Raw genomic sequence first — 70,662 nt, 5'->3', positions numbered from 1 at the left:
AGTGAAAGATAAACGGGATGGGTGGGGAAATGGGTGAGTGGAGGTAAAGAGAGTCAAAAGATGGAGTCAAGGGTATGTTGAAGGAGAGGGGCTGAGAGAAAAGCTTTCTCATGCTTCACCAACAAGCACAGGTAAGAGAAGGGGGACACTGTGTATTTGTGCGAACGATGCAGACACGCACACACTTGTGCACACATATATTTACAGTCACACACACACATATACACACACACACACATTGATGTCCACACACAAACATCCCTCACAGTTCGCTGCTCCCAAAAGTGTGGGAATTAATCACCCACTTCAAACAGACTAATCCCCAGGCACTGGCAGCTCTAAACGAGGGATGGGATGGGGGGCTGAGGGCAGTACCAGGCACTCAGCACCGTAGAGATGCTGGAAATTTGACAGCAGAGGAGAGTGGTTTGGGGCGGGGGTATTTTAGTCTGTCTTACCTGTACCGGAAATACTTTGCTATAAGTTGTGGTGCTTCAGGTTATGCAGCAGAGAGCTAGCCAGAGAGCTAGCCAGAGAGCTAGCCAGAGAGCTAGCCAGAGAGCTAGCCAGAGAGCTAGCCAGAGAGCTAGCCAGAGAGCTAGCCAGAGAGCTAGCCAGAGAGCTAGCCAGAGAGCTAGCCAGAGAGCTAGCCAGAGAGCTAGCCAAAGAGCTAGCCAGAGAGCTAGCCAAAGAGCTAGCCCGTAGCCTGACCCCATATCCTTACCACAATGGGACAAGTCATCAAAGCTCTACCGGTCATATCCATGTCATAACCACCGCAATGACACATATACTTTATTATGTTTAAACTCATTTTATATTTGAACCAAATCGGTTTCAGCTGTGTGTTTAGTTCAACATGTTGTTGAAGAGGAATAATAAGGAATTGACTGTCAAAACCTTTTATTGGGTGACAGCAGAAACCACTTCACAACCTCCAGAAAACATTCTTGCCCTCCCCAATCGCACATGCCATAGCATCAAACCAGACTTCCCTCTGTGTTTATTGTGCACATATGTCCTGTTAGAAGACGTTCGATGGGAGGAGACAAACGGTGCCCAGGCAGGATAGTGCAACGGAAGTGGGGTTCTGTGTTTATCATTCACTCTGACACTGTTCACCTGCACGCTGTTCACCTGGACGCTGTTCACCTGGACGCTGTTCACCTGGACGCTGTTCACCTGGACGCTGTTCACCTGGACGCTGTTCACCTGGACGCTGTTCACCTGGACGCTGTTCACCTGGACGCTGTTCACTCGGACATTGTTCACTCTGACACTGTCACTCTGACACTGTCACTCTGACACTGTTCACCTGGACACTGTTCACCTGGACACTGTTCACTCGGACATTGTCACTCTGACACTGTTCACCTGGACACTGTTCAATCTGACAATGTTCACTCCGACACTGTTCACCTGGACACTGTTCACCTGGACACTGTTCACCTGGACACTGTTCACCTGGACACTGTTCACCTGGACACTGTTCACTCTGACACTGTTCACCTGGACACTGTTCACTCTGACACTGTTCACTCTGACACTGTTCACCTGGACACTGTTCACTCTGACACTGTTCACCTGGACACTGTTCACTCTGACACTGTTCACCTGGACACTGTTCACTCTGACACTGTTCACCTGGACACTGTTCACTCTGACACTGTTCACTCTGACACTGTCACTCTGACACTGTTCACCTGGACACTGTTCACTCTGACACTGTTCACTCTGACACTGTTCACTCTGACACTGTTCACTCTGACACTGTTCACTCTGACACTGTTCACTCTGACACTGTTCACTCTGACACTGTCACTCTGACACTGTTCACCTGGACACTGTTCACTCTGACACTGTTCACTCTGACACTGTCACTCTGACACTGTTCACTCTGACACTGTTCACTCTGACACTGTTCACTCTGACACTGTTCACTCTGACACTGTTCACTCTGACACTGTCACTCTGACACTGTTCACTCCGACACTGTTCACCTGGACACTGTTCCCTCTGACCTGACCTTGTCATTTAGTAAGTAGGTGGGACACTTCTACGGGTAGACTGTACTTCTGAGGGTAAACAGTTATGCACTATCCCAATTGATTAAGATGTTTTCATAGCACTTCAGCTGTTAAAGTGTCACTCTCTCTGCTCCCATTCTACTACAAGTGAGAGCAACAATTCCGCTAACTTCCATACAAATATTTTAACTGTTCGATCATTTCAGATGAAGATTCAGATTACAATAGTTAGAATTATACAACATTATGATATAATCTCATATTGTTGATTTAGTTTAGTGAATCATATTTTAGATAAAAATGTATGTTATTCAGTGAATGGGTACTTGGTTGATGCAGAGGGTACATAGCAGTACCAAATATACATTGCTGCAGAAGTGCAGTGCGTTAAGGCATAACTAAAACCAATAATGCGCAGCTATCTAATATGAAGTTCATTTCAGGCTCTGGTTCTGGGTTTAATATCGGAGACGTTTATGTGCGAAGATGCACTCAGTAATAGCTGTGGGCCATCGGTGGCAGCATGGGGAACAGATTTTCTTGGGAAACACAATGATTTAGAATGATTTAGTTATTAGACATAATAAGTTATCTGTGAATATATCCAGTGCGAGGCCCCATTAAGACCTCAAAACGGCAAGCTAATGTTCACACACATGTGTTACACCTGCCACTGCGGCTCTATGAACTGTGGGTGGCCTTAAGGACCTGGACCTACGTCTCGGGTTCACAGGTACTGTGTGCACCCCAAGAGACAGCTGGTGTCCCTGATGACTGATGGGTCTACTAATGTAAGCCAATTTAACTGTGGCGGACGTCCCTTCAGAACCCTCTCAGTCAGAGTGATGGGACACTCTGATCTTCTCACAGTCTTGACTCACCATCTTAAGGAGTCCCTGATGCATCGCCATGTACCCTCATTAAAGGAAAACCTCGGGATTTTCCTCATTGATGGAAGGAATCCCTACAGAGAAATTCAACTTGTTTCTTTCGATTCCGCTTCATCACTGTCTGTCTGTGATCGTGTCTCGCTCAATGAGAAGTCTCCCCAGGGGGGAGTCGTTGCAGGAAGAGAACAGTGGGAATGTGAGTGAGAGCAGCAGAGAGGAGAGTTTGTTGTTTGACTACAGTAAGCGTAGTTCAGTGTTTTATAAACGTTCGGGTAAAGGCTAGTTCGATTCTAATGACATGGAAATACCCCGCAACAACATGGTTCAGGGGCGAGAATCAGACCGGATCGAGCTAAAGCTGAATACACAAGTTTACGTCACTGTAGGGATCCTTTTTAATAATGACAGAATATAATCTGAGCCTGTCAGTGGCATAAACAAGCACTTTTAGAAGACTTACATTGACGGGCAGCTATTACCCAACATGATTATATTGCAGGCTGTTTTCACAGATTAGGGCTGTTGCGTTCTTGATCAATGCTGTACCAATCTCAACAATTGTTGTCTGCATTTGCCGTTACAGCCAAAATAAATGCAGCATAGGGTCCAGGTTGACAAATCAGGCAGTTTCCCCTAAATTGGTATGCTAGGGCCTAGTTTCTGCACATTTGAGTTTATGTGCCTTTAATTGAAAAACAGCTTGTAGTCAAAATACTCTTACTTATGCCAATAGACAACATAGCAAAGCGTGCGTGTGTAAGGACACACATACGCATGTGTGGAGGGTCAAATCACTTCACCATGCAGACGTGGTCTCCATCAGGTGTTTAGTCCGTGTTCAATCCAGCCATCCATTATTTTCACTGCGATCGCCACGTCTTGACACTCTTTAGGTCTCAGTAAGCAGCGTATGGATCCATATCTCCGCGCTCTCTGACCGTGTTCAAATTCCGAATGTATTGTGTATAACTGTAGGCCTACATCTTCTCTTCATGATGCTCAGTGCGGCAGTTTTACCTATGGCCGACTCATAATTTACCTCATCAGATCAATACCCCCGAATGTTTACCAATGTTTTAAAAAAGTCAAGGCGGTCTCACTGTACTAGACCACTGCATTCCAAAACTTGCATTCAGTCTGATGTGCATGAAAGGTGGGTTAAAGCCGTAAATATGAGGGGTCAAACACTAGAACAGGGCTCCTTAGCTTTGGCCACCTGCTCAGGGAGGGGCTGACAATCTAAGAAGCTTTTCCAATTGGACTGAATAGGTTGTTTGATCAGCAATTGCATCAATAGCATCATCAAAAGATCATGCTTTCATAGCCTGCGTAAGATGAGACATATTTCATTCCTATGAACATATTATAATGTATATACAATGCATTGAAGATTTAATATCAGCTCCATCCCAATGAGTAAACTCTGAGAGGCCTTCCATACGCATGCACGCCCACCAACACTGTGACTGAGTGTGTATAAGTGTCAGGTCTCTTTAAGTTCCAGTCAAGCATGTCCTACTCCATGCTGAAGCGAGTATGAGTACATTTTACTGTCGGCTATTGCAGATCTCCCTAGCCATTCGCACACACACTGACACACAGTCACACTCTGATACTCACGCATTCTGACACACACGCATGCAAACTGACACACACGCACACACTCGCAGAAACTCTAACACAAAACACACACTCAAGCACACTGAAAAGCACGCACACTGACGCAAACACACTGACACACAAGAAAATACACTGACACACACACACAAGCACACTGTCACACCACAAACATGCATTCTGACGCACCACACTCTAACACAAAACACACATGCACACACTCACTATAAGACAGACACAAACACTCCGACATACATACAGGCAGTCTGACACACATACACAAGTACTCTGAACCACACGCATATGCACCCTGCATGCACACACACACATTTTCTACCTCACACACACACATAGTCCAAAATGCATACTTTGTTTATGCACAGTTTACCATCATTTATGCATGAATTTATGCATTTGCAAACATAAAAATACAAGCTATGACAGATCCCCCTAAACACTCAGGAACATTCAAATACCCAGACGGACACAAACATATTACGTATGCACAAAGAGTCGTATAGCCATACATACAAACACAGTCGCATATCAATAGATACACACATAGTCGCACATCAATATACTCACTCAATCACTCACTCACACAGCAGGTACACACACACACACACACACACACACATACACATGCAACTCGACTTTCAAATGGCTCCATGCATTAACCAAAGAAGCACTTACATGCATGCACAGTTAAACATGACTCCCGCATGGATTAATGTATGTACACACATAAACGCATGACTGCACAACAGCTTGGATCACTTACCCACCGGCACCAAGGTCCCGCCCCATGTCGCACTCGCTCACCCCAGGGTGTGAGCCATCACTCTGCATCACCACCCCCCCAAACCCCCAAACACACCAAGGTGCCCGTGCATGTCCGTTCGGGCAGCGGGCGACCCTGCACTGTTTCCCATGAACCTTAAACGGACGAGGCGGTGGTGTGATGGCATATTGGTGTGGCCTGGTCATATTTCTGTTCAAATGTATTTTGACTTGTTATCCACACAGTTTATCACAATTATCACTATCTGTTATATTTATTGATCATTAATCTCGAGTTGGTTCTACAAGCCAATGTTTACTTGCACCCTGGTACATAGTTTGCTTTTGATAACATGAAGATGTGTAGTTGTATCGCGACAGTTTAGTTTGTGTTGTCGACTTTCTACGAAAAGGGTGATAGCCTATTTAGTTATTGAACAGGGAAACAAACGTGTCCAAAACACACCCACTCATCATTCCCCTCATCTCAAAACAGCCACTCAAATATTTAACTATTGGATCAAAAAGTTAAACTCCAGTATAATTAAAACCTCTGAATACATAGGATATTTTGGTGAGAGGACGGAGCAAAAGCTTGTGGGTGTGGGTATATGATATGTTCTCATGTTGGCTGTGTTTGTGTGTGTTTGCATGAGATGTTCTCATAGTGTGTGTGTGGGTTTACATATACAGGAATGTTCTCATAGGGGGCACTATGTGTGTTTGTGTGTGTGTGTGTGTGTGTGGGGGGGGGTTACCCGATGTCAGTTGTGTTATTTATATATGGATGGTTGGTGTGTGCGTGTGTGTGTGTGTGTGTGTGTATGTTGGCTCTGGCATCCTCTTCCAAAGCCCAAGTCACGCAGTGTTTGTATTGAATTCTGTAATACAATCGCAGATACTTTTGTCAATATTGCATGGATAAGTGCAAGTTATGCGTTGACATCACTGTGCGTGTGCGTGTGTGTGTGTGTGTGTGTGTGTTTGCATACATGTGTGTGCCTATATTTACAGTTACATTGATTTACAATGCCTTTGTATGTGCAGGTCTACTTGCTGAAAGACAGAGTGACTGACAATGTTGTATGAAAACAAACACACACCAAATCCTCAAAGCCGAGATCAAAGCTTTGTTTGATCTCTGGGTTAAACCTTAAATTAGGTTGTGTTTCCGCACTACAACACCGTTGTAACAACAACCTGTTGCACTGAATACAATGTTAGGCATGTTTCATACTTGGTGGGACATGTCATGGCAGTGGCATAATAATAGTCTAGATATAGGTAGAATATTTCTATAGTTTTTAAAGTTATTATGACTTCTAGGATTCCTGTGAATAATTGATGAACACAAACCAATCAACCCCTCACCCATTGCCTCTGAAAAGGGGTTAAGTAAAATAATAAATCACTTATGCATCCCCCTTTTCTCTAAGCCTTCAACATAGTTCATTGGTCTCCAGTATGCACAATATTTGTCACTAAATCATCTATTTTTTTTTAATAACCATGCAATGTGACACCAAAGCCACATTATGTATGGCCTTCGTATGTAATTATTCCTAGTGCATCAGAGCAGAGCTAGGGAGTGTGAGATAATATTGAGCTGTCCGCTCTCCTTCTTCTAACTCTGTTGCTTGTCAAAGGGGAGATGCTAACGCTAATCATGTGGTCAGTAGTGAGAACCGAGTGGGTTGTGTTAAACTATCATCATAAGGTTTTCTGATAAGGTTACAGTGGTGTATAATTAGTTTAATTGAGTGTCTCTAATCAAAGGGAAAATCGCAATGATAGTTGTATGTCATTAAATGACACAGTATGGTTCAAAGCTCCAGTGAACTTCCTGTAGAGGCTGTATGGCCCAGTCTGGCAAGTACACAGCCTCACAGTAGAAGGACAATAGCTTAGCGTCACTGAAGCTGAGTGGGACGTTGATGGAGAAGGTTCTGTTATTTAAATAAAGTACCACTACTTATTACTCGGCTCTTAGAGACCTTCTGCAGTGGGAGAGCAAACGGGAACATGAATGTTTATCTGGATTTCTACACATTCAACGCAATGACAAAAGTACAATACGGTTGTTTGATTAGCCTTTCTGTGTGCATTTCTTTGCATTTTGTATGTTTGTGTGCATTCAGGAAAGTGTTAACCTTCCAAGATATCATGCACATGGATCCTCTATCAACCTCGTCAAACAATAATCTATTCACATTCTGCATTTAATCCTTCCTTACTCACTAGGAGCAGTGGTCTGCCACATAGTTGTGTGTGTGTGCGTGTGCACACACACAGGGTGGGTTTTCTGTGCTGGTCCAACGTCCTGACCACATCTTCTGTGTTGCAGAGAAAAACCCAAAGGGGGAGAAGAGGAGACCAGTCGGAGTGAAGGAGAAAGGAAAGGAGAGGAGGAGGAGGAGTCCTGAGAAGAAGAAGGAGAGATGGAAGTCTGGCAACAGCACCCTACTCAAAGAGCTAGGTAGCGTTCTTTTTGTGTGTGTGTGTGTGTGTGTGTGTCGGGGCTCTCTAACAGGAGTGGGGTGCGTCATCGGCTCCCAGCAGATGCCTGGACCAGTGGCTGGATGTGACACATGTTGGCCCTCCCATCAGTGTGTATCACAACTACATACAGAGGGCAGAGTCCACCAGCGCAGAGAGGACCGAAACACACACTAAGGGACATCAAGCAAAGTTAAACATGGGAGATAAAACCAAGATGAGGAGATGGACGTGGGACCGAGGGGACCCAGCCAGGCTCTGGAAAGAGAGAGAGAGCGAAAGGGGCGCTATAGGGGACAGATGCAGAGATGAAGGCAAGAGGGGTGACAGATGGAGATACATAGAGAGGGCTTTACAGAAAGGGGGAGTTGACGGGGTAGGAACGTTTAGGGAGGATTGAAAGATGTAGAGGAAGCCAGATAAGGTGATGAAACGGTTGACATGCAGACATGACGGGAGGGAGTGATGGATAGACGAGAAGTGAAGAGGAGATGCTCTCACTGTCAACGCGAGCGAGGTCGACAACTGTGATGACAAAATTGAGAGAGATGGAGCACACACTTTGGGGGACGTGCTGGCAGCACAAACATTTATTCAACATAAAGGCTGAAGGGGAGTGTTAAATATGTTTTAGGAGCCTCCGAAGCCATGGCCATTACTGTGTGTGTGTGTGTGTGTGTGTGTGTGTGTGTGTGTACACGTGTGGGGAGGGGCGCAACAGCCTTTTGATAAGACCAAATAGATTGTATAAAATAATTTCCCTCATGAGATTTGTCTTTTCCAAAAAGCTTCCTTCTCCCTGGAACTCTGTAATCCTGCTTTTGTCCTAAGCGATCGCATGTGGTACGGGTTAGTGAGTGCAAAAGAAAAATCATGTAGATTGATGCAAACAATAAAAACAGACAAGAAAAACACAAGACAGTGAAAACATTAAAGGAGAAAATGCGAGTTTCTGTGTAGCCTGAAGGGAGATTATTCGTTGTGGTTCTGTGTGGTTGCATCAGACATCGAGACGACGCGTATGGACCCGGGATGAGGGTTTGAACACAGAGCCGTACCTCCAGCGCCACAAGGTGTTTGTGGCTCCGCTCAGGAAAGGGCTTTCATGATGGCTTGCCTTGTAGACCCAGGCTGGTGCGTGGGCGGAAACACGGTCTGGTCTGATCTCCACGTGCATCTATACCTGGGGGCTGATGAATATTCATACTGCACCGGGCCGCCAACACGCTGTGGGCTGCTCAGAGACATGCCTTGTTCACTCGTAGGGCTAATGAAAAGGGTCTGACGGAATGGGCTCATTTTGTGTGTGTGTGTGTGTGTGTGTGTGTGTGTGTGTGTGTGTGTGTGTGTGTGTGTGTGTGTGTGTGTGTGTGTGTGTGTGTGTGTGTGTGTGTGTGTGTGTGTGTGTGTGTGTGTGTGTGTGTGTGAAGGTGTGAAGGTGTGCGTGCAGCCATCTGTTCCCTGTCAGGTCTGCTACTGACCCTGAGGCTTGGGTCTCCATGTTGAATCAGAGAAGTATGTTCTTCTGCTCATCAGGTCCTGGAGGAACCCGTTACATGGGTGATTTAAAGATGCCTAACAGGGACTTTTATCGCTGTTGTCATCTCTTTGAAAGTTTCTTAATGGAAAACACCAAATTCCCCTTTTCTATGACTCATTCTGTGCGTTTCGCTTCAGCGTTCCTCGCGGACGAGCTGGTGGATGAAGGGGTCTGGTTGGCAGGCGTCGCAGCCTGTCCGTCCCAGGGGAGTTCATGGGTTCATGTCAGCAACGTCGAGTGCTTCCACCACTCCCTTTGGCTAGCCCTGTGACTGAATGAATTGTAGCGTGAGGTGTGTTCTTGCATGGTTCGCAGGGAGGACAGGGGCCCAGGGTGGACAACGGTACACCAGACCCACTTGTAAACAAGTGACGCAAGCTATTTCTTTATTACCTGAAATGAAAACATTTATTGGCAGTTAATTTTAAGCTTTTCTTCTACAGTTCAAATAGGGGGGATGTTGTTGAAGGCGTTACCGTCTGTCTTTAATAAGATGAGTCTCTGTATGTCTGTCTGCATGCATGTCCTTCGACTGTCTCAACAACCGTTCACCCCATTGACCTCACGCTTTCTGAGGACCCAAGGAAGTTTGGAAGAGTTGTTCTCCAGAATGTGGAAGGCAGCAACAGCAGAGACCAAGCGATCGTTCCAGACAGTCTGAACGGGCGCTGCACTGGCGGGTGTATTGCTGAGGACCCGAGGGACTGCAGTGTTGAGTGTGACGTTCTGAACAGGCAATGAACAGGCACTGCACTGGCGGCTGTTTTGCTGAGGACCCAAGGACATGCAGTGAACCGACGAGTGAAAAGATGTTTGGATAAGGGATTTCTCGAGAAAGCTGCAAACTGCAATACCGGAGGCCCTGCCATGGGCCCGGTCTTGACACACACCTTTACTTCAGCACCTCCGACCGCTCTGTACCTACACAGCCCAATACCTTCACCCTGCACTGTGTGTTTTTAGAACCTGTTGGTCATAGCCAGCATTCAGTCTTTTTTTATAGAGATTTGTGCCACAGTAGCTCTTCCTCGGGATGGACCAGACGTGCTCGTCTTTGCTCCACACGTGCATCAATAGGCCTTGGCCCATGAGGCTGTCGCCCAATCACCGGTTGTCCTTCCTTGGACAGCGTTTGGCAGGTACTAACCGCTGCACTGAAAACACCACAAGATTGGCCGTTTAAGAGATGCTCTGACCAAATCGTCCAGCCACACGATTTGGCCCTTGTCAAAGTCGCTCAGATCCTTACACTCATTTTTCCTGCTTGAAGAACCGACTGCTCACCTGCTGCCTAATATATCTAAGCCCTTGACAGAGGCCATTTTACGAGATGATCGATGTTATTCACTTAATGTTAGTGAAGTGTCCCTTCAGCAACGGATGTTATGGCTGCGACCGGGAGCGGGGGTTTGAATGTGGAGTTGTACTCCCTGCCCGTGTGCTTCCAGGATCTTTCTCCTTCCGTCGGATGGTCTCAGAGCAAACAGCAAGAACCAATCCCAGAACTCCAATAGGAATTTATTAAAAAAAATGCTAGAACTTCCCTGGGCCCTCTGCATTCCGACAGCTAGTGCTCTCCTGACACCCGCTAAACCCAGGCCCGTCCATCAGACTGCAAGATAGTGATCCATCACCATCCAGGGAACAGCATGTGTGTTGCAACCAAGGAAAGGAGATTATATTATGCAGTTCAGCAATGTCTCATTCTGGGCATTGGTGTGACCTCCCGCTTTGGTCATGAGCTGTTGTTGCTCCTTGACATGCCCTCCTCACCCCGACACTTACCCTGGAGCTACACTGAGCGTCCAAGCATTGCGTTGTGCAGCGCAGCGTAGCCTGTCGACCTCCTCCACCCACCACGTCTGTAGCACGACAGGAGCCACACATCTGGTGTTAAGGACACAATGTTCTGTGTTTTTTAAGACCCCGGGTTAATGTTTATATTGTCTATGTCCAGAGGAAATCAGCCATGAATTTTGGTCGGCCCGCCTCCTCCAGTGGTGAAGGCACTTTCCCTAAGTTGGCACTAGGCCGACTCAGTTGCAGCAGGACTTTCTGAGGACCCCAGCTTCCATAGTCGGAGAGTAGACCTGCCTCTAAAAACCGCACGACAGGACAAAGCATTGATCAACCCTTAGAGAGATCACTCAGGCTCTATTGTGGGTGACGGTCATAAAAGGAAGAAACATTGCTACCTGTTTTACCAACCTTTTATTATTAGAAGGTCAACCTTTATTTTTTTTCGCTTGGTTTCAAGATTGAAATAGCTGCCAAATACTTTGGTTTTTGAGGTAGCATCCTAGGACAGCTCAACATAAACACACTGAGCTTCTCACTACCACCCATTCCACTTCCAACATACCTGGGAGTCTCGTGTGTATTGCGAATAAAAAATAATCAGAACACCCCAACCCCTCGTCTCATGTAGCAATATTAATATTGTCATGGTAATCATCCTTAATCCCTGAGGGTTATGGCCTGGAGAAGGGTTCTAGAACTCCTTGACTCTGAGATCAGTTTGATTCCCATTATTTAACTGACAGTTATGTCATGTATGTCATGCAGAATGGCACATTGTTAGATCCATAAGATTTACAATATAGGATACTTATTTTCCATGTCCAATGTTGGAGACCTTTCATCATATTACAGAGGAATATAACGCAATGTATTTCTGTTTTAATAGAATAGCATTATTTACTACTCAAAAGTCATTACCCCAGTACCCTGCTATATAACAGCGGCAGACACGTACACGTATACAACGCTGTTATGTTATTATATTTGAGGTACAAAACCTACTTACTCCAGATAGATTCCAGAGAGCCTTTTTGTGGCTGGTTTGCTGATCTGTTATTCTATTGAGTGGCCATCATTATTGGACTTGTCAAGTTGTCTGGTTCAGTATATTTCTCTTTCGGATTTTGAGTCTTATTTTTTCTGTCTGGTGGATATCATTATTTTTCAGGGTGATGTCTTATTCTACCTTATCTATTTCTGCTCTCCTCTCGTCCTCTGCGCCATCTTTTACCCCCTTATATTATCCTCTCCCTTCAGTGGGGTTGCTAAGGAGATGGTTGGCACTTGACAACAATTGTGGACTTTGGTGAGGGTTTCTAACCTAGCAACAGCACACACATACTTTCTCTCTCTCGCTCGCTGGCACACACACACACACACACACACACACACACACACACACACACACACACACACACACACACACACACACACACACACACACACACACACACACACACACACACACACACACACACACACGCATGCGCACACACACAGACTCGGTCTGGGCAGTGCCCTTCCTTGCTGCCAGCGCATTCCTTTGCCTGCAGCACCTTAGCAGCGCTAGCTTGCGAGCTGCCTAGCCTAGGTTAGCGGTGCCGGTGTCATTCTCAGCTATCTGGTCCCAACTTGTAGTCATAGCAGCCCAACGAAACCAGGCTGGGGCAAAATCCAACCTATTGCTTTCACTCGGTTGAACCTTGTGTAGCGTTAAATGTATCGGGGAATTAGCTCATCAGAGGGTTAGCAATTTGCATCTCTGTCCAATGCTAACTATCACAAAACGATTGCACCAGTTGTACGCTGGTGATATATCTAGCATAAAAAACACAACTCTTTTGCTTCTCAATGGTTAAATCTATCTTTCCCCCAAACAGAGGAGGAAGCTTTCCCCCAAAGCTAGTTACATGCGGCTCGAGTCCTGAGGCTGTCTAATAATAATCACTGCTGGGATATTGACTCTGCAGTCCGCCCTGTGGCGTATTAAAACTCTATTCATGAGAGTTAGTGAACCGTGCACCTTGGTGATGCACCACTGTCGTTGTTGGACAGCCATCATTTACAAATTGTATTTATTTATTAACTCGACTTTTTTGCGTCCAAGAAATTAATTCCCCTTCCATTTCCCCTCTCTCATTCTCGTCTCACTCTCGTTCTCTCACTCTTTCTCTCTCTTGGTTATCCTTTCTCTTTCTCTCTCTCTCTCGCTCTCTCTCTCGCTCTCGCTCTCTCTCTCTCTATCATTTTCTTTCGTTTTATCGCACTCTCACTCTCGTTCTTGCTGGTACTCTTGTTCCTTCTCCTTCTTTTTTTCACTCACACATATTTCCTGCTGTGTTCTCAGTAGTCCAGCAGTGACCTGGTGCGTCATGGAAATAGCAGCGTGTGTGTGTGCGTGTGTGTATGAGCACTTTCAGTCTATAGCCTCTTTAGTCTTAGAGCTACAAGTTATTAGCGGTCTAGGTTTGTGGTATGGTTGTCCAACTGTCTAGTCATGTAGGCCAATTTCCCAGAACTAACCTAAAGATATAGAGAGTGGTAGAGAAAGCTTGTCCCAATCATACTATTATTGCAATATTACATATGGGAATAACCACAATATGCCTCACAGATGAGTTAATAGTATCATGAGCTTATTCCAATATTGTAGCCATGTTCATAATGATTTGTATCGCTGACCTCCGCTTGCTTTGTTTGAATATATCTTGAGGATGAACTTGAACTTGAACTCAAAGTGAGCGGTTTAATAATAGTTTGAGAGATTATAAGAACATGCGAGTTGTGGAGCGCTCTCTGATCTGTCTTTTAAACGCACACATACATTCTTCTTACATACACACACTGAGCCTGTCAGCTGTCATTTTGAATCATCGTCTTCTGTACAAAGCTTGAGCGTGTGTGCGCGTGTGTGTGTGTGTGTGTGTGTGTGTGTGTGTGTGTGTGTGTGTGGGAGGGCTTGAAAGGAAAGCTCAAGTGGAAGAGAAATGTGTGAGAGAGAGTTGAGAAAGAGAGTGACAGATATTTCAACTGTAAAAATAACATTTCATTCTCGGTAGTTCATTATGGATGAGGTGTCTGGAAAGTGATGTCTGGTTGTCTTTGTAATGTAAATGTCATGGTGTTTGAACCCTGGCTGTCCAGAATGTTGATGTATATTTTATTTCTGGTAGACATGGGAGCAATGGGCATAACGTCCAGCAGTGGTAGGCCTGAATGTCTTCAGGGTCCAGATGTAAGAAATCTGCTGATGATTTTAGCCTTGGTAACATAATGAAATATGGTTGGATGGTTGGTTGATTTGATCTGTATCTTGAAATAAAAAAGCATTTTATCATTCAGTATGAAGCATGTTCTATTTTCCTTTGCACAGCAGAGCAGATTGTACGGTAGAACCTCAGTATTCTTTAACTAAGTACAAAGTATGTGTGTTATATAATGTTCTGTTTCTGACCCTTAGATAGTATTCGATCTATTGTTTTAATTATAAAATGTAAATGTAAATGGTGGCTACTCTGCATACGATTCTGGTAAAATACTGACGTGCCTTTAATTTTATTAACGTTCTTCCTCCACTTCTTCCTTCCATCACGTAACCCTCTTTTATTCCTCCGTTTTGCTCCACTTCACTGATGCAGGTTTGCCAAAGTCCTTCCCATTGGACAACTCTCTGTTTGACAGCTGGCTGGCCCAATCGGTTCAGATCACAGCGGACGACATGCTCAGCGGGTGGGCCCTGAGCTCCCAGCACCAAGACAAGAGCGCCAGCCTGCTCTCTGACCAGGTATGGACCGATGAACGATGAACTCAAAACAAACTGCAAATTCCAATGTTAAGAGCCCCTCTTGGCCGGCCCTCGCTGTCCCCTCTGGAATGCACTCTGGCGGTCTATTGATTGCAAGGAAATAACGTATCGAGTGTCTGTCTGAATTTAAAACTAAAGTGCATCCAATATACTTCTGGTTATAGACTGGTAAAAACTTGTTCAACTAGAACGACAGTGACAATTAGTTTTTGTTGAACGTGCCAGCCTTTCTTCCCCCTTAGGAGATGTTCTCTTTCCTCCGCTGATTTTAACCCCTTTAATGCTCCTTATACTCTTTATTTTTTTCCCAATCCTTCCTTTGGGTTTGGTCTCTTTGTTCTCCTCCCCCCCCCTGCCACCGCCCACCTCTGCTCCTCCACTCGTCTGATCTTCACCCGCACTTCTCTCTCTCTCTCTCCCTCTCCCTCTCTCCCTCTCCCTCTCCCTCTCCCTCTCCCTCTCCCTCTCTCTCTCTCTCTCTCTCTCTCCCTCTCCCTCTCCCCCTCCCCCTCTCTCTCTCTCTCTCTCTCTCGCTCTCGCTCGCTCTCTCTCTCTCTCCCTCTCCCCCTCTCCCAGCTCCTGCAGGGCGAGGAGAGCCTGCTGAACCTGATGATGGAGAACTCCATGCACTCTGCCTGGAAGACCCCCCAGCTGGGCCGCAAGCCCCGCTCCCGCAGCCTGCCCCGCCCCGCCGCGCCCACCCTGCCCCACACCCCGCGCTCCGCCGCCGCCGCCGCCGCCACCGCCACCGCCACGGCCGGCCCCACGGGCGCCACCGGCCTCCCCGCCGCCGAGAGCCCCCGGGGCGCCGCCCTGGGCGAGGAGAAGCCCAGCCCCGCCCGGAGGGGGGAGAGGTCCCGCAGCGCGTCCTCCAAGACGCCCCATCACCCCCACCCCCAGCAGAGCCGGAGCGTGGAGCCCCAGAGGGACCCCCCGCCGCAGCCCCCCATCTCCAAGATGGACTCGTGTCACATCTCGGAGGAGCTCGAGCGGGGGCCGCGGGAGGGCCTGCAGGCCACCGACGGGACCGGGCCCGGGGCCACCTCCGCCGCGCTGGCCCCCGGCCTCACCTCCGCCTTCACCCCGTCCAAGTCCCCCAGCGCCGGGACCCCGGGGCCCGGCGCGGTCTCCCTCCCGCCGCGCGCGGGGGCCCTGCGGCTCCGCCTCTCCCGCCAGAGTAAATCCAGGGGGAGGGGGGGCGGGGCGGTGTTCGTGGCGAGGGTGGGGTCCAGGGAGAAGGAAGCGCCCCTCCCAGCGAAGGAGTCGTCCCGGTTGAACTCTGCCGAGACCGACGGGTTCTTCTCTGACGGCGATCAGAGCGACTCGGAGACGCGACCCGCCGACCGCAAGCTCCACCTGGCCAAGTTGCATTCTGGGAGCGAAGACCTGCTGAGAAGGAGCGTGCTGGCGTCATAAGGGACAGAGACACTCCCGTACCGACCTGGACACACATTCACACTGGGCAGCAGCCGGATGCTGACACATCAAGGAGTCCAGGTTTAGACCCTCGATCTAATCCCCCGGCCACAGGCATACGACCGAGGGGAAACCTTCAATGATCCATACCTTCTTTCTTTCTTTCTTTCCAGCCTGTTCTAAGCCGTTCATGAGAAGCTACGTTTCAGACAAATAGGAAATGGTGACTTTGTTCATTTTCATTATTTAAACTTTTGCCCCCTTTTTACCTTTCCCAGTGTCTAAAGAATTCATCTTTCTAGAAGCCTCCTATGTTACCTGGTAACTGAGTTTGGATCTGAACACTTTCGGGGGGGGACTAAGTGTTCCTTAAGCTGGCCTTTTTTTTCTTACCTTTGTGGAATCTTTGTCTTCTTGGATGTGTTGATCCTGACGGCGTGTGGGTTCAGAGCTGAGCTCCGCTGAGAGGATCTGTGAGAGACAGCGGCGTTTACCGGGCCTTTTAGCTTGAACAAAACCCCAACTTATCATCTAGACTCATTCAGTGATGGACCTGTTTGCTACTCGTGGTGATTGCTATGTAGCCTTTATTCTCAATAGACGCAGAGGACCTTCAATATTTATTATCCAAAGTCCTTTATGGCAAAATCAACTTGGAAAATAACTCCCATCCCCAAATCAACTGGGTAGAAAACTGGCTTGGCCCCAATCCTGTTGTCAATTAAAACCGTCTCACACACACAGAAACACACACACACACACACACACACACACACACACACACACACACACACACACACACACACACACACACACACACACAGAAACACACACACAGAAACACACACACAGACACAGAAACACACACACAGACACAGAAACACACACACAGACACAGAAACACACACACAGACACACAGACACACACACACTTGACCCAGATACTCCCATGAGCCAGCCCCTTTGCTCTCTTTTCCAGCAGTTATGTTTCGTATGCACTCAGTCCCCGTCCCCTCGGCTGGAGTTCCAGGGACTCATGCTTTGTCCTCCTGAATCACGGGGGGGGAACACACATTTAAACTCTGTGCCTTTCGTCGCCGCGAGTCCCCACAGCCCCCCACGCCCCAACACACAAAACAAAGCAACCTTTTCAATCAATCAAACAATCAATCTTCACGTGAGTCAATCAGTCCTTATTCAATCTGATTCGCTCCAATCAAACTGGTAGGAGCCCTGACGGGTCGCCGCGGCGACAGTCTCCTTAATAATTGTTTAGTGCCTAAAACAAGGGAGCTAGAGCAGCGGTCGTCATTAATCAGCGCAGCCATCTGAAGCAATCGCAAAGACGCACACACACACACACACACACACACACACACACACACACACACACACACACACACACACACACACACCTCTCTATAAGTGCAAAGTGCTGCCTTCTTTTTTTTTGGTCTCCCCCGCCCCACTGCAGAAGTAGGTTACTGGCATCCAGAGCCTTTGGAAGAGAGCGTTTGCACTACAATGGCCGCATCGATTCACATTTCCTAGAACTCGACGTGTTGGCAGCGACCACAGAAACAATGCTGTCAAACGGAGTCAACCCGAAACAGCCTGTAGGGTCTTGAGCAGGATCAGATGGACTTCATCAAGGGTAGATCTATGTCTCAATACATCATGTCTTAAAGGCTAGATGAGAGACGGAGAAAGGACACACGAGTGTATCTATGGCCGTCATAAGATTGTAATCCAGTAGGCTAATACACACTCAATGTGCCGCTGGCTCCAGTCACCAGTTACTTAGCAACAGCCATGGTGCAGGATTTTGGAACCAGTAGGTTTGGAAACTGCATGGCCTGGTAGTGAACCGTTCTATCTTTGAATGTCCTATCCGAGAACCAACCCCAGTACCCCATATCATCCACAGAGGCCTGAGCTTACCTTCTGAACTTCAGTTGCTTGTACATTTTTTTGAATTTCCGATTAGTTGTGTTTTTGTTTTCTTAAAGAGGTGTATTTTGTACTTAAGCAGTCTAAGGTATCTTCTCAGGGGTTGAACTTGTTTTAAAATTAATAAATGGTGGAAGAGTTTATTGAAAATAGAAAGATAAAGATGATACATATATACATATTTTATACTCTATATATATATATATATATATATATATATATATATATATATATATATATATATATATATATATATATATATATATATATATATATATATATATATATATATATATATATATATATATATATATATATATATATAATCAATCAATGTGTGCGTGTGTTTAAACTTTACTAATTTGGCACACTTCACTTTGAATTCCAACACAACTACTACTGAGCATGTCAATTCTCTTAGTACAATCCTGACAACTGTCAGCCCTTAAACAGTCTTCTTGAAGAACCGGTGATGTTTTACTCTGCGCTGCGTTCCAGGCGGGCGGGGTTAACAACCGCCAAATGAATTTCGTCTGCAAGGTGGTGGTGAACAAAATCAGCACTGGCTTGACATTAGCTGTTACTTTGTTAAGTATAGTGATAGCTGATGTGTATTTTAACATCCAACCCCCCTCACCTGATACCGGATTCAGCTAAATCAAGCAGAAGAAACTGCCATTTGATTCAGGTCTGTAGACCAAAGTGTATCGTAGACACAGTCTTCTTCCTCTAATCATCTGGAGAGGTGGCTTCCCTGTTTGGTTGTGTTCAGAAACAACCTCCACATAGTACAGATCTGCGGAATAAGGCAGCACAATTCACAAAACCACTTTTTCTTATTTTCACAAAGTTTAATTGGGCGACTGCAACTGCTCGTGCTGTCCAAACCTTTGCCATTGAAACCTGTTTAGACCGGTTCACTTCTCATTGAAACCCGTTTAGACCGGTTCACTTCTCCTTGAAACCTGTTTAGACCGGTTCACTTCTCATTGATCCAACGTCGGCTCATGTTCCGTCAGAAGCTCGGGCATCGGTCGTACTTGGTGATCGGTGTGCCCTCCTAACCTTTAGGGGGTGCTGCTCCACTATAATGTCCACTCCACCATCGTCATTCCCCCATCCTGGACTCTTCCAGACCACCCTCCCCCAGTGGGCCCCACACTGGCCCAGAGCTTCACTGAACTATTAATTAATCACACTGCAGACATACACACAAAAATACAACTTTACGGACATAAAATGCCACCGCTTATGACTCAATGACACACACATGCACACAGAGCTGGAATAACAGGGTTGTCATGTAGAAGATTATTTATTAAAAAAACGTTGCACCTTTGTTGACCAGTGGGTGCCGGTCCGCTCTGCAGCAGAAGAACACGGAACACAACTGTTCTGTCCCACCGCAGACACCTTGTCTGAGCTTACCTACAGGGGCCAATCACACGATGAGCTCGTCACAGTTTACGTCTTCCTTTCTCCTCCGAGGATGAAGACCTGATATAGGAAGTGGACAGCTTACTGGGTTTACTTCAGCGGTTCCACCCCATATGAATGGAAACCATCATAACACACACACACACACACACACACACACACACACACACACACACACACACACACACACACACACACACACACCACAACAATAATACTTATACTCGTGGTTTGGAGACAGATTTAAGGTGGAGTTGGTGGGAGTCAATCCCCCAACAGAATACTCCACCGTGTGGTTTAGTAGTTTAGATTTTTTGTTTCGGTGTTGCTTAGACAGTGATATGTAAACCTGGTTTCAATATTCAATGTTCAGAGTAGCCTGACTTTGTAGACGGTGTTATTAGAAAAAGGTGTTTCATATACAGCCTTTACCTTTTTAGTAGCAAAACTAGGGATGCACAATGTTGAAGGAAACTTTTAAACTCTTTCATGTAGCTGATTTATCGCCATGGATGAAGGAAAGCCCTTTTGAAACAGGTTGCCATTCTTCACAAAGGTTGTTCGCTAGTTTTCGGATGGGGATTCCAGCTTTGTATTTGAACATAGCAAACGCTTCTGGTTTTGTAACCTGTGTTCAAGGAATAGCACCGAGCACCAGAGGACTTTGTTGATGTTCCCCCGAGACTTTTTATACCCCATAAGTGTGTGAACATTATGAACAACCTCTATGATATCTACATGAGAGTACTGCAATGTTTTCAGAGTATTTCTGGGACATTGTGCAGCCCTAGTAAATACACATAGATTATATGATATGATATTATATTTACAGTGTGGCTTCAATGCCCTCTCCTTCTGCTTCATAGTTCACCGCTGAGACTCTCCGAATATCTCCAAGCGCACCACCTTCATCTAGTGTCCAGGGAGGGGTGGGTCATGTTAAAGTGCTGGTGTGGGCGTATGGACAACACAAGCTTGGTGTGAGCTGAGGCTTTCAGGTTTGCTGTAACTTGGTGCTCTCATGTTGCATGCCCACGTCTGAAAGTGTTTTCTCCTGAACCAGTTTCTGTGCGGTGAAGCCCAGCACACAAGGTGTTTCTGTAATTGTTAGGGGCTCTGTGTACGTTCTTTATGCGGAGGAAGGACATATCAGTACAGTATCAGTCCTTGGACAGAAGACGCCGCAGAAGATGTTAAGCTGGCCTGGGAAAAGATGATGTCATGAAGGCCGTCCCTAGGCCAGTTTCAGACTCTTCTCCCCTAACCGCCTTCTAATGCCCATCAGCGGACGGCTGGGCTTGTTGGTCAGTCTGACAGCTTGACATGCTAGAAGGCCACCGTGTCTACTGGTGTCCCCTGGGGATGCGGTGGCCTTTTGTTTACCTTGGTCCCCTGGTCCAAGGCAATGAGAAACAGAGTGATGCGTTGGCCTGATTCCTGGAGGCACCTGGAGATCGTTTGGATTCTGTCTGGTACTTTTTCCTATGTGCTAGCTGGCTTATTCAGTAGAGACTGGTTCAGGTCTTGTAAATAGAGTTTTGATTGGCCAATGCTGCAGACTCTCCTGTCTTGAATAAATAGGAAACAATGCCAAGCATTCTTTCTTTCCGATTTAACGTTTTCCATGTCTTTAAAAATTGACTCAATGGCACTTTTGTGGACCAAAACATTCACCTTTAACAAAAAGCAACACATAAACGTAGCAAATAAACCAAATATTGGTAAGTTAAACTAGCTGTTATCATTTATTATAGATATGTTCTGGCCAAATGCTAACTCTTTTAAACCACGGATTTGATGTACTGTATAAGTAGCTTAAGGATTGATATAAAAACGATTTATCAGATAATGCACTTTTGAAGTTGGCTGGGCTTCAAAGTTTATGCCTCAATCAGCTTCACACTAGATATCACAGCCACAAGACTCATTTGTTTAGTATCCAGCTAATGTTTGGTTAGCCAGGATGCAAAAAAAAAGCTTAGTCATCCAATACAAGACGCTGAGGACCGCTGACTCAACACAGAACGGGTCTGCTTCCTGTCTGCCATCATTGTCCTCTCCTTACTCTATTGTCCAACGCCAGCCCCAACATCCCCCCCCCTCCACACACACACACACACACACTCCGCCGTTTAGCTGGACTTTCTACACACCTTCAATAACGTTTAATACTGCACGACTGCACTGCTTACTTCTATTACTACTGCTACTACTAGAGGCACACAGTTCTTTTGAATAGCCGTGTTGTGGAAAGCAAGCTGCTCTCCACCTCTGGTTGTGGTCGGTGCTTTAGCTGGCTGCAGAGGCTGGTATGAAGGCAGAGCGCTGATCCACCTCTGGTTGTGGTCGGTGCTTTAGCTGGCTGCAGAGGCTGGTATGAAGGCAGAGCGCTGATCCACCTCTGGTTGTGGTCGGTGCTTTAGCTGGCTGCAGAGGCTGGTATGAAGGCAGAGCGCTGATCCACCTCTGGTTGTGGTCGGTGCTTTAGCTGGCTGCAGAGGCTGGTATGAAGGCAGAGCGCTGATCCACCTCTGGTTGTGGTCGGTGCTTTAGCTGGCTGCAGAGGCTGGTATGAAGGCAGAGCGCTGAACCACCCACAACCCTTTTAGTTTGTTTTGCTTTGCTTCAGCCCGGTTACATCACAGCGTGATATCATGATCGTTCCACTCCCCTGGCTTCACCCCTTCCGCACCCTACCCACACAACCCGTCAGCTCCCTCCCCATTCAGATCATCTCCCCCTCTGCCTCTCCTCCTCTTGCATAACCTTGTCACCATTGTTGCCCTTGATTTGACCCTCCCTGTAAGTACCACTCCACCCCGCCACCCTGTTTCATGTGATTTCCCTCTCGCCCCTCACCCACTTATCTCCCCCTCTCCTCTCCCTCTCCTTCCTCACACTGCTGCCATTTCCCTCCATCTTCTTTTGAAATTAAAGTGAAGGACAATCGGTGGGGAAAAGGAACTCTGTTGCTTTAAGGAAAAATAATAGACTTGTGTGTTGACTGAGAGGGTGTGTGTGTGTGTGTGTGTGTGTGTGTGTGTGTGTGTGTGTGTGTGTGTGTGTGTGTGTGTGTGTGTGTGTGTGTGTGTGTGTGAGACACACTTCTCTGCTCAACTCAAAAAGAGAGAGTGAGGTAGTGAGCGCTGGGGTGAGGGAGGGAGGGGGGGGACGGGGTGAGGAGGAAAGGAGACATCCATAAGAAGAGGAGGGAGAGGGCGTTAAGAAAGGACAGATGCAGAGAGAGGGGGAGGCGGGTGCTGTACCGCAGCCAGAGAGCTGGAGAGAGAGAGAGAGAAGAGAGGACAGCTTGTTCTTTCCCCTGTGTTCTGTTTGTAGCCCGTCCATACTGTCGAGTTAACAAGCAGCTAATATAAACTCCACCAGGCTCTTCTTTGCTCCCTCCGTGCCATTCTCTGGGCTCTTTATCGCTTTCAGATGTTCTGTGTTCGGCACTTCCCTCCCTTTCCTCTCCCTTCATATTTGCATTATTTGGTTGGAGAGGTGTCTCAACCATCAAGAGTTGCCCCGGAGCCCCGCCCATCCATGCTGGTTCAACCAATCACGACAATCAGCATCCACACCCTGGAGGTTCCTCTTGGTTGAAGGCCAACGAGAGTTATTGTAATTGCATGAGTCGTGCAGACTCTCTCCTCTCGAAGACGGCCCCCTTCCAGTGTTTTGAACAGTCAAATGAAGTGTCTTATGAAATTGGCATTAATTGCTGTGCCACTTCACGCGACCATCTGTCCAGAAACAACAACCGCAGCATGCTAATGTTGAGACACGCCGAGAGACGGAGGGGGAGGGCCTGCTGGAATCTGCCTTCCTGAGGCAGACCACGTACTGTGTGTGTGTGTGTGTGTGTGTGTGTGTGTGTGTGTGTGTGTGTGTGTGTGTGTGTGTGTGTGTGATCATGGGGTGTGTGTGTGTGTGTGATCATGGGGTGTGTGTGTGTGTGTGTGTGTGTGTGTGAACATGTGGTGGCGGTCAGCAGATTCCCAAACCCGGGCCTTGGGTCGTCTAGCCTGTTGGTTCATTAGAAGTAAAGCCTGCTCCCCATTGGTCCCCCTCTCTCTCTCTGCCCTTCCCACTCTGCTTGATTACTCTCCCCTGTACTGATCTCTCCTTGGCATCTGCTTCTCCCCCGAGCCTCCTCCTCTTGTTCGCCCCCCTCTGTTTTCCTCTCCCTGCCTTCAACTGGAGAACAAACATGTGTCTGTTTCCTCCGAGTCCGTTTATTTATCGGACTCCAGTGTCCAAACCTCACAAGCACAGCCAGGAAATATAGGCTTTGATTACATAAATCGGGAAAACTGCAGTGTGTGTGTGTGTGTGTGTGTGTGTGTGTGTGTGTGTGTGTGTGTGTGTGTGTGTGTGTGTGTGTGTGTGTGTGTGTGTGTGTGTGTGTGTGTGTGTGTGTGTGTGTGTGTGTGTGTGTGTGTGCGCGCTGTGTCCATTCCATGGCTAATTGCGGTTAAAACGTGTTCAGCTTGCGTTCTCGTCTCCCTGAGATAATCTCCCTCCCCTCTTTCAGAGATCTGGAACATTCTTTCAAACTATTTATTCTCCCTCACACTGCACCATAATCTCTTCCTCTCTCTGTGTCTGTCTCTCTCTTTTTCTCTCTCTCGTTGCATTTCTATCTTGCTTCTTCCTAGTTGTCAACTGCTTTTTCCATCCCCCCCCCCACCCTCCACCACCACACACCTCTCCCTCTCCCTCTGCAGTACCTCCAGGCCCAGTCAGGCCAGTGAGGAGCTGGCTGTTTGTCCCGTTTAATAGGAAACTCTCTGACATGTCTCCCTCGACCTGCGGTTGCCAAGTCCCTCTCCTCAGGTTTAAAGAGTTCCCAGAAGTTCTGGCTTCCAAAACGTTTTTATTGGTTTCGTTCGTTTGGATTTTGTTGATCTCCTCAGTTGGATTGAGTGTAAGCACTTGAATGATCATCTTATTAGTGGTGCAGGCTGGGAGTGGCCTGTTTTAGGTAGTGATCCTATCTTTAGAACTGTTTTAACAACCATGCACTGCTCATGTTTAGCTAGTTTGCATTCTGTTCTAGTTTTCTTATCAGCAGGTCTCTTATTTTTGTAAGTGTACCGTATTTGCTTTTCGTTATCCTATTGGTCATATTCATGCACTATTTCCATTATCCTTGGTCATAATCATGCACTATTTTCAATATCATTGGTCCTATTTACGAGCTATTTATCAATATCAATCAGCTTCCTTTTGGGAGTAAAAGCAAGCTTGGCACAGGCTCCGCCTCCAGCGGTCTTCAGTAAGACGTTCTTCAGTTAGACGTTCTTCAGTAAGGCGTTATTCGGTAAGGCGTTTTTCGGTAAGGTGTTCTTCGTTAAGGAGTTCTTTAGTTAGGCGTTCTTCAGTAAGACGTTCCGGACCCTCCCCCCTCTGCATCACTTCTTCAACACGATAATATGAATGTTGCAGGAGGCCATCCTTCTGTATTCTTTGTTTCGAAGAATGTTGTGCCATTTGTTAATAGCTAAGAGAAATATCGAACATATATTAAAAAGAGCTATTTTAAATTATTTTTTGGGCTTTTTTTTGCTATATTTATTTTCTTGTATTAGAATCTTCTTTGTAGGAGGGAAAAACTAAAAGTGTATTTTTCATTAGTGCGAAAAACCTATTTTCTTCCTTTTTGTACAAATTCAATGTTTAAGCGAAACTTTAAAGAGCAATATGATGATGCTGACGACAAATGATGTTTCCTGTGACTGTATCTGCATGCTGTTTGTGTTGCCTTAACGACGGCTGCATCCTCCCTCCCCTTCCTCCCCAAACTTTGTCTCATCCCCTGAAGTCCCGCCCTCATCTGGTGGTGTCCAATCCAGTTCAATCCAGCCCAGTGCAGTCAATAAAGCAGTGCTTTCTGTGTACCAAACGGTCTTGTTCTGTGTATCTTTTCATCTGAAAGCCTACCTTAGGGAAATATGATCACTTACTTATAATAAAGAAGCCTATTGGCTTGATAGTTACTTTTGATACAATTTTTTGACTAGGCCTCTTTCTTGGGTGTTTTTGGTAGATAACATACCCAAAGTAAGTTGAGTACACATATCTCCTATCTAAAAGGAGTCGAATGTTCTCTTTGTAGCAACATAAAGATGAGACCTGTGACAGTTTTTGTCCATGAACCTGGTAGCCTACAATGCATAAATGAGTGGATTTTGAAAGTGAATACGACCTGTTGCATTGTCGGTGGGGAGCCCTATACTACTGAAGGCCAAAGGACAACATCTTATGAGGAGGCCTACTAGTTGATCCCGATAAAGTAAAGCAAAATATGACAGGTTTTAGTGGAGGTAGGTTTGGCAGTCTCCAAATTAAAACAGTAAATCCAACTTAAAAATTACAAAATGAACGTGATGACACAAACCGGTGGATATCTCGAGAAGCCATTGATCAAGACATTCGACCCCTATTGACGGTCACGGCAAATGACACAATTGCACATCGCAGTTGCACCACATGGCCTCCAGATGGAGATAAAGGCCGTGTGTTCTGATCAGAGGCATTTAGCGTATTTGCTGTGAAACCCTCAGCTGAAGTCACTTTCCTGTCCTCGGGTAATCCACACACCCCCGTTACTGCTTGGGTCAGGCAATCGGCCTCGCCGTTGTGTGTCCCGTAGACCTACTATACACCTTGAATACAGCCTGATGAGGTGGGGCGACTCAGGGAGCATATTAATTAAACCTGACAAAATAAGAGTGGTGGGATAGGGGTGCTTCATAATTGTTCTTCTTATTATAATCAGGGCTTTAAATAACCCATTATCAGCCAAAGAAGGTTAATATATCCCGTCACTACAACGCTCACTCACAGGTCTCTTATTCGTGATTGGCGTACAACAGAAGTGTAGGTGACCATCCAAGTCAAATGCCCTCCTCTCCTGCCCCCTGGTGGAATGACACTTAAGCTAATGGTCTGAGGTTGTGTACACGTCACCAAGGTGCACTTGCAGTTTATATTGTCGTCGTAATATAAAACTGGATTATACTATTTTATGCCATTGACTTACATTGCCTTGTTGTGTAGTTCTTTGTTTCTGCTGGCAGAGCTCTTCACTGGTTTACGTTTATATTCTAAGTGTCTTCTGCTAGAGAGGAAAATGTAGGCCAAGCAGACCAACAGTCAAGGGTGTCCGTTTTTGCGTAGGCTACATGAAGGTTTTTGTGAATTGTGTGTGTGGTACATGCGTCTGCATCATGGACATATCGTGAACAAACAAGGTTATTGTTCCCTTTTGTAGATATATTCATGTGTTTGTGTATCTGTGTGCGTAGGTTCATGTGTCTGTTCAAACTTCCATGAGTGTGTGTGCTGCAGATATCATGATTTCTCCGCAGCAGCAGATGCCCGTTCTTCTCTGACACCACGACTAGCAGCCTGTGCTGCTGCAGTTGGCTCTGTCTATTCCCGTCGGTGTGTGAGAGATGCTTGAGGAGGGCGAGAGATTTAAGGGGGTCCACAAAGTGAGCAATATGAGAGAAATAATAGCGTCGGAATGGGCTGAGAAGAGAGCTCTTCAGAGACTTAATGAGAGAGGGGTTGGATTGAACAATGCAGTGCAGTAATGCTGGGTGCTAATCCCCACTGACGTGTGTGTTTGTAATTACCCTTTGCTCCTGGTTGCAATTTGAGTGTGTGGCAGATATTCTGTGGCTATAGAACAGAGGCTAAGGATAACAAATATATTTAGTTTCAGGCAAGTGTCTTGCCTTACTTGGCAAAATTACTGTTGTCTCAAAAGGCTCCACAAACTTCCATTCAAGAGGTATAACAGCCCCACCCTGAACAAGAACCGTTGCAAAAACCCAAAGGAGGAGGAAACCTTGACTGCCACATAAGGATCACTCCACTTAGGCTAGTGGTGCATAAACTTTAGAGCTCATAGAAAAAGTTGAAGGCAAACTCACCAATGAGAAGAGTAAGGAATATCATACATGGGATGGACAAAAAAGTTGGATTCCATTGACCAAAAATTAGCCAGGAGCGGTCTCAAGTCAAAGTGGGGGTGGCATTTCACTCCCTAATAGATGACAAACGGCCATGCCAGTTCCAACCAATCACACACAAATAATAAACCTAAAAGAATAAACCATCGTGGTTAAAATGTCCTCATATTGATCAATGACAGAAGACATAGGCTACTAGACATGCATCATGCTAAGACCAGCCGGGTGTCGGAGAATTTCTGCAGGCGATTGGTTGCTTCAAGCACTGTAGGCGCTTCGGTGAGGCTGTGATGAAGTTCACTATTTATTGGTCCGTGTCTAGACAGTAACGAACATCCCTGACCAGTGGCGTAACTATCGGTAAGCAGGGTATGCGGGCGCGTACGGGCCCGGGCCAATCAGGGGCCCGCCCGTCGGTCTTCGAAATGTTCCACTTACGATACTCTCAATTGAGAATGCCCGTGCGCGTCACCTGGACGTGAAGGACTTAATTGACAACTTCGCTCAGAGGAAAGCCCGGAAAATGCAGCTATGATGTAAGTAAGCACATTTTTATCTATTTAAATGATCGGGTATTGCCTTTTAGATTGTATTGTGTCTTTGGTGTGCAGTTCTTCCGTACCCCTCCCCCGTCAACAATCGCTCCGAACCCCCCCCCCCCCCCCCCCCCCCCCGTCGTCGTCGTCAACAAGGCCCGCCTTGAACATCCTGCATACGGGCCCGTCGTTGCCTTGTTACGCCACTGTCCCTGACCATAGTCAATCGCGTTTGTAGTCTACAATCAGACATGAACTCACTATTGCATGCGGGTGTCTTCATAAACAAATGAAAACATTCGGGAGTATGCAATAATACACATTATTCTAAAGAGGTCAGAGATTCCGTGCGCAGCCCCGCCTTCTCCAGTGAACCAAGAAAGCATGCTCCGTGACGAACGGGGGATTTGTTTTACACGGGAAACTTGAGATAAGAAGGTGAAATCGCCAGGCCTGCCAAGCTGTGACCAAACCGGCTTGGCAGTGTAAAAAGACCTATAGCCTACTTCATCCTGCCCAACAATATGGGCAGGATCTAGACCAAGCTCTCCTTGGTCTAGAAAGATCCTCGGGTCAGCAGTAGCCGTGTGTCAATGCCTAGCCTCTGCGTTTGAATTATGGAACGTTGCATTTTTTATGCCTACAAATATTCTAGACTAGAGAGTGCACGTCAATTAATGAAACCTTATGCGGAATCAGATAAAGTCGGCTCTCTTTGCTGCGCAAAGCATGTTTCAGAAGTCAGCAGATTAAGATAAATGTAGTTGTCACACAAGCTATTTTAGATTTTTGTTAATATGGAATTATTTCAGGGGGGAAAATGCCGTGAAAAAATCTATGCACATTGCATTCAGGATTAGGACTGATACATATCGGCCTAGGCCTAATCAATTGTGTTTTAATGTCTTCAGCATTCATATTATTGCAGTCTATTCTTTTCGTATGCTATTCTGCTGTTGGCCTTGATGGGGAGATATTTTAACGCTTTTTTACCCCATTTTCCTGTGACATTCCTGTGCCCATCCTGTACAGAGCCCATTTCAGCACCGTGTCAGTAGACAGTTACAATCCTACGAACGTCTCTTGAGTGCAGTGAACGTGCGTTCATGTTAAGAGGAGTTTCGGGAAACGCTCCAAAGAAATGTACGATGGCTGTTAACAGGGAGGAATGTATGGAAGCCAAAAGGGTCACAACTTTGCCTTACTGTATTCTAATTTAAAATAATTGTAATCATCATTTAGTGTAAAATTTGTTTTTCTAACTTTCATAAAACACTACTCTAAAGCCGATATTAGGGGAATTTTAATTTCCTATTTAACTCATTAAACAGCGCATTCAATGCTGAGTTTTTGATTACATTCAAATGAGCTCTTCTGGATTTTTCTCAGCTAGTAATTATGAACCATCTTCACCCAATCAGCCATAACCAAACACCTCACTAGGCCATTGCTGATCCTTTTAACGTCCATGCTGTGGATTCACTTCACTTTGCCTACGGGGTGTTTAATCCATGTTCACGTCATTAATCAACGTTTAGTCTCGCTTTAATTCTCAGAGTATATTTCCGCCTTCTTCGATCATGTTCAATGTAAATGTAATTTTGTGTTATTGTAGGCCTACATCTATTCTTCTCGATGGTCAGTGTGGCTGTTTCACCAAAAGGCATTAATAATTTACCTAGGCTAATAAAATCAATACCAACAATTGTTAAAGCGCTTCGAGGGGTGTTTAATTGCTGAATCAGGGAAAAATAGTAAAAATGTAGTAAAACTGAATCTTGAAGTGAAGCACGTTTTTGAGAGCAAATGTTTACATATTTATATATACATATATATATGTATACATGACTGGAGATAGAATAGGTTAATTCACTTGAGGTGGTAAACAGTCTGGTTATGTTTTTGAATTGTTTATTCTCTCGCCGGAAGGACTATCAAGAAGGACTAGGCTACTTTGAGATGCCCCTGGACTCCCCATGTTTGTTTCTAAAGCAAGCACAAAAAAAAATGAAGTTGATTTTTTTTTAAATAAGATTCGGGACCCGAAGAGAACTGAAAGCTGTCTACTGAAAACATCTTTCTCGAATGCCCCCTGAGTTTGTTGTTGCTGGGACATAGAGGTCAACCAGAAGTGGCTCTATAACCATGTATGTTAGGATAATTGACACGGTCCGTTCGAGTAGTAAAATCGGTATAAGGCCTAATCCGATCTAGCTGTCCCATGTAAAAGCACATGATGGTGATGGTGATCCAAGCTGCCATTTAGGAACCTAGTGTGTGTGGTTAGGGCTGGTTTAACCTGATCACTCAATAAACAGCAGGTGTGCAGCCTCACCCAGCCTCACCTTTTTTTAAGTAAACAAATCTATTGGTGAGGACCCCAATGACATGATCTGATTATCTTTCTGCTTTTTTTTCAGCCAGGTAGTCAGTGACCTGGCTTTGAATAGATCATTTGGATCTTCATTTGGTTGTAGCCTAGTGTGTATGCAAATTATATGGGTTACAAGGTACGCAAAACGGAGATGGAAAACAAACGTCCCACTGCCAAAGTGGGATAGAGATAAGCGGAGAGCAGTGGTTCAACCCCAAATACATTGATGAGTTAGGTATTTTTTCCTCTTTGTGTCTCGACCAGACTGAAATACAATTTGGTTGGAGTTATGTAGGCAAACCAAATGAGCAAGGCACCCAGTAAACATGTGTTGATGTCTACTTTGTCTTAGAGCGAAAATTAAAATGACCAATCAACCGGATTCCTAAGATGACCATAACCGACGTTATTTTATTGATCACTGATGTTGGGCATCCGCTAGTGGATGACATTCGTGCTTTGGATGCATTTGTTCCCTTTGTGGATTAAATGTATCAATGGTTTACAAGTTACACAATCCATGCTAAATGGTCACCATGTAGGTCTTAATGTGACGACTGCAAGAAAAGAAAAGAAGCAAACCATTCACGTTCGTGTCCAGCCTGATATTCATTGCAAACATTTATTACAATAGTTTTAATGATGCAAACAGCAAGTCCCCTTCTGTTGGAACAGCTCATTAAGATGTCATAAGGGACTAAAAGAGACACAGGGATGGGAACAAAAAGCAAAAAAAAGGTGTATTTCTTAATTGTCATTCCATTATGTTTCCTTTAAAAATATTAAAACAAAAGACGGACACATCTCCAATTAGTTAACATTGTTTAACATATTTTGGCATCTGCTCTCCTTGTGTTGTACTGGAATATTGGTCTTCAAAACCCTACAGAAGGCATGCATAATAGATTCTGGTAATGCACATAGATTAAGGGATATCGCTTATTAAAGAAAAAAATATATGTCTATCTATATAATATCCATGTACGTTATTTCGGTACACTTCATATATATATATATATAATGTGTGGTCCCTTCGTAGCGTGTCTCTGGCCCAGCGGTAGAGGCTGCTCTGGGGAAGTCGTTGGTGCTGTCTAATACTCACCTCTAGGGGGAGCTAAGGACTGACTTGTTCTTCACTGTATCTTACTGCATGTCATCATAATCAAGTTGCCAGCTCCTTATATTTTAGCCTGATCACAGTTTGTGCTGTATAAATATTCAATTTTAAACCTTGAAAAAGGTAAAAAAATTGTGATAGCCAATGATAGTTTTTTGTATTTAAAATCTCTTACGTAAATGCATAGTCTATGCAAATATGAAGGCCATCAAGATGCTTGGAGCCACTCAATGCCATGTGCCTAAAAGTATAGAAAACTTTAACATAATGAAAATACCCAACTTTCAGCTACCCTTACAAGAAAACCCTAAAGTCCTTATTTTCAATACATTGAGATAAATGGACGCCTCTATTTCAGTAAAATAACAGCCACACATACACATCTTTAGGGTGCAAGCTATAGAGGTGGCCACATAAGGTTTTTTTATGTTTATTGAACAGGTGATACAAAATAAAAAAAATGTTCTGCAAAAAAAAATGAAAAAAAAAGATTTAGGACCGACAATTAAATACTGGGTCAAGTATCTGCACATCTTTCTTTCCGGTTTAAAAAAGTGTATTGCGATGTATACAACGACACTGCTCTTCCTCGCTGCTCAAACTGATGGTGGGGAGCCGGGGCCATGAGACGGAAGGTGGGAGGGAACACTGCTTTACCAATGGAGCCATGGAATTGATTGACAGGGTCTGATGCATTTCATCAACACACTCAACGGATAGCGGAATGGGACAAGGCAGAAAGAAACTGGGAATGGATTAGTATAAAGATTTCAAGCCTGTGAATGGAAACGCCTCTGCTGCACAATCCATATTAATTTGACCGCTTTGAAAAGAGAAAAAAATAAAATGAACAGGAGATTAACGAGAGATAAATAAGTAAACGTGTGCGTGCGCAAGTGCGAGAATGTGTGAGTTGGTGTTTGTGGGTGTATGCGTGTCAGTCTGTGTGTGTGATTGTGTGTGTCTGTACCTGTGTGTATGTGTGTGTGTGTGTGTGTAACCAAATGTTCGACCAATAAAAGTCTATTGGGTTCAGGTTGTACTGCGTTCTCTCGGCAGCTGGAGGCAGATGTTTCTAATCGAACATGGGCGTGGTTGAGGGGGGTCGGGGGGTGGGCTGGCTATGGTACTTGGTGGCAACGGCAGGGGCGGCTGGTGGGTCAGGCGCCTCCCCCTCCCCATCCCCCTCCCCGTAGTGGTGGGGGGATGGCTGCAGCAGCGGGCGGTCCTTGGTCGTGTTGTTGGGGGGGGGGGGGGGGGGGCTCTTTAGTCGATGTACTGGGAGAGCCAGCGGAAGCCCTCTCCGTAGCCCTGGCGCTTCAGCACGCTGCACATGAACACCTCCAGTGGTCTCGTGTTCAGCTCCTTCATGGGGACGTTGCCCTGCGAGGCAAACACACACACACACACACACACACACACACACCGTCACCGTCACTGTAATGGAAGATTTACTTTGCATCCCTCTGAAGCTTTTCGGTCCAGTTTCATAGGTTATCAGAAGTATTTTTGAAAAGCATTACCTCAATATAGTCATATTTTCGTCATACATTAAGACAATTATGTGAATGCATGGATTCATTTCTTAATTCTCATGGACATGACAGCAGCCAACATGGGGGTGAACCGGCAAAGCAACAGCTAGATCCCTCTACTCAAAGCAGCTGGATCTGAGCAGCTGTTGATGTCGTTGGCTGGGGTTATTTCAAGGTCTATACGTTCGGACACCCGGCGGTTAAACCCAAGATGTGACCCATGGGTGCTAGTGCTCTAGCCAACAGCCAGCCCCGCTAACGTGGAATTCTTCCAGTTTTTCCACAAAACTGAACTGACATCTAAACCGCTTCGCTGGACGACAGCCAGCGTAGTAACGGACCCCTTTGGAGCGGGCGGGTGCACAGTGTCACTCCCATCTCCACAATCCGAGCCCATCGCTCACAAACTGAATCAGAGGGCTACCCCGCCGCGGCCCCTCTAACTCACCTTGCCCGTTGTCTGTCCATACAGTCCAAACAGCTCCCTGAGCTTCTCCTCACTGACGGCTTCTTGTCTGTCAATCTTGTTGCCCAGGATCAGGATAGGCACGTTTCCAATGGTCTCGTCCGTCATAAGTGCCTGTGGGGACGGAAGGGCAGTGTGTTACATAACCACACTGTAAAGGGACCGCGCTCGTTTGGGACTACTGACAATCGAGCAGCAAATAACACCAAATAGGACGAATGCATTTTGCCAAAACTACAGTTCAAGTATTAAACGTAGTTACCACTATGCAATGGAAGCGTATAGAGTTCCTCATTTAGAAACACAGCCTAACCAGGCCTGAGCCTCCCGATGAGGACAGACTGCATGGTGAAACACAGAGTCTTTGTGCCATCCGCGCCCATTAGGAGCGCTGTCCACGGCTTCACTCACGAGCTCAGCCCTGGGGCTGAACACTGTTACATAGTGTAGGGTTCAAGGAGGCCATGGCTTCACGTTGGAGCAAATATGTGGAACTTGCAAGCACTATGGCTGCATTCTTCTTTCCCTATGGCGTCTCCAAAGAGTCACTCGTCTGCCATTAAAGCGATGTGGAAGCCAGCTAGCTTCACATGAAGCAGAAGGAATTCATGGGGAGAAGCCTTGACCCATGAGGTTATATTACAATAGTTTCAACTGACATGGAGATGTGGTAATAATGTAAAATATAAAGCGTTAGCCTACTCTTTTTAGCGCAAACATAAATAAAAAACAAAAAAAACGCTTAATCAGCTAAACCCTGATCACATGTTCAAGCCATATATGGGCATGTAAAGCTGGCCAATCAATTGGTGCATCACGACTCCGAGATGACCTGGAGGAACCACACTGTTTCAAGCATCACATTCCGACAACAGTTTTCCTATGACCATTATTAAACTACCTTACTCGTGTGAAAGCAAGAATCACGTTACAAGAACTGTGTTCGCACACAGGATGAAATCATTTGAGAACTTTACACACACACTCTCAGTCAAGTGCCTTCGTAAAAGGGTCAATAAATGGTAGCATACTTATGTTTAAAGGGGACATTATACCACCATTACAAGCCGTTGTGAAATTGTGCAGCTTCAGACAACACAGGTGGGCGTGTCCACCTAGATGTGTGCTGGATAGATCAGTCTTCCAGACTACCCAGTGGACTGTGGCAAACGTTGCTCATCTATCCGTCTTGAAATGGCTAATCACACTCACACCTGGTGTAATATGTCCCCTTTAATATAGCCTAATGAATGTATCTCATCTAATTATTATAGAGAAAAGACTCAAGACTTATTATTTACCATTTCTTTCTCTACATGATGTCCTGAAACCATCCTAAGAAAGTGTGTTGGTCAGTATAGCAGGTACTCACGTCTAATTCTGTTTTGGATTCACCCAATCTTGGCAAGTCTGCACAGTCCACGAGGAACACGATGCCGTTGATGGCGGGAAGGTAGTTCTTCCACACTCTGCGAGCTGGGGACACAAAAAGGCAGAGCAGGTGAATCACCTCATGTTAGTTACATTTTTTTATGTATGCAGATTACACATGATGACATGAATACAGATACTTATTTATCATAAAGAGGTGGAAGTCTCTGTACAGCATCCAAAATCATCTCACAAATTAAATTTGTCCTGCTTTCACAGACACCCACCTTGTGCATGGCCTCCCAGGTCGAAGGTGGTGAAGGTCATGCCAGCGATCGTCAGCTCTTCAGACGCTGATGGGAAAACACGGGAGCATGGTTACTTTAGTTCAAACTTGGTGATCAGGTGTTATGAAATACTTGAAGCTGCCATGTCAAGTGTATTTGCATAGCCCTTTATCACAATCACAACAGGGAACTTCGTCAAGCTTGAGTAAAAAAAAAAAAGTAACAATAAGAAACATTATCCAAGATACATCCCTGTCAGGGGATGGCTATGAGAGCATGTGTAGGATTGAATAACGAATGGTCACAAAAAGAAAGCATATTCCATAATGTAAAAAACTAATCAAATGCATTTTTAAGACAGATGATCGATGTTGACAAATAAATGGTAAGGGTGCTAGAAAATATATTGACCAAAACGAAAAGCAACCAGGTTCTAGCGGGCAAGGCATCTTGTATTGGTGCATGGTGAGATTACATCAGACCTTATTTTTTGGTGGACAGACATTAGCGTAGAGAGCAGCAGTCAGCAGCTGCCTCTGGCAGCTGGTTCACAAGAGCCAATAAGAACACAAACTCCATTCGCCTGTTCAACAATCACCAATTTCCTAAAACAATTCCCTAATTACATTCCGGTCCGTTCCATGATGTTATTACGATGACACATGTATTGACCGTAGCTGTGGTATACAATATCTGGCTGTCAAGGTGCTGGAGGGACAGGGACTATTAAATAATACCATCAGATCGTCACATCGTTCGTCACATCACCCACGCACACGAGCACCGACAGCTTAGCTTGTATGTATCCGTCCGTGATGAGGATACACAGCTTGACCCTGGGCCTGACACCCCACCTACCACTCAGGTTGGTATGGAACTCTACATTGTTACACCCCTGGGAAAAGGCTCTAACCCTGGACATTTATGTGGCGGGTTTACTTGAATATGGAGCTAACCATCAAAGGAAGACTGACTTATACCCTCAAACCTCTAAAGAGGAGTACACTTTGATGACCTCTCATGGAGATTAATGGAAGGGGGGGGCGGGGGATAACAGTCAAATAATTATTTTAGGGATTCAACATTAGAGTAGAGATGTCCCCATACCAAACCAAATATATATTTCTCAGCTCATCGGTTATCGTCAGGCAGAACAGAGCGTTGGTACAGTGTAGTTGTGGCGTAACCATGAGTCCATATCGTATTGGATCACCACAATAGAAGATTGGCCATAAACAAGAAAAACATCAGTCTAAGAGCCTGCGCGTGTGATTATGTACTCACTTGGATGCAAGGTTGGCACATGTTGTCCCAGTCGGTCATCTTTGAGCATGTGCAGGAGCGTTGTCTTGCCGGCATTGTCCAGGCCAAGAAATACTAACTTGCCAGATTTCTTATACAGTCCTATAAAAAAAATTAAATGTGCATTACATGGCAGTGTGCAACAAAAAGGGTTTTAAATCCAGATTGAAACCAGTTCCAAAAGAACGTTCCCAGGAACAGTGTTTAAGGGTTCGAAAGAAAACACACTTACGCTCAAGGCAGTAAGCGCTAGAAAGACTGGCTTATCCATCAATACAATTAAAATTGTGACAGTGATGTCCTTGACGAAGCCATGCTACAGTTTTGGCAGAAACAAATTCTTGGCAAACAAAGAGAAATTCAAGACATAAGAATGAGATGTTTTGCTTTCGGGACACCTCGTCACTAGATGTATGCTTTCAACATTGTGATAGGGTTCAGTTTACAGAATAACGTGATCATTCTAACACAAAAACCTTGAAGCATAGTGGCATTTAATAGTTATACTGCAGAGGCAGCTTCAATAGAAAAATAATAACTTGTATATTTCACTCTGAGATATTTTGACTTTATTTCTTTATTGAATTGTTAGCTAGCCAAAAGGCTTAGTACCGAACTAGGACTGAGCCATCTGGGAAATATACATGATTATGAGCATTTTTAAACAACAGCAATTCATATCAAGTGTACTTATGAATTCAAAATCCAAACTGTCTAATAGAGGATCGTTATGTTGAAGAATATGGACATTTGAAGTGAGGTATCTTATTTGATAATCTTAAAGTCATCCCCTCTTAATACAGTTATGTGAGGAAGTCAAATAATGAGCCTTAGCAAGTGCTTCAAAAGAGGAAGCGATGCCACCCAGACGCCCTTTGCTCTCATGTGAAACTGCACCAGTCCACGTATGACACAAGTTGGCTGACTCAGGGATTGCCGGCGATGACGGCTCACTGGATAACAAGGCAGCGACCCGTCGGACAGGGAGAGCCGGAGAAGCGGCTCTGCACTCGACATGTATGCACAAAACACCCGTTTCCTGAGGGAGAGAGAGGTCTATGGCCATGCGGTAACATGAGAGAACTGGGATGTCATGGCTTAGATTGGGGAGTTTTCAAATTCCTGACACATTCAATGTGGTTTAGGCTTTTTTTGATCAACGCATCGTTAGGTCAGGTGTGTCATTTTATCGACGGGCCGGGCAAGAGTAATGCGAGCACACGTAAACTTAGTGTTCTAGATAAAAACATACAAAGAACAGACTCAACAGGCGATTCGGGGCCCAGGGCCGCCAGTCCTTCCATCTTCATGTGGAATTAGGTTTGTCTCTTTAGAAAGTAGCCAAACAAATGCTACATTTAAAAGCTAAACTTTTTTGGTGGAGACGCTTCAGAGATGAAGCCGTAAAAGTTAATAGACAATACTAAACAAGCTTCACAAAAACATCTCTAACCAATCTAATGTCCAAATCACTTCATCGTGTTCTACCAAAGAGTGCCCCTGTCACTCATAGGAACCATAGCATTATAGCACATCGCACTTTGTGATCAGACATTTTGTTTGGCAATATCCTGCTATTTTGACCATAACTCTGTACCCTCTGACGCACATTGAAAGACCAAAGAGCTATACTGTCATTGTTACGATTCCTGGCATGAGGGCAAAAGCAAAACACTTGCAGAATCTTTACAACAAAGAAATCTTGGAAAACCTCATACAAAGCTCTTCACAGGGACCGCCCCCTTTAGAAGGTCTCGGGTTACTGAAGTGAATTTCAAACTCATTCACTGCTCTGCCGGATCAAAAAAATCTTTCTACAAAGAGTTGAAAAGGTTTCCCAATGGCCACAACCCTTTTGGGATACGTTCTTAGAACCCTCATTGCGCAGGAGCGTCATAATGAGAAATGCTTCAAATGAATTGTGCCATGAACCATGGCTGTATACTATAAGTTTCTGGCCAAACGATCGTTTGACCTTATGACATTGCAGTTGCTAAAACAAGAGACAATTAATCAACCAAAATGCTTTTAAACGTGAATACGTTGCCACCCAGAGGAACAGGACAAGTGTGTGTGTGTCTGTACTCACCTAGAAACTGCAGTACACTGCTGAAACCACTATAAATCCAATCAAATATGAATGACATATCCAAAGCTGTCGAATCCTGCAGGGGAGAAGAAAAAACTAAATTAATCACAAAAATACTATCAAAAACAATCGTAGGAATAAATTGTAGTACATAAAGCTAGAACTTACAATGGTCTGGGCCACTACAAAAACAGTCTCAGTACAGCAACTCAGTGAGTAGTACTGTCAGGAGTACTTGTTACCAGATTACCAACCAAATAAAATGATATGCAGCTCTATATAGATAAGTGCTTGGGTTGTGACTCATCATTTGAACATTAGTCAGGATCACTTTACACAACAAGGTGGGTCATAATATAAAGGGGTCTGATTGGAAGATTGGAAATTCTGTGTTGCCTACACAACATGGGAGGTTAACACCTTGAGATTGACAGAACAAGATGACTGGAGGGTCTAGGTATACTCTATTTTAATGTCCCAAACTGGGACCATCTCCCCAGGACTAGTTAACGCCAATCAAGGAGTTCTGACAAGAGATAATGCGCTACCATAAGAACCATGAGTGAATTTCAATCAACTTGTGATAAAAACAATGGAATTCTACAAGAACATGCAGCCAGTGATTATCTTGCATCAGTGTGGCTCTTTGGACAGGAGTTTCAGAGCAAGGATGATTATCAGATAGGCTTCACATACCTCCCATAAGCAATCAGAGATCTGTGTTTTCAACACCATTTAAAATAAAACCATTCACAACTCTTAGCACTAGGGCTTAAACATTTCAGAATTTGACAACTAATTAATTGATACAGTTTGATAATCACTGTTTATCTGTGAAAGATTATAGAAAAACTTTTAATCCACAAAAACATTTGGCTGCCAAACAAAAATATGTTTGTAACAAGGGACAACCAACCAGTCCCCTGCCTAATTGTATGCAAGCTTCCTCTATTATTTCCTTACATACTGACATCTGAAACCCACAAGTGAGGAGCAGTGTGGGGTCATGTTGAGTAACATGCAAACAAGTCAGGGACTAAAGAGTACAGCAGGCAAAGGTGAAAGCCATGCAAAACCCAGCTGAGCTACACGTCAGCAGGAGATAGGCTCCTGTCTCCCATCGCTTCCCCCCGCCTTCTCAGAATGACTGCTGTGAAAGAGTGGGCCGGCATAAGAGGCTGAGACTCAAACATATGAACTTGTGAAGCAGCCAAGTCAGCTGCATATGCTGGCGAGATGGGCACCGACATCCACGTTCAACAAGTCTCTTGTCTACCAACAGGCGCTCGCACTACACTACGGCACCGGACATAGCACCTTATGTCAACATATTACTTTAAAGTTGCCCAACTGGCCTGGGTATTGGGAGCACAATAAACAAGAAGATTATGGTTTGATTGTGCCTTCCATAACTATTGACTCACAAGTGAGATGATCATAGACGTTTTAAATTGTCAAAAGGTGGGAATTGTAATAAGAATTCAAGAGAACAGATATTCAACACAACAAACCGGTTACCAACATAGTGTAGAGAGCAAAATTGTTTTCATGGTCCAGTGACCTAGACATAGGTAGGTTCCAACGAGTAATATTACGATTTTCAGTCATTATTAAACTGAAAATAGGGTCAGGGTCTATATTCTGAGAAAGAATGATCTCTCATCCACATCATACGATGCCCCAGTCAATCTACACAAGAGGCTTATATATGGGGTCAGGGTCTATATTCTGAGAAAGAATGATCTCTCATCCACATCATACGATGCCCCAGTCAATCTACACAAGAGGCTTATATAATCAAAGATATAACTATAAATAAAAGGACAACAGCCCTTGTAGTCCAGTTTTTTTTTTTTTCTTAAATCATTTCTTATGTATAGGGTTTATTCGTAGAGCTGTATTAAAAAACGAAATGTGTGCAGTAAAAGTCGACATATTTAAATACACACAATGCTAAAGGCCACATATGGGGACAGCTATGCATATACCAGATGATTCTACTGTCAAACCAGTGACATTACAGCCGGTAGTCGCGTTGTCATCGCTAGTTCCCTTTACTGCACATAATGGGAGCTTTCGTGAACTCTGAAACGCATTCGAATTCTATAATAAAGCCCGTGTAGATCAATTATCCTCAAACATTAAGGTGAGGCCGTCTAACAGGGTCGCTAACTTGAACCTTCTAGCTACGTGTCACGTCCCGATACTACGTAGCACTGCTAGCGATGCTACGGTAGCTAACCCTTTGGTTAAAATACACACTGGAATACTACATACATTTGGATTCATCAAACGGTGAGATTCTGTTCTAAATTTATATTACATGTGACGTTATTCAGCTGTATGGTTATCCGGGGTCGTATATTACGCCGTACAGCTCAGGGTTAGCAGCGCTAGCGTCCCTCCATTAGCCCCCATGACAACTCGCTAGCTGTGAGAGCTTTTGAGCGTCAGCTCTCACACCGAGGGTTAAGGCGTAGATCCAATCGTTGCAAATAAATGGACAGACTTACCCGCTCGCTATGTGTAGATAAATTCACCTAGTCTGTACACTTTTATAACCATTAAAATTGGTCCTGAAGACAAAAGAAAGCTTTAAGTGTCGGTCTTCTTCGTTCTTTCGTGTTTTGTTACTAAGCCACGACACTGCAATGGCTGTTCAACAACTCCCCGTTTTGCCCAGCCGCTTCCGGTCTGTGTTCCACACTCACCTCTCCGGTAGGAACACAACAAGTTGAACAGAAGATATGACAATAATCTCTTCAAAAATATATAAAACACAGAAATGAAGTTTGATTAGCTTGAATCAATTTTAACTGCGTCACGTTTTAATACATCTATCACTTTTGTTACATAAGAGGTGATGACATTAGCTATAAAGCCAGACGTAAAGTGGCTTCACCGTCACACCTGTACCTTTTTCTTCTATAACCAGCCGTGTTCATCACCTGTGGGCTTGGTTCAGCAAATGGTTCATACTTCAGCATTGAAATGTCAGCTGAATTCAGTAACATCAAACGGGTCCCCACATTTGAACAAGAACACTTGTGACTGTGGTTCTGTTTTTTGGTTTCCAGTACACTGAAAACACAGAGACACCAGAGGAAGTGCCACGTGTAAGTACTGCGCATGCCCGGGGAATACGTTGATCCTGCCAGACCATCCCGACTTCCTGTGGAAGGAGAGAAGTGTTTTACACGATTATCTATCCGAGGCCTACGTTTATACTCTAACGGGCAATGGCTCTCCTCGTCACCCTGTGATGTCTAACTAGTCAGGGAGTTTATTTAGTAAGTTATCACAGGACGTCAACAAAGCCAGCACTTTAATTAGACGTCCTGCTGTCACCCGGTTTGCGTTAATTCGGCTACACTGTTAGCCGGAGGCGCAAGCTAACGCTAGTCGTTCGCATTAAGATTCTCTGATTGTGATCCCGGTGTCTATTTCAAGATGTCAAGTACGGGGTTCAACTCTCGTAACGGGACAGGGCAGACCTATGCAAACGGTAAGTGGTGATGGTGAACATATGAAGCACATCTGCCCCTCTGTTAGCTAGTCGGGTCTCTTATGGGGGCAAGCTAACTCCGCTAACCTTAGTATGAAGTGTGTCAAACTTGACGTGACTTACTAATTTAATGTTTTTTCTTGTGGTCCGTAAGCTTCTTTTACTGAAGTTGGCAACACGGAACATGTTGGGATAATGTTGATGTTTAACTACCCGATGTCAGAAAATATTGAATCAGTGTTAACGTTGCCTAGTTTGTGGTTGTTGTTAGTGCTGGTGGGGCTTATCTACTTGATTAGGACTGTCAGCGACACTCAAACTAGCAAAGTTTGATTCCATTATACATTTTCTTAGGAAGCAATCGATACGTACACCCATACTAATTTGTTTCTGTACGTTATTTCGTTTAATAAAGAGAATGAGATTGAGATAATAGCCCTTATTTTATTAATGACACTTCCCTAAGATAAAAACATCAAATCCATTTAATAATTATGCCGAGAGTTCCACTAATTTCTTACAGATATAATTGGAATATAACTCCCTGGGCGGGATTCAATTTAACTTTTCACTGCATATGTGGCACATTGGGGAGATCCAGATGTGTTGTATGCCAAATAACGTTATTGTTACTCAACCATAACCTTGTTCATTTCGGAGCTCCTGCCACATCCCTATTTGGTTCTACATATTTTTTTAAGTGATAATCACGAATGACTTTAGGGTCAATGTCTAAATCATTGCTTTTCGGTGTTTTCAAGCAATGCCGGCAGGAATGTGTCTTGGCATTTCTATAACAGTTAGCAGTTCGAGACTATTTGTAATTTAACCAGAGTCTCTGTTGACTAATCATCTCGCAATTAGCCACTCATATCACTTATATTCTTATCTCTCCCCCACACATAAGTCTATTAAACAGCGACGTTATTGCTGTCCTTTGTACTCTGATCAATTTAAATCAAACACGTCAGAGTAGAAACTAACTCTCAAAACCAACGACTTGAGGTTAAGTTGAAAAAGGCGTCTTTAGCCTTATTCAAGAAGCTAACATATAACATCCACCACCAATACGTTACCATTTGTGGTTATCTTTGAAATAATTTAGTGTAAGTATTAATTGTTTTTTTATGTAACTTCATGCTTCCCTTTAAATTACTTGGAATAATTAAATCATAGGCCCAATTTTTTCTCCCACTCTAATACCTTTTTTCTACCTCTTTTCCATGCAAAATACATGCATGTTGACATCAGGAACCAGCTCATGTGGACCTCTAGTTGAAAACACGGGTCCGATATCAAACCCTCATACAGCACCCAACAACATAGCTTTCTCACATAAGTCAAGCTGCAGCAGATCTTTATATTTTATTGGCATGTATTGGCATCTGATTGATTCTTTGCTTTTCATACAAAACATACAGAAAACATTCAATGCATCCCGTGTAGCAGCAATGTAGTTTAGTACTGTTTAGTACTGGACAACTAGACCATGAAGAGGTTTTCCTAGCCATGTTCCTTCCCTGGAAAGCAATAACGTCTAGATTATTCCTGCATATCCGTTTTTTTACATAGGTAATGGCTCTTAAAAGAATATTAAACTATTCCGTTACTCTTATTTTATTTTCTTGGAAAAATCATTTGTCTCTCTGCCCACAGTTGGGAAAACGTTCCATCTATTAGTTAGATTGAGAGTTGTTGACGTGTCTAGTCGATTTCACGTAAAGTAGTTGATGCTAATTCTTCTAACCAGCCTCTATTGTTTTCCCTCTATTTTAAAGGTCCTTCCCAGAACCCAGGAATGGGCTTCAACATCGGTTCCCAAGCGCCATACAGTCCAATGCCGACCAAGGGCCCAGTGGCCCCTGGAGCTGGACTCTACAATTCTGGTCCTTACCAGCCAGGCCCCCCAGCTGGCCCTTACCAGCCCGGGCCCCCTGCTGGTGCCTACCAGCCCGGGCCCCCTGCTGGGGCCTTCCAGTCTGGCCCCCAAGCGGGTCCCTACCAGCCGGCTGCACCCGTCAGTTCATACCATCCTCCTCCAGGCCAGCCCCCGTTGACCAGACCCCCAATGGGAGGTCCGCCACCAACGCTCACCCCCCCGCAGTCCAGCAGCCCCGCTCCCAGGATGCCCCACGCGCAGGCTACTCCTCCACCCCCTGCTGCCATGTCGCACAACTACTACCCAAACCAGCCGCCGCAGCAGTCGCCGTCCCCTGCCTGGCAGTACGGCGCCGCCGCCCCCCCGGCCGCAGCACCGCACGGAGCCATGAGGGCACCCCCGTCCGGCCCGGTGGGGAACCACGTGGGGCCGATGAACCCGGCGGCTACACTACCCCCTCCCCAGCCGTCGCCCTCCTCCTCGTCGGCGGGGTATGCACCCACACCACTAGTCCCGCACAGCACTGCGCCTGGCTCCGGACCGGGGCCTGTCCCCCTCCACGGATACACTCAGCCAGGTAATGTAAAAGCCAGGGGTGGGGGGGGGGGGGGGGGGGGTAATGGGTATGGGCTTATGGGTAATCCTCTATGTATCACGCAGTCAACTTTGAATACTCTTTCTGGTAACACGAAAGCAGCTAAGCAGCGCTAGCTACTGACGTGGCTCCTTGCTAGCAGCATGTTGTATTATTTACATGTACACACACGCATGCATGTATGTTTTAACTGAGCGTTGTGGCAATATCAGTTGGAGTACTACACATTCAAGGTCATCTGCTTTTGGTGCGGCAGTCTACTTGCCACGTCATGCTGCCGATTGAGGTCCAGCAGCCTGATTGCTTTCCTGTTGGCCCTGGACATTGACCTTTGTGCCTCCAGAGTGGCTGAGCGGGCCTTACACTCTCTCATGCAGCCATCATGAGTGTACAGCAATCACCACATGATTGTATGTGGTGATTGCTGTATCGGCTATTTTTCTTTTGGGCAAAATACTGATATTCTCCCTATGCATTTCTATCCATGGAAGACTGATGGAAATCCAACCACGGAAGAACTGCTTAGAATGACCAAATTCACAAATATTTGGCCTTGTTTTGTTTTTTCCTCGGAGCAAACAACCAATTTGCATACTGGGAAAGTTGTGAATCAAGTGTTTTACAAGCTCCATGCTTCCTTTTTTAAAGGGCCTTTTGCCCTCAGCAGAGATAAGCAGCTGGAGTCCTGCCATTGCTGGTGTAGTCTTTAAAGAAGGAAGGACCACTCCTCTCATACCAAGAGGTGTCAACACCGCATGCTGCTGACACCAGTTCACAGAATCTCAAGTTCAGATTCATGTTACAACACGGCCTCCTAATTACGATGTCACCACGATACACAACCACCCTGTTAAACCAGCTGATCTAAATTACCGTCTTGCCGTTATTTTGACAAGATGCTTTTTGTGTTCAGATCCAGCTTTTATGGCCTAGCCCTTCTTTCACCCGATTCAAAACGCAAACCGGCCGTGTGGGTGTGGGTGTGTGGCGGTGGGTGGGTGGCCGGGGCACTGTACAAGGAAGGAATTGAATATATATATTTGTTCATTATCAGGAAATGCTTCCTCAACTCCCCCCCCCATGGCCCCCCATCCATATCAACCAGCCAGCGCCCCCTACGGGGCCCTGCCCACTGGACACGCCATGCCTCCTATGGGACCCCCACCTATGGGCAATGCTACCCCTCCACCCCCCAAGGCCGAGGGTAAGTGTGTACCCCTTTCAAGTTTTAATATATCTGTGTTATAATTTGTCAACGTTTTCCATCTGTATTGATTACAGGAAAGTGATCCAATTTTGAGGTCTTAATTGGTTGTTGTAGTTGTACCAAAAACAATGTATGTATGTAATTGTATTTGTCATAATTGCTCTGTCTGAATTATGTAATGCTAAAACTGAAATATTTTCACGTCATACAACTTGAAACTTTATTACACCCATTGGGAAAGTGTGAGTGCAGACTGCACACATGCATTTCTACCGGCACTCTGTCGCATGGCCTCAACCTCACCCACCATGCAATGGGGTCAGTTGGGGGTGAGGAACAGTGTGTGGCCTGACCTGCCTCCCGTCTCTGGTTCTGACTGCTGCCTCCTCTCCTTCCTTTCCATGCCAGCTCAGTGCGAGGGGAGTGCAGCGAGCACTGAGCCCCCCAGCGAGCAGGGGGACATTGAGTGTCCAGGTCTGGTGTAGTCCGTCTCAGTCCGTCACTCACTAGCATTCGTAGTGGTCCTGGTGTAGTCGAACCCTCCCCTTTGCATGCTACCCTTCCATGTACCTCGGAATGCATATTTTCATTATCATTCTGTATTCCTCTTTCTAAAGGTACATTTGTTTGTCGTCTTTGTTGTGGTTCATGGGCTTAGCCCCACAGATTAATTCAAGTATCATGGGGTATTGAGGCAGATCTCTACATCTCCATCTGTACAGTCCACACTTGTGTTGGCTGTTTTTAGGGTATGCCACACAATGAAATACCATATCATTCAGGTAGGGCAGGGCCCGAATATTCGATCATCTGGATATTTGTTTGTAGGGTATTCTAAAGTTTTAATTATTTTTAGGGATTTATTTTTAACCTCTATGCCTATTAGGTGACTGTGGGTAGAAGGCTAGTTAAAATGTCGTCTGAATATCCCAGTGATAAAATATATAATTCAACGAGAGAGTGAAGCCTTGGACCCAGGTTCTTTCATAGGCACGGATTTCACAGAGAGTCAGTATGTTGCTTGAAAGTAGCTTCATTATAGTTTCTTAGCTCTTAAATATGCAGAATATATCCATCACTTCCTTTGCATGCTGGTGATTAGTTGAGTGCTGCATTCAGCGCTCAACTATTGCTATTCTTTGGCTTAATTATTAATATGGTTGAAAAGCAAGCCACACTAGTATTGTTGTTCTGTGGATAATTATTGACTATTGACCACCTCAGGCTGTTGGAGTGATGATAGAATAATTAGCGTAATTATGTACAAATATTGTATCAGCTTTATTTAAACACATTGTTTTAATGCTTACACAGTTTTAACACCTGGGAGTCAATTTAAATACTCAGAAAGTAATAATCTTTGCTCCAAACTTTGTTTATTAACAGTTAATTGATCTCTCAATGTGCTATTTTTGTTCCTAGAATGCAAATCAAATTGATATGAAAAGCTTAATTATAATAATAAATACAAAACTATTTGTCTCATTATTATTAAATAATTTTGATTATCTACCATGATATGGTAATAGGTTTAATGAAGGGTAAGTTATCATGGAATATGTGAATAATAATAATAATCCTTTATCTGCGATCATTTTCATCTTTAAAAACCTGATCCGTTCATCACTAGCTGCAAGGTCAACAAGCTTTGAGCATAGCTCGCCTACCAGCCAGTCATTCAAACATTGATTTGAAAGGATCAACAACTGATCTATATTGGATAACTCTAGTGTACAACTCGAAACGTGAAAGGGTTCGGAGCCTTTGCTTTGGAACCAGGATTGGCCAGTCACGTACCATGTGATTACAAGACGCACATCCAAGAAAGCGCTCCAAAGACAAACCCATCCCAGTCATCCTGTGTCAGAATGTGGTGTCATTCATTTCCTACGTCATCTGATGTTCATTCCGAATATATCACCCAGTCTCCCTTGTTGCTGACGTCCCCTCTGGTGTGTTGTGGCTAGCTGCTGTGGTAGCGATGGTGTGTCAGAGATGGTTATTTCACGGTGGTGTTGTGTCGTTGTTGCAGGCCCTGCAGCCGGCAATGGCCACCAGGCTCCATACGCCTTTAATCATCTGGAGAACAAAATGGGTAAGTGTTGCCGCCAGACAGTGATACAAGGCCAACAGAAACAAGTATTGTTGTTCTGTGTTCCATGTTTGTTATTTGTTTTTTCTGAATTAAAATATCGGATTGTGTCAGGTTGCATGAACTAATGGCAGAACACGTATCTCCAATCCTCCAGATTAATGTTGTCCTACTGACGTTGCATGTCTGAACATTTACAGACATGCATATGGCAATGCATCTTATGAAATAACATTAAATATCTATCATTTTTTACATTATTTTTTATTATTGATGAAAAGCATAAGAAAAAGGCCAGATTAACTGGTCATATTTTCTTCATGGTTGGCTCTGAGCGTTGTCTTTTTTAGTAAAGGTGTATTATGACACGAAATGGAACCATGTAAATGAGCCGGTGCTCCCCCTTCTCTCTCCCTGTCCCAGCCGGCGCTCCTCAGTCCGGCCCCCCCGGCAGACACCTGGGCCACTACCCGTCCCTCCCTCCAGGGTACAATAACACGCCCGCGTCCCCGGGCGCCGCGCCCCCAATGCACCCTCCCATGCAGACGGCCCCGTCGCAATACCCCCCGCAGCCCCAGCTCTACCCGCAGGTGACCGGAGCCTCCCGTCAGGATGGGGTCGTTATGTCTCAATGACCCAAAGGCTTTTCTTTACTGTCAAAGTTGAGCCCTATAGGTCTTTGATTTGCTGCTTTTTAAATGATTTTAAGGTTGCACAAAAGTGTACGAGTTTCAAAAGTGCAGACTGCACGGTCATGTAGTACTTACTACTGTAGACTTATGAGTTATGGTCTGTCTGAGGACTTCCTCACTGAAACCAACGCTCACTGAACCAATGCTCTTTATTTCCATCTCTGATCTTTTACATAACGCTCTGGTGAGGTTCACCCATCCACTGCTCGGTAAAGCTTGCGGAGCTTTGATTGGAGAGTTGCAAAGGGAGAAGGCAGAAAGAGTAGAGCAAGAAACAAAAAAAAACGCCCCTCCATCCATATATTCACCAGCATTGAGAAGCGTTGCATCATATGTGATGGATTTAGGAAAAATGTCTACTTTTAAATGAAGGCCCGAGATTGCCTCATTTGAGGTTCACGCAAGTGTGACTCTTTTATATCCGTTCCACACTTGCTGTAGCTCGCTAATGTGTGTGTGTGTGTGTGTGTGTGTGTGTGTGTGTGTGTGTGTGTGTGTGTGTGTGTGTGTGTGTGTGTGTGTGTGTGTGTGTGTGTGTGTGTGTGTGTGTGTGTGTGTGTGTTGCAGCCACCAGGTGGGCCCGGCCCGGCACAGATGAGCTCCTCCCTGGCCTCTCTGAGCCTGCAGGGCAACACGCCCGAGGCCCTGAGGGTGGTCAACCTGCTGCAGGAGAGGAACCTGCTGCCCGCCGGACCCATCCCCGCCCCCACGCCCCCCCTGCCCCAGGACCTGCAGAAGGTCAACTGTAACCCAGAGTAAGACCCCCTGCTGGTTACATCACAGCACCCCAACTTCACCTCTTAGGCTATTTTGCTTCAGTGCAAGCACATGTTTTATTCATGACTTCGTTCATTATTGTTAAACATGGAACCTGTTAGTGTTTTAAAATCGTAATTTACCCCCTTAAGATTCACTTTTATAAACTACTACACATACTGTATTATGTTTTTAGTTGCGATGTGGTTAGGAAAGCCTTGTGACATGCCAATTAGAGTATATATAACTGCAGATAGGGCTGTGCAATTAATCGAATTTCGATCGCGATATCAATTTTGGGGTCAAACGATCTCCAAACTCGTATAATCGAGTTGAAACGATTAATTTGACATTTTCCATTTTAAAGTAGGCCTAGAGAGTTTATGAAAGTTTATGAAAGAGACGCGCATGCGAAAGCATTCAACGCGGCGAGAGGGAGTACAATCTAACAGGCGTGCTGCATCAGGAAGTATGCCGTTGGCAGGAGGCGGGACATGCCAGTGAACCGCCAATCAGCAGCATCGACTGTTGACAGACATGTTGGAGTAGACCTACCGCGTGGAATCTAAAGTTTCAGTAACGTTACAGTTTGATGAACGATAACAAGCTCCTATAGCAGACTTTAACTAAGAGTTCTTTAAGGCAGAACTGCCAAGTACATCTTGTATATGTATTTCTGTTTAACAACAATATGATTTTTATTAGCCATGTGTTTGTTATGGCTTTGTGACTTTTAACTTTGCTATGGAGAAATGCTGGGACCGTTGTTCTCTAGACATTAAATAGGTTAAGTTAATTTTGGATACTTATACGTGTTTCTGTGATATTTGATTGTCTTAATATATTGTATTCATGAAATGTTTTATAAAAATCAAATGTTAGATTCAGAATGTTGTGGCAGACAGTACACTTACACACGAAAAAGGTTTTATTTTGGATACTTATAATATACGTGTTTCTATGTCATAATTGATTGTATCAATAAATGCATGTTTTCAAACTCAAAAATAATCATTTGAATAATCGTGATATCAATATTGACCAAAATAATCGTGATTATGATTTTTCCCATAATCGAGCAGCCCTAACTGCAGATATCTGAAATGAAGGCAAACCGAAGAGTTAACGACTTCTCCCCCTCTCTCCCTCTCCTTCCTTCCCGTCTCCCTCCTCCCCTCCGTTTCACAGAGTTTTCCGATGCACCTTGTCCAGCATCCCTCAGACGCAGAGCCTGTTGAACAAAGCCAAGCTGCCCCTGGGTCTGCTCCTCCACCCGTTCAAAGACCTCTCGGTAACTCTGGTCTCTGGTTCTTTCTAATCCGGATAGCCTGTGACCTAACCCTATCCACAGGGTCTCAGTCGGTGGTGGCTTCAATAAAAACCCGTCTATCTGGCTTCATTTAATGTAGGAGACTTCTGGGACTGTTGTTTCATATGAACACAAAGTTATTGTAAACCAAGATTTAAGAAATGATCAATGTTTAATGTCAGGCTGTCAGGTGCTTTGAGAAGGGATTCTTCAGACTTTGCATGGTCACTCAATCTCTCCCCCCCCCTTGCTAGTAAAATGGATATACGTAGAATCTAACTACTTCCTCAACAGGATTAAATAGAAATGTACTAATGTTGCCTAACCCTCTTCATTATTAGCCCCCGTGTTTTTGATGGCTTGTCTGAAGATGTATAACCGTGCCATTTGCCGTCTAGCTTCTACCTAGCCAACCCTGGGACAGTCAACCACTGTCCATTGTTCCTGTTGAATAAATCAGTGCCGACCCAGGGGCTGATTTCAAACGTTGTCCGTCTCTCCCTTAAAGCAACTCCCCGTGGTGACGTCCAGCACCATCGTGCGCTGCCGCTCCTGCAGGACCTACATCAACCCCTTCGTGTCCTTCCTGGACCAGAGGAGGTGGAAGTGTAACCTCTGCTTCCGGGTCAATGACGGTGAGGAGGGCTGGCTGGGAGGGAAGGGCTCCTAGTGACAGACCAAACGGCCAGGAAGAGGGGAAAGCTCTCCTACTCGACAGTCCCCTTTACCTTGTTTCAAACTGAAAGCCAAAGCATACTGATTGGGAATTTAGCCTTGTATTTGTAGAACTAGAATAATATTGTTTTAACAGTGTTAAATACACCGAGGGTGAATGCACTGTGCCTCTGGCTTTTCTCTGACTGAACTCTCTTTGGGAGGTGGAAACGTTTATTTATTTTGAGTCTGTCCGAACACGGCTGTCTGCTTTTGACTTAGTTTTTTGTCTTTATAATTTTAAGCCAATTTCCAGAATATCTAAATCGTTGTTTAATAAAAAAAGTATTTATGTTTTGTAGATTAATAAATCTTGAATTATATTTGTAACTGCCTGTTACAATAGATTATTACACAAATGATGTTTCATTTGTATAATAATAATTTTTTAGTTAATCTAATGTTAACATGACATGATCAGCCATGAGGGTCATGATGGCCTCGGGGACGGTTTCAGAATGGATAGTGTGGTAGCTCTGTGAATGGAGAGCAGTGCATGCTAACCCTCTATGTCTCTCTGTCTCTCCCTTTCCCTCTGGTCTGGTCGTCAGTGCCGGAGGAGTTCATGTACAACCCCATCAGCAGGTCTTACGGCGAGCCTCAGAAACGACCCGAGGTCCAAAATGCCACCATCGAGTTCATAGCGCCCTCTGAATACATGGTACCACCAACTGTTTCTTATTGTATTATATTATCATCAATACTATATTTTAGTACTGGTGAAGTCCCACCTTGGAGTCTAAAAGATTATTCTGTGTCTGATGTATAAAAAGGGACTTCAAACCTCAAGTCCAAGATTCGGACTGTGTTGTTTTGCTGTTGGTAATCGATTAGCATTTGCTTCCCCAGCTGCGGCCCCCCCAGCCTGCCGTTTACCTCTTCGTGCTGGATGTGTCCCACAACGCAGTGGAGACGGGCTACCTCAACGTGGTCTGCCAATCGCTGCTGGACAACATCAGCGCGTACGTACCGCCCCAATGCGCTGTGGCGCCCTTTAAAGGAAACGCAAAGTAAATTGAATCAACACCAGAAGGGGTTACCTAAAGCACAATGAGGGCTGATACGTGTTCAAATCAGAAGCAGAACCCCCTGACTCTTTGATTATTTGCTGAAGCTCAAAGTGCTCCCAGCCTCCCAGCTGAGTTGGCTTCGCTCTGTATTTCGTGTCCCTTGTGTTCACTGCCCACATGTTCTGTGCCACAGGCTCCCCGGCGACACGCGCACTAAGGTTGGCTTCATCACCTTCGACAGCACCATCCACTTCTACAACCTCCAGGAGGGGCTGTCCCAGCCACAGATGCTCATCGTGTCGGACATCGAAGGTGAGGCAGAGGCTAAGGCTAGCAAAGCAAAGGCAAATTATTGCCGTGCCAAAGGTAGGGATGGGTACGGTTATTCGAATATTCGATTATTCGAAATGACGTGGGTATTCGACTTAAGCAGATTTTTTAATTTCTGCCTGAAGTTATTTAAATATTATTCATTAGCTATATATATTATATTTTTCGTTAAACGTGTATACTACCGCCATTTAAAATATGTAAAGTAGAAAGAAAGAAAAAACACAATTGCAATACATTAGATACATTTTTGTGCCTTTGCGCATCACATAGTTTAAACTTGCAGGCAGTGCGCACACTAAAAGAATTGGCGACCAAAAGAAGCGAAGTGTGGAAATATTTTGACCAGATTGGTAATGCGAGGCAAGCCCATGCGCTGCAAGTGGAGTTCTGTTGAAATCCAAGTACGTATACTTTTTGCTGTTGTGCTTCAGTTACATGAATCTATTCAGCTGGTGGCTTAAATTTACTTGAATCTAATTTCAGTTTGTGCCTTAAGTGTGCAATACTGTTCATTCATATTCTTGTCAAAAAAGTATGGTTTTGTTTCAACTCGTTTCGATTCATATTGATTTTGTTTTTTTCCTTCTAAAATGCTAAAATGAATTGAACAAATTGGATTTGATTTCCTTATTTATTTGACTAATAGATTGAAAACCAATTCATTTATTTAGTGAAGACCAGATCACAGAAGCCCTTCAGGCTACATTATGAGTGCGCTACACTTTTTTTTTTTTTTCGTAGTTCGTTTAACCGGTTACTCGATTTCTTTTTTTTTTATAGATTATTCAAATATTGATATGCCTTCAAATGCCCATCCCTAGCCAAAAGTAGAGCTAATTTGAACGTCCCTAGGACCCTCACCTGGGCTCAGAATATCAAGAGGATGCAATAAGATTTTCCCTTGCAGCAATCTGAATCCTATATTATTATTGACATTTGTGGAATATATTATTTATGATTTTTACCTTTGCCCAGTTCATTCATCTTAATTTAACGCATAATGGGAACATAACCCTTCTCTTTCCAATAGAAATATTTTTACCAACGCCAGACAGCCTTCTAGTGAACCTCAATGAATGCAAAGAGGTAAGAAACATCTTTGATATGTGGACTGTTAAAAATTCCCCATCCCCCCCAGTATTGTTACTGTGGGTGGATGTGTTGGCAGCCACGTCAGCATCGACATCCATTAGGAAACCTTTCCTCATCATTGAAACGCATCCAATGGACCATACTCCCCCCTTGTGTTCCCAGCTGGTGCAGGACCTGCTCAAGAGTCTGCCCCACATATTTGAGAAGACCATGGAGACCCAGTCGGCCCTGGGCCCCGCGCTGCAGGCGGCCTTCAAGCTGCTGTCGCCCACCGGCGGCCGTGTGTCCGTCTTCCAGACCCAGCTACCAAGCATGGGCGTGGGGGCGCTCAAGTCCAGGGAAGACCCCAACCAGCGAGCCTCTGCCAAGGTACGGGAGTGGGGCCGGGGCCGGGACACTTCCCTCCTGCACTGGCACTGAACCCCATCAGTTCATGGCAGAGGGAGCGAAGTAAAGTTCTTTCAAAGTCAAATGCACAACAAACATGGAGTAGCAGTCACTGAAATTCAAGTGCTCCAAGCGCTCCTCGACAGTGGAGCTACTAAGTAGTAAATACAATAAAGTAATTTATCATCTAAGTGATAATATGAATTATAAAAACACAATGTTTATGCACAAAATGTTACAATAATGGAGAAGGATGTACTTTTCACTGAAAGGGTAATTATTCTGCAATAAATGCACTGATGTCCAAGGTTATTAGTTCTCTTTGAACTAGTTCTATAAGTAAAATAAGAGCTAGAACTAGAGCTGATACATAGGGCGTACATCATGTGATGATTCTGTGGCTGTCCTCCAGAGATTGAAATGCTGTCTCTCTGCTGCTGGCGTTTGAATCCAGAGCTCATCACTAAACTTTGTGGCCTTAAAAGCAAAGTCTGCTGTGTATTCAACTTTATTAGTATGTTATTTATTTCACAAGAGAAGATGTAGATCATTTTTTATTAGCATTCTCTCCTTTAGAGCTATAATATATGTAACCTTTCTGAAAGAATAAGTCAATTTGTGCCTAAAGGCATATTAGATACGCAACATGCTCGGAAAAAAAACAGAATATTTCCACCTCATTACCGCTTACATGGCAGGCTCGCATTGGCTCAGAGTCCTTGTGGTCGTGCTGATTGGCTGTTGGAGGCATACAGATATTACTGTATTACAGAAGATGGCTGTAGGCCTAGAACAGCCATCCTAGAGCCAGCCATGGAGTTGAGGCCTTGTGTATGCAAGATATTCTCTTCAAATCGTATGATGTTCTGGTGGTGTGGAGGGATTATGAGGCAAAGAGAGATGTTCTACACAGGCAGGAGCGGTTGTATGACAGATGTTGACTACCTCGTAGATGTGCACCGCATTCATTCGAGACCGACGAGGGATAGGTTGTCTTCTAGACCGAACCTCTAGAGACAGCGTTGTTGAGTTCAGCTCGTCAACCAATATAGAGCATGGGGAGTCATGTGCTCATTATCTGAAATGTTGTCGTGCTGTACTTTTCTTAAAATTCCACAGTTCCTAGACCTTGCCTATTTAAGGGGATTCGCAGAATTTTTTTCCCTATTCAAAGGTAGACTGCTAATTATTTGGTCTCTCACTGGACAGAGAAGCTTTGAAATGCAAAATGCACTGATTGAAGGTTAACGCACGCATGCAAGGACATTATGCATGTTCCTATAGAATGCTTCTGAGGAAAAACCCAATTAAAGCCGTTGTTCTTATTAGCTTTGCCCCTTTTAACCAGTTGAACCTTTTAAAACGGTTTAAAGTAAGTTGTGCTGTGTGTTGTCATCGGTATGAACAGGATATTCAGCACTTAGCCCCCGCCACAGACTTCTACAAGAAGCTGGCTCTGGACTGCTCGGGCCAGCAGGTGGCCGTGGACCTGTTCCTCCTCAGTGCTCAGTATTGTGACCTGGCATCGCTAGGTGAGCCTCATGCATGCACTCACAGATATTGTATCTTTTTGGTTAACATATTGATTCGTATTGTATAACGTCTCTTTTTTATGTATCTTAATTTTCCGTCCTGTATATCCTGTGCAGCTACAGTGTGTTGTCTTGTTATTCTGCACCAATACACCCACAGAAACGTCCTTGTGTATGAAGGGTGTTAACCATGGAGGCCCTACGCCTGGTAGCAACCTGACTTTCAGTTCCCATCGCGGTCTCATGCTACATGTCATGTCTCCTTCAACCCACTTTCCTATCCTTCCCGTCTCTTGGCTCGCCGTGTCCATAAAGGCACAACAGCCCATACAAATACATGAAGTTATTATCTGAGCAGATATCATGATATAACTCCCGTACGCTCCCCTCCTCCCTACAGGATGCATATCCAGGTACTCTGCAGGAAGCGTGTACTACTACCCCTCCTACCACCACCAGCATAACCCCGCCCAGGTGGAGCGCTTCGAGAAGGACCTCAAGCGGTACCTCACCCGCAAGATCGGCTTCGAGGCCGTGATGAGGATACGCTGCACCAAAGGTCAGCCTGGGGTCCTCTTCACCACCAAAACCCTGCCCCTAGTCTTCATCAGCAGAGCTCTGTTCCCAGTCACTTGGTTCATTATTGTCTTTTAATTGGTGGATAGGTTTGCGAAGAATTCAAGAATTCCAATAGTGTTTTAGTGTACTAGAGATTTGCAGGTCACCAAAAGCTGCATATCTCCAGCCTTCACACTTTGCGTCCTTTGTAATTGTTGAGATCCTAGATAGGGCTTTGACTTTTGCCCAAAAATGATATTCAAAGTTTGTTTGTTTGTTTATTAATATTCAAATATTTATTAATAATATTTTGACCATTAAATGCCTTCAGTAAGACCTGGATTGGGCTTCGCGAGGCGGCGTTGCTATGGTTACCGGTCTTGCGCGTTCCAACGGTTTATTAGGTTTCTAATAAATCTCTGTCTAATCAATCAACTTCATTCTCTGCCTCTTCCGTGGTCATTACAATATTATGAATAGACTGCGTCGGGTTCTCCGACATCTCTCCCTCTTGGCCTGCCCATAACAGGTTAGAATATTAAGGGCTGCCTAATATTCGTTCGAATTTTGATTTGTTTTTTGATATTCGAATAACGAAGTTGGGAGTCAAAGCCCTAATCCTAGACGTGTTGCGGTGCAGTCTTGTGTATTCGCCCTTCGGATAAGTCTCTTCTTGGGATAGATTGTCTTTATTTCCCATGAATAAGTAAAGTCCCCTCCTCCCTCCTCTCTCTCCCAGGTCTGTCCATCCACACCTTCCATGGGAACTTCTTTGTGCGTTCCACGGACCTGCTGTCCCTGCCCAACGTGAACCCGGACGCGGGCTTCGCGGTGCAGATGTCCATCGAGGAGAACCTGGTGGACATGCAGGTGGTGTCCTTCCAGGCCGCGCTGCTCTACACCTCAAGCAAAGGTGAGGGGTCAAAAGGGGACCATCGTTGAACTGTACTATGATCGCAAAGATTATGTATGTTTACACATACGGGGGCGATTCCTTTTGATGGTTTATGTTTACTGAAGTTGATTTTTTTTTTTTTACTCTTTTGTTGTTTTCATGTGATTTCCTGCTAAAGGTCACAACAGGAATACTGTGTCTCAATATATCTTTGAAAACTTTGCCATCTCACTGGTATATTGCATGTATCACATTCTAAATTATATTGCAACCATTTCTTGCTAAGGTAAATTCATTTAAATCAATGTCATATCCATTTCTCTTAAAACTGCGGTAGGCAAGATTTGAGAGTTGTATAGAGATCAGCACACGATTCTTTAATTAAAGTTCCCAAAAAATGCCCCCTCCCTCCTTCCCTCACTGCTCCCTCCTTCCTTCTCTGCCCCCTTCCTCCCTCTCTGCCCACTTCCTCCCTCTCTGCCCACTTCCTCCCTCTCTGCCCACTTCCTCCCTCTCTGCCCCCTTCCTCCCTCTCTGCCCACTACTTCCCTCTCTGCCCACTTCCTCCCTCTATCCTTATCTATCTCCACCATGAAGTGTTGCGTTCAAACACATGTGATTGACAGGCAGATTGATTCCCTGAACCAATCAGGGAGGTGTTGCCCTAGTTGGTCACAAACAGGCCCTGTGCGGTCTAAAATTAAAATTGCCTAATGCTGTCAACTCAAAACAGATGTCCCCACAGAGCATTTCACTCCCTAATAGCTGACAGATGGCTTAGGCATCTCTAACCAATTACACAGAAATGATGGCTCCTAAATCTTAAAGAAAGAATGTTTTTTAGGAAAGACCAAAGACGACTTGTATCTGACGGCCCTTCCCTTCTCCCCAGGAGAGCGCAGGATCCGCGTCCACACCCTGTGTCTCCCCGTGGTCAACTCCCTGACCGATGTCTTCGCCGGAGCGGACGTTCAGGCTGTCACCGGGTTGCTGGCTAGCATGGGTACGTAGCACACCGCATGAAGGGGCTGGACGGATAGACCAGTGACTCTATGGATTATAGTATTAGCCTCCAGTCCTTAATCTGACCCTTAATGCTGACGTAATGTTAAGAGTGACTTAAGCTTGGGGAAATAGCTGGTGGTGTCTCAGTGGCAGAAGCCCAGTTTGAAATCCCCTTTCCCTCCATGAAGCTCCTGTTGGCCTGAAGGAGAAGAGTATCCACCAGGGTTGTGCTCACAGCGCTTTACGGGGTTAAATCCTTTCCTTCATAGAACCATTTCCTCAGTGCATATTCAAACTGTTGATCAATCTACTGTTGATCCAGCTATCTATTATGAAGACGTTCTTGGGCTTAATGCTATAATGACTGAAGTTTTTTCATAGTACTCCCAAGACCTTCATTACCCTTAATAGTCGGCAGCGATTGGCTCAGGTCGCCTAGTAACCGTCCCCCACCGGCCAATCCAATGCCTGGGAACCTCTTGGGGGATAAATTAACCTTGATGAAAATAGATTTCCTGTTTTTCTCGGTTATTAAGGGTCAATGAGACAATATCCTGTATCTATACTCTCGCTTCATCTCTCTCTCTATGTTAAGTTTAATTTGTTGGCGCCTGTATTCTTTTAGTTGTATTGCTTTTAAGATGTGACTCGTGAGCGAGCAGCCAGCATGTACTTTAGCGCGTGCCGTGGGAGTTGACCGCCGGTGTGGCGGCGTGATATGTTAATGCTGTGGAGAGCGGAATTAAATGGCTGTTACACGAGTTGACTGCGGACTATTATTGTAGCTGGGATTAACATCTATACTCCTTCTCCCCCTCCATACTCTCTTGTCCTCTCCGCACTCTCTCTCCCTCTTATTAATCTCTCTCTCTGTGCTCTCTCTCCTTACTGTCTCCATACTCTCTCTCCATTCTCCTGTGCTCTCTGCTTAATGTCTCTCCGTGCCTTCTCCATACTGTCTCTCCATACTGTCTCTCACTCACTCTCTCCGTGCTTTCTCCTTACTGTCTCTGTGCTCTCTCTTTCTCTTTCTTTTTCTTTTTCCCCCCCTCCCCCCCATACTATCGCTCTGTGCTCTAGCTGTGGACCGCTCCGTGTCGGCGAGTCTGGGCGACGCCCGGGACGCCATGACCAACGCGGCCATCGACTCGCTGGCGTCGTACCGCCACGCCGCGTTGACCATCCAGCAGCCCGGCCTGCTGGCCCCCGCCTGCCTGCGCCTCTTCCCCCTCTACGTCCTCGCGCTGCTCAAACAGGTAGCTGCCCTGCCTCTCAGCCCCCGGTAGCCCCTCACCCAGGAAGAGGCTGACAGGGACGCTCTTGATTTGAAGAGACATCCAGAAGCATGCCTTCTCGGATGCACCCCACATCATAGTGGCACTTCATTCCCCGATAGAGGTTGAAGTTGGACTTCATAATTGATGTCCACCCCAGCACCATATAAGCCCTAATAATAAAGGAGGAAATTACAAGGAACCTAGATGGGGGGGGGGGGGTGAATGGGTTTAAAAGATTTGACTTAATGCTCCTTTCTCATGGATTCAGACGGGCAGTAGACTTGAAATTGGATACCATTTTAATAGACGAGTGCAGGACGGTAGAAAAAGGAGAGGCCGACAGAAAATTCTGTTAACATTAAGGGTAGACGGTTTCCCTCTAAGTTGTAATATTTAAGCATTTTGCCGTACCCTGCAAGGAATTTGAATTGCTAAAATAATGGACCCCAAATAATTGTATTTAACATATTGTAAACAATACTACATCACCATAGCAACTTATCGTGATGCGTCGTGGCGTTCCGTCAGACCATCTAGTGTTGTTTCCTTGGTCCAGAAGGGGATGTTTGCTGCCTGAATCCATGTGAACGCAGCAGAAGGCTGGTGGATTTAGAAGAGTGGCACCGTGTTACTCTTTGTTTGACAAATGCAAACACGGAGTCAGCAAATCTATTCATTGGTTTCCCCATCATGTATATATTTAATACAAACATCAATTCACAAGGCCGTGTGTGTGTGTGTGTGTGTGTGTGTGTGTGTGTGTGTGTGTGTGTGTGTGTGTGTGTGTGTGTGTGTGTGTGTGTGTGTGTGTGTGTGTGTGTGTGTGTGTGTGTGTGTGTGTGTGTGTGTGTTCCAGAAAGCCTTCAGGACAGGCACCAGCACCAGGCTGGATGACCGGGTGTTCTCCATGTGTCAGCTCAAGTTCCAGCCCCTGGTGTACGCCATGCTGATGATCCATCCCACCCTCTACCGCGTGGATGACCTGTCAGACCAGGTGAGCCCTCCATCTGCACAAAGGATCCCTGGCCTGTGAGGAAGCCACAGCATTCGTCCTCAAACATAAAACACTTGGTGTGATGGCAACACCACCACCAGAATTTCAGAAGCTGTTTGAACAAAACCGCTTGCTGTTATTATAGTGACTGAAAACCTTCTAGAGAGAGGGTAAAATACTGTGTTTTCAAGAATATATACATTTCCTCGGGGCCAGGGTCTTGATTTCCTTCAGACGGAATCCAATGCCCCTTGTTATCGTAATGTCACGGCCATCTCACCGACTTAATTGTCTCTTTCTTGCGGCCAGGGTGCTCTGAACATCAGCGAGCGCACCATCCCACAGCCCCGGGAGCTGCAGCTCTCCGTGGAGAAGCTGTGTCGGGAAGGGGCCTTCCTCATGGACGCTGGATCGGTGAGTAGAGGCCCGCTCCCCAGCCTCCAGACACATCAGGCCTTGGGCTGATGTGGATCTTTATTCAGGTTAACATGGGGTGCCTCCGTCAATGAAGATGTACACCAAACGTCTCTAAAACTTAATTTCTCTTCAATATGGTTGAGATATACACATGATTTATTCTGATGCCCCCCAGACTACAGGTCCATGTCCTCCTGTCAACCGATAGCCCAAGACGTTCTCCAATCCATTATATGAAATGTTTTTACTGTAAATGATTTGACTTTCGGACCATTCCCTGTCCTTTATAGGTGATGCATCTATGGGTAGGAAGGAGCTGCAACCCCTCCTTCCTCACTCAGGTCTTGGGCGTCCCGGACTATGCTGCCTTGCCTCAGAACATGGTACGACAATTTGCAATTCATTCTAAAAAAGTCTTCCTGCTTGAGTAATCTTAAATGACTAACGTAAACAACATAATTTACAAGCCCTTCTTATGACTCTCCCCTTCTGTAGCAGTTTTTTCTGCTGTAGAGTTTCTGTTTTAATGGTTCTGTTTTGGTGGTTGGTCGTTTTCTGATTAACGTGTATAAGGAGGAGAGTGGGTTCAGTAGATATGCTACTACCAATACTTGCACAGCAGAAAGCCTGCCTCAGGGTACAACAACGCACTCGTATTCGAAAGCCCTCTGTAAAGGCACCACTAAATAACACACCCACTCTCCCCACATCCCACCTCTCCTTCTGTTTTCCCCCCACCAGTACCAGCTCCCCGAGCTGGAGACGGCAGAGTCACAGAGAACCAGGGCATTCATCGGCTGGCTCCGGGAGCAGAGGCCCTTCTACCCGAGCCTCCATATCATCAGGTAGGTTCTGTTGACCATCAACATGGTGGCCGGCCGGTTCGCCTCAAAAGGGAACTACTGTGCTAATTAGATAGTAACTGTAGTGCACTGATAAGGAAGATGCTTCTATGAAAGGGTGTCTGAAAGAAGAATACGTTAAAATGTTAATTTAAAAAAAATAAATAAATGAATCATCCAAGGGGAATTCAGTGCAACGTCATACAACAGGAGATGTTAATATACGTTTATTTCCCTCTGCGGGTCTGTTGAGTTGTGGTTGTGTCTCCTCTGGCTTCAGGGACGACAGCCCGCAGAAGGGGGACTTCATGCAAAACATGATCGAGGACCGGACCGAGTCGGCTCTGTCCTACTACGAGTTCCTGCTGCACATCCAACAGCAGATCTCCAAGTAATAGACTCTCGCCGGAGCCACAGGAAGACACGGAGGCTGTGTGTGTGTGCTTGCGTATGTGTGGTGTGAGTGTCATGAGCGTGCGTGCGTGTGTGTGTGTGGTGTGCGTGTGCGTTGGCAGGGCGAGGGCTGCGCTCGTTTCCAGGGTAAGCTCCTGCGCCACCTCCAGTTGTAGTCTGTCACATCTTTCTTTTCCTCCGATCCATGAAAATGCTCAGCAACCACAACGACAACCGTTCCTACGTGACTCAACAACCTGATCCAACACAAGCATTCATTCAAAGAAACCAAATAACGTTTAATGGATTGAGCACCTACAGAGAGATGAATAACGTGGATCATAACGCATCGCACTCATTGGAATAATGAATTGTGGAGAAGGGGTGGGTGGGGTGGGGACAAGAATTAAAATCAAAAATAATAATTATAATGATGACGGCTCCGGTTGTAAATGGTCAAGTGAATCAGTGTTCATGCTCCAAGAACAATCTTGTGTACAGGCGTTGTTCAAAAAGCAGTTGGTGTGTGATGTAACTTTGTTCCAGAAGCACAGTTGTCTTTCCTTAATACAGACTAATGCAGCTAGGTGGAAGAAGAAGAAGAGGAGGAGGAGGAGGATGATAAAAGAGTATTTGGGCGTTCAAAGACTGTTATGACACAAGTGTGCTTGTTTGTCTGTGAGTGGTACACCCTGGTTCTACCTATAAGGAGGGCAAGTGTGCTTTTTATTTCCTCATTATAATCGTGTGTTCAAGGAATCTTTGTTAGGTTTGGGGGAGGAGAGGGGAAGAGACCAAGTACGTACAGATGTAAACAGCCGTCTTCGCTGCCTTGATTGTTTGATTAAGCAATGGAAAGTTGTCTCCCAGCACTTGGTTTAGATCTGTCCTTTTCTGTCTCAAACACATGCATTCTTTCTCTCTAGAGATTCAGATCGCCTCGGATGATGTCTTGTTTTTGTTTAATTTATGAGACTCCCAATGTGATTAAATTCTGTAATTGCCTTGTATGGGAAGTCACATTTTATTATCAAGCCTCTGTTTGAATACAGTCCGTATATAAGAAATATTTTAATATAATAGGATATGGGAAATTCTTTAACACAGACATAACAAAGCCATTGTTATCTTTTAATCATACTTATTGATACTTGTATATTAAAGACTATATAAAAGTAATACATTGCTGGTGATTTTAATATGAAAAAGGTGAAATGATACTAAGGAAATAAAACATTTGGGACTTTTTAAATGTAGTTTGTATTGTTGGTAAAAACAGATGCAAAAATGTTTTCGAATCTGCATACACATTTTTTGTTCAACATCAATGACTACATTTCATAAGGAATGTGAATGCAAATGCTTTTCAGGATTAAATACTTAAATCTATACATTTTTACAACGTGGGGTTGTAGATTTCTTTTGTGTTAAAGGTTGTATCGGACTGCAATGAGTTATTCAACCTCAGAATAATTTCATTCCTCTAAAAGGAATTTACAAAGCATTTCCTAATCGGAACCTATTTTATAATAAAAACATATTAGTTGACAGATGGCATTGATGTGTTACGATTAAACCAGTAAATATTTAACATTTGTATAATTAAATAATTCCTTTTGAAATGTACAATTCATTTATTCATGAGGGCTCCTGTGTCTGACATCGCACTTTCTTCATGCGCGTGTATCGAAAATCCTCGGTGGCGCGCATCTAGTTGGCGTCATCATTGTGCGCCCTGGCTCAGCCGACGAAGGATAGGCTCCGTCTGCTGTTGATCGTAGACTGCATTGCCAATTATTGTTTTCTAAGCACTGTGTGGAAGACATCCTTTGATTCATTCAACGATGGAGTCGACCGAAGATAACGGACAAACAAGCACCGAAGAGAAGACTTTATCTGCAGCCCAAAGGAGAGCTGAGATCCGCAGGAGGAAACTGCTCATGAATTCTGAGGACAGAATGAACCGGATAGTTGGTTACACAAAAATTGAACCAGAGAGCGGTATGTCATGATTGATACTCTAACGTATATTTGGTTATTGCTATTATAATATAAAAGCAATATTTGTGTTTCGCTTTCATCGCCTAGAACTGTCACACTGACGTTTACATCATTTGAGCTGCTTATTGGCTCTCGGTTTTGTCCCCCACGTGAGAATATATGTATTTATTTGTACTCCTGCCATACCTGATGTCCCCATCCTGTGGTCTACGCAGCTGGCACCCCCCGACGTCCAGCAGAGCCCAGGTTTCACCTGGATCTAGACCGGACAGATCCGTGGCCGGCCAACTCCTCCCCAAGGCCTTCTCCCTTCCTCCAGGAATCCGCCCACTCCCGTAGTTCCACCCCAGAGAGGAGAGGCTCCCCGCTGCCAGACCTGGGGGATCCCTTGGGAGGGAGCCTTGAGGATTTGAGAGGGGTAGCAGCAGGGGTTCGACAGAGACCCAGAGGAGAGAGGCCTTCAGACGATCCAAGTGGCTCCCCACGAAGAGGTCTACAGACGTACCTGTCTCGGTTTGATGATGCCATGAAGCTGCGTGGACAGCTGGCAGTAGCCAGTGAGAAAGCGGCCGAGGAAGGGGATTCAGAGCCGGAGGAGTTCGATGTCTTTAGGATGTTCAGGCTGATCGGCAGCCTACTCCTGGCTGTGTTTGTTAGGGTCTCTGTCTGCCAGTACCTGGTGAGTCTGGGCCACTGCGAGTGCACAGGTTCCATGGGCTGTTCCCATCAGTAATGAATTTATTGTATTACAATCTGTAAACAGAAAATAATTTAATGAAATACTCGTACAAAAATTACATTAGCAAAATACCCATTAAAGGTATTGTAGATCATTTATTTTAGAAGCATTTTTTAGTCATCTGTTCTGAAAGTCTCTTTACATCCAGACGGTACTCAATAAATCAAATGCTCTACCAAAAGAATACGATTACGGAAGTAATAAGCCCTTACAATCGCTGCATTCTGCCCAAAATGCCTACCCTACCCTTTTCAAACAAGTATAATCAAGTAGTCTGTGTTTTGGTCATTTTATACTACTTGTTGGTTAGATGGGTGCAAGCATTGGCTGCTACATTGTTAATTTTACTAATCACTTTTTTTTCTTTCTATTTTCTAGTCAATTTTCGCTCCCTTTCTTACCCTGGAACTTGCCTACATGGGCTTATACAAATACTTTCCAAAGGTGAGTTTCCATCTTATAAACGTCACTCCTTTTGTGTTGTTTTCGTACATACCTCAAGTTATGTACATACGTGTTTGCTTGTCAAATATTTATTTGCAAGAATCTTGGTATTTTCGTACGACGAAAATACACTCGGCAGCTTGGAACCCCTTTGAGGAACACTTGACCATTGGTTTGACCAAATTGTACGTTATTGAGTCTGACCTACCTGACCTTTAACCTTTCCCACAGGTGGAACGGAAGCCCCAGTCCACGGTACTGACGGCCGCCCTGCTTCTGTCGGGGATCCCGGCGGAGGTCATCAACCGCTCCATGGACACCTACAGGAGGATGGGCGACGTCTTCGCCGACCTCTGCCTCTACTTCTTCACTTTCGTCTTGTCTCACGAGATTCTCCTCATCGTTGGCTCAGAGACTCCGTGATTGGCGGGGGGCAAGCTTAGTTCCAGCCTCCTGTCTACTTCCCCTCCCCTTTCCCGATTTATATTGGAACATGCTATTTTGCGCCTGGCTACTAGTGTTATAAGCAGGGTGGAGTGGCAGCATCCTGTGTGGGCACAAGCCAAGCCAACTAGTTAAGATGTAAATAAACTGGAAAGTGAGCTACTGCTTCATGAATGTTCCTTGGAAGCTCCAGTGGGATGTTTGTTTCATAGATAAAACTGGATGCATTCACATAACACATTTGGTCTTACCATTGACTAGACACATGCAATACTTCTCCACACAACTTTGCTCTTCAAACCAATCTTGGTAGATAATTTGGACTTTGCTCGAAACACTGCAGTCTTTATACTTGCCATACCACCATGAGGAATATTTTGTTTCCTATTTTAAGGTCCAACAAAAGGTTGAAGTTGTGTGTAATATATGGGTTTGGAATTTCTTAAATTACAGTAAAATAATGGCTCTTACATCTGACCTACAGCACCTTTTAACTAGGTTCATTCATAATTAACCACCAACATGGAACAATCGCCTTTAACAACCGTATTTAATTTATTTATTTCATCGTTCTGTAACTACTTTCTTGTTTCATAAATGGGTCACTTGGCCAAGGGCTCTGGCAACCTTGGTCAGCACTGCTGACTCAGCAGTAGGTCTGAATCTGAACTTTTAAGAACAACAAGGAACAAAGCGTTCACATTTTATTTATCAGAGACTGATGGGACTTCTTTTCCAAAGAAGATATCTATGCTATACTGTATGGCATTGGTTATCGCTTTGACTGATCTTACCTACACTTTGATTCTATATATAATCTTCCCTGACTAAACCCAAAGTAACAGTTCTGGCTAGGTAGTCCTACTGCTTCGTCCAAAAACATTCCTGTCTGGGATTAGTTCAGACAAACCTCTCCAAAATGCTATCATGGCAGTAGGTTAATCTTGTCGACAAAGGGTCGTGTGTGGGATGTATTTATTTAACTGATGAATGCTTACATATACAATTAATGACCATACATATATTCATGTAGCATACTGGAATGTTCAATGTTTTGGGTGAATGTATGTACGTATGTTTTGCTTTTCTGTGTGTGGCCGTTCAGTATATATCATATTCAGTGTGAGGCGGATTAGGTATGCTCATCTATCTGGTAATAAAAGTTAATGTAGTTTGTTGCTCTAAACCAGCCTGGCTCATATATTTGTGTGATATTCCAGTCAATTACTTCTGACTGTTTTTGATAATGTGTATAATTGTGAACAACCGTAATCGTTTTAAGAACTATCGTACAGTTTGCTTTAAAACAATTTAAATGAAGGCAACCAAATAAAGATGTGGCTGGCGACCATCAGCTCTCATGTTGTTTGTTTTACCATGTTAGGCAATTAAGGTTGGAGACCAGAAGCTTCAAATAGAACATTGGAGGTAAAACACAAAAATTTGAATATCGTGCAAAAGTTTGTTTATTTCAGTAATTCAACTTAAAAGGTGAAACTAATATATTGTATAGACTCATTACATGCCAGATGAGCCTGGCATGTGAGCCTTTATTTATTTGTTATAATTATGATTATGAGTTTTATGGAAACCCAAAATTCTAAATCTCAGAAAACTTGAATAATGTGAAAGGTTCAATTTTGTAGGCTCAGTGTCACATCTAATCAGCTTATTGATCCAAAACACCTGCAAAGGGTTCCTGAGCTTTTAAATGGTCCATCAGTGTGGTTCAGTAGAATTCGCAATCATGGGGAAGACTGCCGACCTGCCAGTTGTGCAGAAAACCATTACAGTTTATTCAAACCCCAAATTTAAACTCTCAAAATTAGAATATTGCATGAAATCAATAAAAAAAGGATTTTAAATACAGAAATGTTGGCCTTCTGAAAAGTATAATCATGCATATGTACTCGGTACTTGATTTTGGCCCCTTTTGCATGAATTACTGCCTAAATGCGGCGTGGCATGGATCCTTTGAGCCTGTGGCACTCTCGGCTGGAGGGAAGGGACCACAGAGATCGCTTTATCTCTTCAAAATAGTTTGTGTCAAAACTAATGATATCCCAAAAGGGCTTGTACTTTAGAATGTATCATAGGATTTTTTGGTTGGCAGTTGAGCTGAGGAAATGCTAATAAACGTAAATACACTTAAATACACAGTCTGATTGGCCTCTGTGATTGTTGAGGCGGAAAACCTATTGCACATTGACTGATCAGCACAGGTTATACTTGCCATCACCACACAAACTCAAGGAGATCTCCTGGATGGCCCACTGTAGCAAATGTCAATGCCACAATCCACGTAGGGGAATTATTTTGGGTTCTGAGGGGAAAAACGGTCTGTCTAGTTACTGGACCAGATGAAATGAGACGGAGAGGTAATAAAGTCTGTCGGCACGAGGACCTTGGATTTATTAAGTAAAGTGGCAACGGTTATACAGAGTCATAAAGCACGAGAGATCGAATATGTCTAAGTCCCTAATCAGCGCTGATGGTTCGTCCAGAGCTTCGCCTCTGTGGAAGGTCTGCTTCAGAAGAAGGTCCAGAGTCCCTGTGTGATAGTCTTATGCTGTATCCTCCTCTCGATGAGATGTGCGCGTTTGAGGTGTGTGTGGTTCTGTGTGTTTTTGCTTGACCTTGGCTCCCAGGCCCCTGGTATATGCATGTGTCCTCCTAACGGGGGAGAGCTCCTCAAAGTGTCTCCTGTGTGATAAATTAATGTGGCTCTCCCGTTCTTGAGGATGACTGGTGCATTGTCTGAGTGTCAACCATTTGCCTGCTTGGGGAATGGGGCCTTGGCTCTGGCCTTGACCTGACTATATTATCATGTTTGTGTTATGTGTTAAAAGTTGACTATATTGTAATGTGACTGCCATGTGATGTGCTCATCAGGCTATTTTTCCCAACAGTTCCCTCAGATAAAGGATAGAGGTGGTAGTATTGAAAAGTTGCAGTGTTTATTGCAAAATTGTTTCATACTGAACATGGCAAGGGTGCTCCGCTGCCATGCAGGAGATCTCCCCAGTGTGTGTGGAGATGGCTGGCCTAACCTGTGCACACTGATAACTCAATGGGCAGCCTCACCCAGCACCAGAGTCCAGAGTCCAATCAGACTCCTCCATGTAAGGCTGCTTAAACCTGCCATCAACTCCCACTATCTTTGGTTGGAGGTTGGAGATCACGCCCCTTTTTGTGCCTTTTCAAGATGGGTAGAGATGCCAAAATTCATACACATGTTCAGCTGGGTCCCAGAGATGACATCAGAGATTGGTATTGCTAGCCCTTGCCCATCTTTTTGACGGAGCCTCCCAATGGTGTTGCCCGCGAGACCTAGTCCATCAGAATGGGGTGTAAAAGGCCATCTTTGAGATAGGAGGTACACTGCCCTGAGACTTGATAACCTTGTTCCAGGGCCTGACTGGGACCCCCAGACCGAACCTTGGCACTCTTGTGATACTTTGTGAATCCCTTCCAGTGCCTCTAGCCCTTCCAGTCGGGCTAGAGGCACTGGACATCATATATATCCCCAGGTCTATAGGTCATTCCCAAGTGTCCATCACTTCCTTTAGGATTTATAGTATATTATCTACTCATTTATTTAAACCTTAATGCCCCGATTCATGAAAGATATGGCTCGGTTTTTTTACGGTTCTCTTGCATACTTCAGGGCAAGTATTAAGAAATATGCAAGTGAACAGAACTTGCCCTGGTTGCAGCAGTGTAAATAATATTAAGAAGTATGCACGCCAAACCTCACCGCACCCTTAGGGCCTTAACCTCAACATAACCCTAACCATAACTTAAAACCCAATCAGCTGATCTAGGTCAAGTTCCGCCCACTTGTCTGCAGCGAGCACCACGTGGACAGCCAGGTGACGACACCACTCCTCTGTGTGCTTGAGGCCTCCCGCCACACGTGGCGCACAATGCCGTCCAAACAACTTGGACTCGTCGCATAAATTACACGCAGAAGCAGACTCTTGGAGAGAACATCCGTGGAAGTTTGTCAATAAACTGCGTTCTATCATCGTTTCCTCATGAAAACCACTATGGGACGAGAATCACGGTATGGCTGAATTGCGCAGCCCGTTTTCTTATGTTATTGTGGTTTTAGTCAACGCTGAGATATATATTATAAAGTGCGTTTGAATGGCTAACATGCATGCTAGCAGACACTTCTAAACGGACGAGGAGCTAAAGCTGACAACCTATCAACAGAGCGCGTGTAACGTATGTAATTTGTATATGTCATTGCGCACGTGTTCTAACAGAAGGATCTTATTTGATCCGCAGGCATTACAGAAAACGGTCGTCCTCCAGAGGCCGGTCGGGTAGTCGGTCCAAGAGCCGCTCTCCGGACAAACGATCCAAGAAGGAAGACCGCTCCGGGAACCGTGACAAGGACCGTAACCGCAAGGAGCGTTCCCGCAGCCGGGACCGGCGCAGGTCGAGGTCCAGAGACAGAAAGCGGCCCAGGTCTGTATTCAGAGTGAAGTGTGGTGGTGACAAAAGTAATGTATTGTAACAATAATATGGTTTACCACTGCCCAGCACCCCGTTCGTGTAACTTTAGGCATTGTATGCTTTATTCTCATTTAACTTTTGTCTTAAACAGGCGCTCTAGGAGCAGGGAAAGGAGACGGTCTAGAAGCAGAGAGCGGAAGAGGTCAACCAGCCGGAACCGGGGTCGTAGGTCTCGAAGCAACAGTCCAAGCAAAAGCAGGAAGACT

General features: G+C 44.9%; 5 protein-coding genes across 11 annotated transcripts in view; 4 read left to right on the top strand and 1 right to left on the bottom strand.

Moving 5' to 3' along the window:
- The window catches only part of jade2 (jade family PHD finger 2), a 121,916-nt gene extending 103,454 nt beyond the window's left edge, over positions 1–18,462 (top strand). The window contains exons 12-14 of the mRNA XM_060056792.1: positions 7,659–7,790; positions 14,789–14,934; positions 15,532–18,462. Coding sequence (XP_059912775.1) covers positions 7,659–7,790; positions 14,789–14,934; positions 15,532–16,371 — 1,118 coding nt within the window. The 3' untranslated portion in view covers positions 16,372–18,462. The remainder of the gene's footprint in view (positions 1–7,658; positions 7,791–14,788; positions 14,935–15,531) is intronic.
- A 12,799-nt stretch (positions 18,463–31,261) lies between these two features.
- Positions 31,262–41,538, bottom strand: sar1b (secretion associated, Ras related GTPase 1B). 2 transcript variants are annotated; one of them, XM_060056803.1, is made up of 7 exons: positions 41,334–41,538; positions 38,821–38,896; positions 36,714–36,833; positions 35,430–35,495; positions 35,144–35,247; positions 33,754–33,885; positions 31,262–33,153 (listed from the first exon to the last, which is right to left on the bottom strand). In XM_060056803.1, exons 2-7 carry the CDS (start codon positions 38,876–38,878, stop codon positions 33,037–33,039), a joined length of 597 nt encoding a protein of 198 aa, XP_059912786.1. In that variant the 5' UTR covers positions 38,879–38,896; positions 41,334–41,538; the 3' UTR covers positions 31,262–33,036. The 2 variants fall into 2 exon arrangements, with proteins under 2 accessions (XP_059912786.1, XP_059912788.1); XM_060056805.1 differs by lacking the exon at positions 41,334–41,538 and adding an exon at positions 38,989–39,128.
- A 407-nt stretch (positions 41,539–41,945) lies between these two features.
- sec24a (SEC24 homolog A, COPII coat complex component) lies at positions 41,946–63,483 on the top strand. 3 transcript variants are annotated; one of them, XM_060056800.1, is made up of 24 exons: positions 41,946–42,325; positions 44,104–44,781; positions 45,854–46,003; positions 46,415–46,480; positions 48,039–48,101; positions 48,522–48,688; positions 49,358–49,545; positions 50,735–50,837; positions 51,364–51,490; positions 52,121–52,230; positions 52,419–52,531; positions 52,773–52,891; positions 53,943–53,998; positions 54,167–54,373; positions 55,800–55,923; positions 56,324–56,482; positions 57,221–57,394; positions 58,269–58,379; positions 59,462–59,637; positions 60,515–60,652; positions 60,962–61,066; positions 61,360–61,452; positions 61,811–61,914; positions 62,192–63,483. In XM_060056800.1, exons 1-24 carry the CDS (start codon positions 42,271–42,273, stop codon positions 62,304–62,306), a joined length of 3,501 nt encoding a protein of 1,166 aa, XP_059912783.1. In that variant the 5' UTR covers positions 41,946–42,270; the 3' UTR covers positions 62,307–63,483. The 3 variants fall into 3 exon arrangements, with proteins under 3 accessions (XP_059912783.1, XP_059912782.1, XP_059912784.1); XM_060056799.1 differs by having other exon boundaries at positions 50,735–50,846; XM_060056801.1 differs by lacking the exon at positions 46,415–46,480 and having other exon boundaries at positions 50,735–50,846.
- Positions 63,484–63,971: 488 nt separating this feature from the next.
- On the top strand, positions 63,972–67,283 carry camlg (calcium modulating ligand). The gene is made up of 4 exons (XM_060056802.1): positions 63,972–64,305; positions 64,521–64,984; positions 65,423–65,488; positions 65,720–67,283. The coding sequence occupies exons 1-4, from the start codon at positions 64,149–64,151 to the stop codon at positions 65,909–65,911; spliced, it is 879 nt and encodes a 292-aa protein (XP_059912785.1). The 5' UTR covers positions 63,972–64,148; the 3' UTR covers positions 65,912–67,283.
- A 2,557-nt stretch (positions 67,284–69,840) lies between these two features.
- Positions 69,841–70,662, top strand: part of ddx46 (DEAD (Asp-Glu-Ala-Asp) box polypeptide 46) — an 8,026-nt gene continuing 7,204 nt past the window's right edge. For all 4 annotated transcript variants that reach the window (XR_009526453.1, XR_009526452.1, XM_060055725.1 and 1 more), the window contains exons 1-3: positions 69,841–69,998; positions 70,226–70,408; positions 70,548–70,662. The exon at positions 70,548–70,662 is cut by the window's right edge and continues 8 nt beyond it. Coding sequence is in view for 2 of the 4 variants with exons in the window: in XM_060055725.1 (XP_059911708.1) it covers positions 69,970–69,998; positions 70,226–70,408; positions 70,548–70,662 (327 nt within the window). In the remaining 2 variants the exon portion in view is untranslated. The remainder of the gene's footprint in view (positions 69,999–70,225; positions 70,409–70,547) is intronic.

The sequence above is a fragment of the Gadus macrocephalus genome, chromosome 7 (assembly GCF_031168955.1).
Source record: "Gadus macrocephalus chromosome 7, ASM3116895v1".
NCBI lineage: Eukaryota > Metazoa > Chordata > Actinopteri > Gadiformes > Gadidae > Gadus > Gadus macrocephalus.
The sequence above is the reverse complement of the archived record's forward strand: the minus strand, read 5'-3'. Positions and strand labels throughout refer to the sequence as shown.

Coding starts and splice junctions, on each gene's coding strand:
- sar1b (XM_060056803.1), bottom strand. CDS start 38,878: ATGTCATTCATATTTGATTGGATTTATAGTGGTTTCAGCAGTGTACTG. Junction 35,496..36,713: donor TGTGCCAACCTTGCATCCAA/GTGAGTACATAA, acceptor TTTTCCCATCAG/CGTCTGAAGAGCTGACGATC. Junction 33,886..35,143: donor AATCCAAAACAGAATTAGAC/GTGAGTACCTGC, acceptor CCGTCCCCACAG/GCACTTATGACGGACGAGAC.
- camlg (XM_060056802.1), top strand. CDS start 64,149: ATGGAGTCGACCGAAGATAACGGACAAACAAGCACCGAAGAGAAGACT. Junction 64,306..64,520: donor AAAAATTGAACCAGAGAGCG/GTATGTCATGAT, acceptor TGGTCTACGCAG/CTGGCACCCCCCGACGTCCA. Junction 65,489..65,719: donor TATACAAATACTTTCCAAAG/GTGAGTTTCCAT, acceptor CCTTTCCCACAG/GTGGAACGGAAGCCCCAGTC.
- sec24a (XM_060056799.1), top strand. CDS start 42,271: ATGTCAAGTACGGGGTTCAACTCTCGTAACGGGACAGGGCAGACCTAT. Junction 46,004..46,414: donor TCCACCCCCCAAGGCCGAGG/GTAAGTGTGTAC, acceptor TTTCCATGCCAG/CTCAGTGCGAGGGGAGTGCA. Junction 60,653..60,961: donor TGGATGACCTGTCAGACCAG/GTGAGCCCTCCA, acceptor TCTTGCGGCCAG/GGTGCTCTGAACATCAGCGA.